This window comes from Oncorhynchus clarkii, chromosome 2, assembly GCF_045791955.1.
Source record: "Oncorhynchus clarkii lewisi isolate Uvic-CL-2024 chromosome 2, UVic_Ocla_1.0, whole genome shotgun sequence".
NCBI lineage: Eukaryota > Metazoa > Chordata > Actinopteri > Salmoniformes > Salmonidae > Oncorhynchus > Oncorhynchus clarkii.
The window spans coordinates 86,015,944-86,088,032 of record NC_092148.1 but is presented as its reverse complement, the minus strand read 5'-3'; the positions used below and the strand labels follow the sequence as shown (position 1 = coordinate 86,088,032).

Below are 72,089 nucleotides of genomic sequence, written 5' to 3'. Positions count from 1 at the left end.
CGGAACCCCACTAATCTACAGACGGAAACGCAGGAGGTGGCTAAAAGCAGACCTCCATCCTATGCTAGCTTGCTACCGATGGCCCGGCTAGCTGTCTGAATTGCCGTGACCCCAACCAACCTCACTACTCACTGGACCCTTATGATCACTCGACTAAGCATGCCTCTCCTTAATGTCAATATGCCTTGTCCATTGCTATTCTGGTTAGTGTTTATTGGCTTATTTCACTGTAGAGCCTCTAGCCCTGCTCACTATACCTTATCCAACCTTTCAGTTCCACCACCCACACAAGTGATGACATCACCTGGTTTCAATGATGTTTCTAGAGACAATATCTCTCTCATCATCACTCAATGCCTAGGTTTACCTCCACTGTATTCACATCCTACCATACCTTTGTCTGTACATTATACCTTGAAGCTATTTTATCGCCCCCAGAAACCTCCTTTTACTCTCTGTTCCAGACATTCTAGACAACCAATTCTCATAGCTTTTAGCTGTACCCTTATCGTACTCCTCCTCTGTTCCTCTGGTGATGTAGAGGTGAATCCAGGCCCTGCAGTGCCTAGCTCCACTCCTATTCCCCAGGCGCTCTCTTTTCATGACTTCTGTAACCGTAATAGCATTGGTTTCATGCATGTTAACATTAGAAGCCTCCTCCCTAAGCTTGTTTTATTCACTGTTTTAGCACACTCTGCCAACCCGGATGTTCTAGCCATGTCTGAATCCTGGCTTAGGAAGACCACCAAAAATTCGGAAATTTTCATCCCTAACTACAAAATTTTCAGACAAGATAGAACGGCCAAAGGTGGCGGTGTTGCAATCTACTGCAAAGATAACCTGCAGAGTTCTGTCCTACTATCCAGGTCTGTACCCAAACAATTTGAACTTCTACTTTTAAAAATCTCTATCTCTAAAAACAAGTCTCTCACCGTTGCCGCCAGCTATAGACCACCCTCTGCCCCCAGCTGTGCTCTGGACACCATATGTGAACTGATTGCCCCCCATCTATCTTTAGAGCTCGTGCTGCTAGGCGACCTAAACGGAAACATGCTTAACACCCCAGCCATCCTACAATCTAAGCTTGATGCCCTCAATCTCACACAAATTATCAATGAACCTACCAGGTACCAATCCAAAGCCGTAAACACGGGCACCCTCATAGATATCATCCTAACCAACTTGCCCTCTAAATACACCTCGGCTGTTTTCAACCAAGATCTCAGCGATCACTGCCTCATTGCCTGCATCCGTAATGGGTCAGCGGTCAAACGACCTCCACTCATCACTGTCAAACGCTACCTGAAACACTTCAGCGAGCAGGCCTTTCTAATCAACCTGGCAGGGGTATCCTGGAAGGATATTGATCTCATCCCATCAGTAGAGGATGCCTGGTTATTTAAAAAAAAGCCTTCCTCACCATCTTAAATAAGCATGCCCCATTCAAGAAATTTAGAACCAGGAACAGATGTAGCCCTTGGTTCTCCCCAGACCTGACTGCCCTTAACCAACACAAAAACATCCTATGGCGTTCTGCATTAGCATCGAACAGCCCCCGTGTTATGCAACTTTTCAGGGAAGCTAGAAACCATTATACACAGGCAGTTAGAAAAGCCAAGACTAGCTTTTTCAAGCAGAAATTTGCTTCCTGCAACACAAACTCAAAAAAGTTCTGGGAGACTGTAAAGTCCATGGAGAATAAGAACACCTCCTCCCAGCTGCCCACTGCACTGAAGATAGGAAACACTGTCACCACCGATAAATCCACTATAATTGAGAATTTCAATAAGCATTTTTCTACGGCTGGCCATGCTTTCCACCTGGTTACCCCTACCCCAGTCAACAGCACTGCAACCCCCACAGCAACTCGCCCAAGCCTTCCCAATTTCTCCTTCTCCCAAATCCAGTCAGCTGATGTTCTGAAAGAGCTGCAAAACCTGGACTCCTACAAATCAGCCGGGCTAGACAATCTGGACCCTCTCTTTCTAAAATTATCTGCCGAAATTGTTTCCAGCCCTATTACTAGCCTGTTCAACCTCTCTTTCGTGTCGTCTGAGATTCCCAAAGATTGGAAAGCAGCTGCGGTCATTCCCCTCTTCAAAGGGGGGACCCACTTGACTCAAACTGTAACAGACCTATATCTATCCTACCCTGCCTTTCTAAGGTCTTCGAAAGCCAAGTCAACAAACAGATTGCCGAACATTTCTAAATCCCACCATACCTTCTCCGCTATGAAATCTGGTTTCAGAGCTGGGTGCACCTCAGCCACGCTCAAGGTCCTAAACGATATCTTAACCGCCATCGATAAGAAACAATATTGTGCAGCCGTATTCATTGACCTGGCCAAGGCTTTCGACTCTGTCAATCATCACATCCTCATCGGCAGACAACAGCCTTGGTTTCTCAAACGATTGCCTCGCCTGGTTCACCAACTACTTCTCTGATAGAGTTCAGTGTGTCAAATCGGAGGGTCTGTTGTCCGGGCCTCTGGCAGTCTCTATGGGGGTGCCACAGGGTTCAATTCTTGGGCCGACTCTCTCCTCTGTATACATCAATGATGATGACGAGCTTCAATGCCATAACAACTCACCTTCCATGGCCTCCAATTGGTCTTAAATACAAGTAAAACTAAATGCATGCTCTTCAACCGATCGCTGCCTGCACCTGCCCGCCTGTCCAACATCTCTACTCTGGATGGCTATGACTTAGAATATGTGGACAACTACAAATACCTAGGTGTCTGGTTAGACTGTAAACTCTCCTTCCAGACTCACATCAAACATCTCCAATCCAAAGTTAAATCTAGAATTGGCTTCCTATTTCGCAACAAAGCATCCTCCACTCATGCTGCCAAACATACCCTTGTAAAACTGACCATCCTACCAATCCTCGACTTCGGCGATGTCATTTACAAAATAGCCTCTAATACCCTACTCAATAAATTAGATGCAGTCTATCACAGTGCCATCCGTTTTGTCACCAAAGCCCCATATACTACCCACCACTGCGACCTGTACGCTCTCGTTGGCTGGCCCTCGCTTCATACTCGTCGCCATACACACTGGCTCCAGGTCATCTACAAGACCCTGCTAGGGTAAAGTCCCCCCTTATCTCAGCTCGCTGGTCACCATAGCAGCACCCACCTGCAGCACGTGCTCCAGCAGGTATATCTCTCTGGTCACCCCCAAAACCAATTATTCCTTTGGCCGCCTCTCCTTCCAGTTCTCTGCTGCCAATGACTGGAACGAACTACCAAAATCTCTGAAACGGGAAACACTTATCTCACTTATCTCACTAGTTTTAAGCACCAGCTGTCAGAGCAGACCACAGATTACTGCACCTGTACATAGCCCATCTATAATTTAGCCCAAACAACTACCTCTTTCCCTACTGAATTTATTTATTTTGCTCCTTTGCACCCTATTATTTCTATCTCTACTTTGCACATTCTTCCACGGCAAATCAACCATTCCAGTGTTTTGCATGCTATATTGTATTTACTTCGCCACCATGGCCTTTTTTTGCCTTTACCTCCCTTATCTCACCTCACTTGCTCACATTGTATAGACTTATTTTTCTACTGTATTATTGACTGTATGTTTGTTTTACTCCACGTGTAACTCTGTGTTGTTGCATGTGTCGAACTGCTTTGCTTTATCTTGGCAAGGTCGCAATTGTAAATGAGAACTTGTTCTCAACTTGACTACCTGGTTAAATAAAGGTGACATTTTTGTTTTGTTTTTTAAAGTCCAGTCTGTTTGCCATATCAAGTCCAGTCTGCTTACCGTGTCAAGTCCAGCCTGCTTGCCATATCAAGTCCACTCTGCTTGCCATATCAAGTCTAGTCTGCTTGCCAAATCAAGTCCAGTCTGCTTGCCGTATCAAGTCAAGTCTGCTTGCCATATCAAGTCTAGTCTGCTTGCCATATCAAGTCTAGTCTGCTTGCCAAACTGAAGTCGTCTGCTTGCCATGTCAAGTCCAGTCTGCTTACCGTGTCAAGTCCAGCCTGCTTGCCATATCAAGTCCACTCTGCTTGTCATATCAAGTCTAGTCTGCTTGCCAACTGAAGTCGTCTGCTTTCCATATCAAGTCTAGTCTGCTTTCCATATCAAGTCTAGTCTGCTTGCCAAATCAAGTCTAGTCTGCTTGCCATGTCAAGTCCAGTCTGTTTGACATATCAAGTCCAGTCTGCTTGCCATATCAAGTCCAGTCTGCTTGCCGTATCAAGTCCAGTCTGCTTGCCGTATCAAGTCTAGTCTGCTTGCCGTGTCAAGTCTAGTCTGCTTGCCATATCAAGTCCACTCTGCTTGTCATATCAAGTCCAGTCTGCTTGCCGTATCAAGTCCAGTCTGCTTGCCATATCAAGTCCACTCTGCTTGTCATATCAAGTCCAGTCTGCTTGCCATATCATGTCCACTCTGCTTGCAATATCAAGTCCAGTCTGCTTGCCATATCAAGTCCACTCTGCTTGCAATATCAAGTCCAGTCTGCTTGCCATATCAAGTCCACTCTGCTTGCCATGTCAAGTCTAGTCTGCTTGCCATATCAAGTCTAGTCTGCTTTTCATATCAAGTCCAGTCTGCTTGCCATGTCTAGTCTGCTTTCCATATCAAGTTTAGTCTGCTTTCCATATCAAGTCCAGTCTGCTTGCCATGTCAAGTCCACTCTGCTTGACATATCAAGTCTAGTCTGCTTTTCATATCAAGTCCAGTCTGCCTGCCATGTCTAGTCTGCTTTCCATATCAAGTTTAGTCTGCTTTCCATATCAAGTTTAGTCTGCTTTCCATATCAAGTTTAGTCTGCTTTCCATATCAAGTCCAGTCTGCTTGCCATGTCAAGTCCACTCTGCTTGCCATATCAAGTCCCCTCTGCTTTCCATATCAAGTCCAGTCTGCTTTTCATATCAAGTCCAGTCTGCTTGCCATGTCTAGTCTGCTTTCCATATCAAGTCTAGTCTGCTTTTCATATCAAGTCCAGTCTGCTTGCCATGTCTAGTCTGCTTTCCATATCAAGTCCACTCTGCTTGCCATATCAACCCTTTATGGACAACAGAAAATAATGAGCGCTTCTCTCAATCTTCTTTAGTCTGGAGCTCTCACTAACTATTCATGTCTTTATGGGGTTAAGACAATAACAATAACTCAGTATTGTCTCTAGACCCAAATGCTGTTGATAAGGGACAGAGAGTATAAAGGAAAAGGCTATATCACATGGGCTATCTACTGTCTAAACACGATCATGCATTACCATCCCGCAGCATCTGTGTGGGGGAGAATAAGGTTCCCCCTATTCCAATAAAGGGGTCCTCCCCTCCCTCCATATTGTCATCACACCCCATGTGAAGGATGCCCCACGTTACCACAACCCACAGCACCACAAACAGACCCAACCAAACCCATACCCCACATTACCACAACTCAAACCACCACAAACAGACCCAACCAAACCCATACCCCACGTTACCACAACCCACAGCACCACAAACAGACCCAACCAAACCCATACCCCACATTACCACAACTCACACCACCACAAACAGACCCAACCAAACCCATACCCCACATTACCACAGCCCACAGCACCACAAACAGACCCAACCAAACCCATACCCCACGTTACCACTATTCACACCACCACAAACAGACCCAACCAAACCCATACCCCACGTTACCACAACCCACAGCACCACAAACAGACCCAACCAAACCCATACCCCACGTTACAACTATTCACACCACCACAAACAGACCCAACCAAACCCATACCCCACATCAGCCACTCTCCTCAGAATAAACAGTCACCCCTTCTTCATTCGAGACGTCACCCCGTTCTCATTGTGCTCATTACCCACCCAGCGCCGTAGCTGGGGCCCCTTGGCCCATAAGCATCCACCTGCCAGACCGTTTCACTGGGCAGCCGCCCGACCTGTTTGGTCAGCATGGGACTGGGACCCTCCACACACACACATATACACATTTACACACACACACACATGCATGCATGAATGTGCACACACACACACACACACACACACACACACACACACACACACACACACACACACCCACACACACACACACACATTGCCCTCATCTTGGGACCTTTAACTGTCAACTGCCTCTCTTCCCACACTGCTGTAGACCATGGCCCCCTGTTTGTCTGCTGTTCTGAGAATTAGGTCAAGGGCCTCCACATCATCTGTTCGTCCATCAGAGGTTTTCCAAAAACATATTGCCTGGCAAATTTTATTTAATTGATAGAAAATGTCAAGCGTATTGTTACTAATGTTAATCTGAGAAATGATTTGCTCGGCTTGGAGGTTCGATTAAATGAAGCACGGAGGCCTTATGATTTGGAGTATTACGTAACCTACAGTAAGGCTTGTTACCTTACCGTAGCCATGCTACCTTACCGTAGCCATGCTACCTTACCGTAGCCATGCTAGGTCGCCAGGTTAGCCAGGACAGCATTGGCCTTATTCTGGCCAATGTGCTGTCATCTATCAGTTTTTCAAAGTTAACTGTAACCCTCTTTTGAGCCCTGAGATAATATCCGACCTTTCAAAATAGTCTAGACCTCTACTATATTCATGAAATGTAGTTTGTAAATTACTGTAAGCCTACTGTACGTTTTCTACAGTTCTACTGTATCTGTTTAATCCTTTTCAGACACGGTCGAGTGTCAGCCAACATTTTCACAGAGACAATAAAGTGAGTATTGTATCAGAGAGAACCAGGCTCAAGTTGAACCTCTCTATATTTCTTCTGACTCTGTGACTTCAAGGGACTGAAGGGGTTCAGAGCCTAGAATCCCTCACTCAGAATGAGGGATTTACTATTTGTATTTATTTTCCAGACCTCTGTTTGCTTTTGGATATGAATGGGGCCCTTCTATCCTGTGTTCCATACCCGTACGCCCCAGTTCTCAGCCCATGTCGGCGTGGGAAGTCCGAGGAGGACGTCATTTGAACAGTGTAATGTGCTTTCCAGCCACCCCATAAATGCCAAAGAACTCCTTTGTTGTTGGAATTTCTGTCCTGATGGCCGCGGGAAGATGTTTTGGGGTGGGGGGGTGCTGCTGACGGGGGGGGGGGTAGTTATATGTCACCTTAGCTGACATGTTAGTTATATGTCACTTACAAAACTCAGATGTTTAATGCATGCTAATATTGCCTCACAGACCATGAAAGACTCAAATTATTATTATAGATCTGGGTTAAATAATTGGGTTTGTTTCCATAGGGCAAAACAACACACACTCAAAACAACATCCTGCTTGATGTTAGGTGTGTAGTAATTAATAAGAACAAGATCTGTTAGGGTGTGGATCACCTTATTGATCTTTCTGGAATTGAGATGATTATGCATGGTATTAGCTATTAGCTAGTTATGTCCATGTCTCAGACATGACCATGACCTACAAGATTATTTATCAAAACCAATTGTTGGGGGATCTGAACATTTCGATTTGAGTTTTAGTTCCAGTGTTTTTACTACTGTTGAAGTATGAGAAACTTGCCATGAGAAAATTATTATGGTGAATGATCCAATGTTTATGGTGAATGATCCGATTGGGTTCTCGTGAGAAAATGGTTATGGTGAATGATCCGATTGGGTTCTCATGAGAAAATGGTTATGGTAAATGATCCGATTGGGTTCTCACGAGAAAATGGTTATTGCGATGGGTTTCTCACTTGCACAATAACATTGATGATGAAGAGCTTTTCATGCAAAAGGCTTCTCATACATCCTGGCAAACTAGTTTGAAGTAGGAACTTTTAAATATGATCATGCATCTTGCAGATCTGGGATGAAATAAATGTGTCTTTGAGTATCTGGTATTTTAAATAAATGTTTTCTGTGTATTTGATTATTTTCAAACACACACCCCAAAACAAGTACTTTTATTTGAGGATTTAATTTGCAAAAACGAAATAGCTACCAAATTGATTTTAGAAATACTTATTTCCATTACTATTTTAACATACTTGGGTTAAATGCATGGGAGTGTATTTCAAAATCGAAATATAAATATTCAACTACTTGTCTTTTCAAATAAAATGTATCTGAATATTTACTTTGAATGTATGTGAAAGTAATTTAGATATTTGAAATAGTATTTGAACCCAGGTCTGGAAACCTGCAAGGCAAGCTATACGATTGTGGTTGTTCTCTTATTACAGGGATATTCAACCTGGGGTCCGCGGCTCTCTAGGGGTTCACTGAGGTACTGCAGAAAATATTGGAAATATTTAAAACATTTACTTAAGTGATTTTATGAATATACATGGAAAGAACAGAATAAACACATTTTGAATGACATACCTACAGTAGAAAAGAGAGAGAATGTCTTCTTTCTAATGACAACTTTATTTATCAACTCCTAATATTGAGATAATTACACTTACTGGAGTATTTGACATATATAGGATCTTAATTTGAGCCAGTTTGCTACAGCAGGCAAATAATCCTGCAGCAACAGGACATTTGAATTATTATGTGCACTATAATTCATGGATATGTTTTTTAAGGGTTGATACATTTTACATTAGGGCAAATCCAGTCTGAAATGTTGAAGTGGTAATTACAAACGTTAGAAGACATTTTAAACCCTGAATACACTAAAAGTTTGCTACCATGTTGTTGTCAAGTTGTGTTGCCTCCATGCTGTGTTGTTGTCTTAGGTCTCTCTTTATGTAGTGTTGTGTTGTCTCTCTTGTCGTGATGTGTGTTTTGTCCTATATATATATATATATATATATATATATATTATTATTATTTATTTTTTTAAATCCAAGCCCCCGTTCCCGCAAGAGGCCTTTTGCCTTTTGGTAGGCCGTCATTGTAAATAAGAATTTGTTCTTAACTGACTTGCCTAGTGAAACAAAGGTTACATAAAAATAAAAATACAATTCTCATCAAATAGTGTTCAAATTAAGATACTACATCTGTAGGCTTTGAAAAAGCAGTTGTGGTTTGTGCCACTGGCTGCTGGTAATCTTTCTGGACATACATTTTTGCCCATACATAGCTAACCTTTGTTTAAACAGCTTATGAGCTACTCTTAGTGAAAATGTGTTTGGAGTTACTTTTCTAGCTAATAGGCTGTTAGAGTTTACACTTCCTCTTCCAATTATAATGTGGGGAGGTACAAATATTGGAAAACTATCTACCAAATCTATTCATTTTAGAATGTTGATTCCATTTGCTTGCCATTATCATTCACCTGATGAGTCATGTGAAACGTGTCTTGCTAAACATGTGATGTGGGTCCATGGATCACCGATATGCCTGAGCGGTGGTCCCTTGGCAAAAAAAGGCCGTAAGACCCTGTTTTAGTCGATTATTTTCCGACTATCATTATTAAACCACAGACAAAGTGCCCACCACATTGAAGAAACCCTGCACTGACCATTGGTTTTAAGGGTAGGTGTTGGGGTGATGGGGCTGGAGCTGTTTTGTCTTTTTAAAGACACCGTCTTTGTAAGGGGTCTTATAGAAGAGAAAACACTGGAGTTAAGAGTGGGGGAAATGGATTGTCCACACATTTTCTCTTTCTCCTTTACTAGCAAACCTCACCATAAAGACAACAGAAGTTCAGAGGATCCCTGGCTATAAGCACTATCCAGATGGACAAAGAGCTGCATGTCACAGGTCACACTGACCTAAAGCTTTGAGAAATGCTAAACGATGTGTCAGCTAGGGACAAACCTGGCTAGCCTGGCTGACTGCAAAGAAACGTCTTATCCAGGGGAAGGGAGGAAGGAGTTGACAAATGGCAGTGCCCACTTTACATTTTTCCTCCTCTATTTCCTTCTTTCTTTCCTTCGCTCTTTCCTTCTCTCTCCACTGAAGGATTTACAGCTGGACAGGGAGGGCATGAGCAAGGCCTGAGAGCCTTGGGCTACGACACAGACTCCTGGCAACTATTTACAGGTCCACAATAGGAGAGACTGGGTGGTTCTGATTTGCGATTATCCATGGTGGACTAGCCATATAAGGTCATAGAGTGCCCTGTAGAGGTGACTATTGAACAACATGCGCCAAAATATAAGTTTTCCTAACTAACAGGTTCAACTTCAAGTTCATCCATATAACAGTAAACTTAGTGTTGTCGCCTACGTATGTGCTGCTTCCAAATCTGTTCGCTAAGTATTGGCTGTTTTGGCATGATAAGCCTGTAGTCCCTCCAGGAGCCTGCTGTAGCCAGACGGGAGCAGATGGGACAGCGTGTCTAACAGTGGTAATCCTAAAGAGGTGTTCTTGTCATAACCTTTTTGTTTACAACATGGAAAGAGATGTGCAGCAAGCTTTATTATGTCTGTCAGTGTACTAGAAAATTAACCATGAAGATGATGAGCTCTACATTTAGAAAAAAATCTTTATCTAACTAGGCAAGTCAGTTAAGAACAAATTCTTATTTTCAATGATGGCCTAGGAGGAGAACAACAGATTTGTACCTTGGGGAGTTGAACTTGCAAGCTTTTGGTTACTAGTCCAACACTCTAATCACTAGGGTATGCTGCCGCCCTAAGAAGACAATAGAAACATATTGTATGGTCTGTTACTTGCATGTAAAGACCTGTGCTCAGGAATTGTATTTTTTTTTATTAGGCAAGTCAGTTACAGTTTTTTTCGATTGCTAAACGACAGTGGGCACAACTGGAGTCACATGTGCAAAACTCTAACTACAGTCTGCACTACCAACAGTCACCTGAGCTAAACAGTTCACATCACCTGCAAAACTCATTCGAAACAACACAACTCTTAACACATGGCTCAAAACACGCTCAGTGCAGCCAAACACTATGCACAACCCTCACTGAGATAACACACACTGTCACTCAGAACACACTGAGAGTAAAAACACTAGCATCAAACACCAATACAGAAAATACAAACAATTCATCTTTACAGTTTGAACAATTTCAGTGACTTCATACAAAGTAATATTTTCTTCAAAGAAAAGAGTGACATTCTTTCACATGATTTATTACAATTTTTAGAACATAACAATTCTTTAAGGTAAATGAAAATTAGCAGTTTGCTTCAATAGTCTGTAGTAATTTACATAATTACAGTAATGAGAAAAAAAGGTAGAAACTAAAAGTACATACTGTAATTCGAACAAATAATTGAGGGGCTAATCCTGCCTCTCTCTAGCATCAGGCCACAGGTTTTCTTCAACACCACATCTAATGTTTTCTCTTGCCATGCACCTGGGGAAGAACCTTCTGGAGTGCCTTATCCATCCCTGGCAGTCCTCTGGACTCGTGTCCTCACATCCGGCACGCATGGCTTCCAAAAGAGACATTTGGTCATGTGGGTGGTGACCAAACACTTTCCACCCCCAGGCAGAGAAAAACTCCTCTATTGGGTTGAGGAAGGGTGAATATGCAGGCAGGTACAAAACCATAAATCTGTGATGTGCTGCAAACCAATCTGTGACAGCTGCAGAGTGGTGAAAAGCAACGTTATCGCAAATTATGACAAAAACTTGGCCGTTTCTTACTGGCTCCCCCTGTTCTGCTGGCACTAGCTGAGCATAGAGCTGTTCTAGGAAAGCTATAAGCATTTCTGTGTTGTATTGGCCAATGAGTGGTGTGTTGAGAAGCAAACCATCATTGGCCATTGCAGCACACATGGTGATATTTCCCCCCCTTTGGCCTGGAACCTCCACAGTGGCCCTTTGACCTAAAACATTCCTTCCTCTGCGCCGTGTTTTGGCAAGGTTAAATCCAGCTTCATCGATAAATACAAATGAATGTGGTCTTTCCAGTGCTTCCACCTCCATTACTCTCTGAAAAACAGTAAGTGCACAGTTTTACTGTAGAAATGCTAGTGTTTTTTTTTACTGTAAATATTTTGTATAGCTGTGTACGTAACCTCAGACGTCTTACCTGGACATATTGGCATCTTTGCTCTTTTACCCGTTCACTGTTTCTCTCGAACGGTACAGTGTATAACTGTTTCATTGTAACTTGGTGTTTCTTTAGGACTCGAGCAATAGTTGTTGTGCTGACAGAATTACAATTTTCAAATATATCATTATCAGCCAGCACTCTATCTTGAATCTCCCGCAGTTTTATTGCATTGTTGACAACAACCATGTCAACAATAGCATTTTCCTGCGCATCTGAAAATATTTTTCCTCTTCCCCCTGTTGGGGGCAGCCTTTGGGTCCTGTTGTAAAAATATATTTTACAGTCAAACTTACTGTAATATATATCTGTGTAAATATTCTATAATTGCAATACAAAATAGATTCCTGTAATGTTTTCATTTACTGTAAGGATGTAACTCTCACCTGTTTGCATGATGGAAAATTTGCATTACAGATGCCACTGTGGATCTTTGCAGATTGGGTTGCACCCTCAACCCTGCCTCTCTCAATGAGAGACCATGGTTCACGACATGGTCTATAAGTGTAGCCCTTATTTCATCTGAAATAACAGCTCTTTGTCTTCTTTGTCTTCCTCCACGCATCCGCCCTCTCCCTGCCACCCTTCTCCCTCCACGAACCCATCTTCCTTGTTCCATTTCCAAAATGAATCTTTCTGAGCTCTACCTATATATACTGTAATATGTGTGTGTGTTCACTAACAAGTCTAAAACAAGACACCTGCTTAGCCTTTCAGCTGAAATTGCAATCAGCAGTGTTTGAAAGGCACAAGGCTGAAATCTATTCCGTTTTGAATGTGTGGTTCACAGTTTTGACAGCAGTGTGTTAGCATTTGAACAAAGTGCTGTAAATCCACAGTGTTGTGCAGGTTGTGGTTAAAGTCATGGGATAAGTGTGTAGAGTTTTGAAAACTGTGTTCAAGCAATGAAAAACGAACTAGAGTTTGGTCCACATGAACTGCTGCTGTGCAGACTGTAGTTAGAGTTTTGCACATGTGACTCCAGTTGTGTCCACTGTCGTTTAGCAATCGAAAAAAACTGTAAGAACAAATTCTTATTTACAGTGACAGCCTATCCCAGCCAAACCCAGACCAAATTGTGCGCTGCCCTATGGGACATCCAATAACAGCCAGATTTGATTCAGCCTGGAAATGAACCAGGGACTATAGTGATAGCTCTTGCACTGAGATGCAGTGGCTTAGACCGCTGCACCACGCGGGAGCCCAATGTGTGTGTGTGTGTGTGTGTGTGTGTGTGTGTGTGTGTGTGTGTGTGTGTGTGTGTGTGTGTGTGTGTGTGTGTGTGTGTGTGTGTGTGTGTGTGTGTGTGTGTGTGTGTGTGTGTGTGTGTGTGTGTGTGTGTGTGTGTGCCAGGTGTACGGTGTTTCCTCCGACACGTTGGTGTGGCTGGCTTCTGGGTTAAGCGGACATTGTGTCAAGAAGCAGTGCGGCTCAGCTGGGTTGTGTTTCGGAGGACGCATGGCTCTCAACCTTCGCCTCTCCGAGTCCGCAGCGATGGGACAAGACTGTAACTACCAATTGGATACCACGAAATTGGGTAGAAAAAGGGGTAAAAAAAACATGTTAAAAAATAAAGGAATGTGTGCGCATTTGAGAGACATTATTTGTTTTCACATTTTCAAAACTAGATATAAACCTGTAAAACATGTATCCTACAGAAGCAGGCTGGATTAATGTGTTACTGTGGAATATAACTTGAGGAGGGAAATGTCCATGGTTGGCGGCCTTTTGGATACACACAACGCAACCGCACTATAAGAGCCAGCTTCATAGTTTCTATATGTAATACCCATCCTTCAGCCTGTGTGCCTGTCTTTCTAGTGATGTCATTTAGGAAGGTTTAGTTGTTTGCCCTATATTCTATGTTACTTGGCCAAAATGACCCGAAGAGAACTCCTACAGAATATGATTTGTTTAGACCCCACAGCTGAGCTCAGACACCAGACCAGAATCTGGTGGTAGGAATTTAACATATCATGGTTAGGTTGCCGGTCAATATCTGTTTGGTTAAGAGACTCAGGTCCACAGCTGCCTGAACTAATGTTGCACCATCTTCACTCACCTTCACAAAGGGAAAGTACAGTAACTTACAGTAAAGTACACTCAAGTAAAGTACAGTAAAGAAAAGTACAGTAAAGTCAAGTACAGTACAGTAAAGTCAAGTCAAGTACAGTAAAGTACAGACAAGTACAGTAAAGTACAGACAAGTACAGTAAAGTAACACAAGGTAAAGTCAAGTGAAGTAATAGTAGTAAAAGTATCATTATCAGTAGCATGATCAGTAGCATTATCAATATTATTATTAGTATCATTATCAGTATCAGTATCAGTATCATTATTAGCATCATTATCGGTAGCATTATCCGTGTCGTTATCAGTAACATTATCTGTATCGGTAGCGTTATCGGTATCGATATTTGTATGATTATCTGTAGCATTGTCGTTATCGGTAGCATTATCGGTAGCGTTATCAGTATCTGTATCGGGAATATTATCATTATCTATATCGCTATAGGTATCATTATCTGTGTCATTATCAGTAGTGTTATCAGTAGCATTATCAGTATCAGTAATAGTATTAGTAAAAGTGTCTACCATTCATCTAATATATGAATGCAAGAGAAATCAACAGGCACTTCTGTGCCTTTTCTTTTGTTGTTTTTCCACTTAAATGCTAATTAGGGTGAGTTAATGAGTGAATCGAGGAGCTGAGTGTGGAGCTGTTTGCATTGGGCCAATGTGTCTAATTGAGCTTTGGCAGGTTGCTTGACGTGATGCCAGGCTGAGGTTGCATGGATGAGAGCTAACAGTGGCTTGTGTTTCACAGGAGTCCAGTCTAGATGAGACGTGGGAGATGTAATTACAATGTAATTATTTTCAGGAACCAATGTGTTACTGGGTTAGTAGTGTCTGTTTATTATTAAAGAAAAATCCTGTCTCTCCTGGCCCATAGACTAATGTCAGGGTAAGGAAAGTAAAGATTAATAGAAAATGACTCAAGTAAAAGTGAAAGTCACCCAGTAAAATACTGCTTGAGTAAAAGTAAAAAAGTATTTGGTTTTAAATATACTTAAGTATCAAAAGTAAATGGAATTGCTAAAATGTACTTAGTATCAAAATTAAAAGTATAAATAATTTAAAATTCCTTATATTAAACAAACCAGAGGGCACATTTGTATTTTTATTTTGATTGACAGATAACCAGGGGAACACTCCGACATAATTTACAAACAAAGCATTTATGTTTAATGAATCTGCCAGATCAGAGGCAGTGGGGATGACCAGGGATGGTCTCTTGATAAGTGTTTGAATTGGACCATTTTCCTGTCAAAATGTGATGAGTACTCGTGGGTGTCAGGGTAAATGTTTGGAGAAAAACATACATTATTTTCTTTAGGAATATAGTGAAGTAAAAGTAAAAGTTGTCAAAAATATAAATAGTAAAGTAAAGTACAGATATACCCTCAAAAATCGACTTAAGTAGTACTTTAAAGTAGTTTTACTTAAGTACTTTACACCACTGATAAGGAACCATATAACGGTGAGTTCCAAAATGAACTTATCCTTCAATGCTGTCCTCAGCAGAATGGTAGGCCTACAGAAACTGCAGTGTAGGAGGGCCTTGCCTCCCATCCCACTTGTCCTCTCCAGCCCCATGGGTGCCTCTGTGACAGGGAGAGGCTAAACGCTGTGTGTGGCATCCAGACTTTACTGGCCTCGGTCCCCTGTCTCAGCTATCACTCTTGGCCACAGCCTCATGAATGGGGCTGGGGCATCCCATCCGTCTGATCACCAAGCCAGGATCACTTTCCAATCGACACTTTAAAGTCCATTAGTCAAGGACACATTTCTATTGCAGGAAAGCATGGATCGTTTCAAGCCATTACAAAACAATATTTGTTTATATTTGAGGGTCAAATGAAACCAATGCAGAAATGAAAGCATCCCAGTCAATCATAGTCACTGAATGAATGTCTGCTTTCAAAAAATGCCAAGTTGTCAGATCAATAGACCATATGACTGTTTCCATTATGTTCAAATTGTCCCTTTCATAATAAAAGCTGAGTTGGTTTATTTGGAATATCTTGCATCAGCAAAACATCCATTTGGCAAAATCGATACAAATGCTGTCCATCCCAAGTATAATCAATGCTAAAAGAAAGGTTAGCTGTGTTCAGTGTGTATGAATCTAAGTAGTGGTTCACAACCACATTCTTCTGCCAGTTCTTCCAACAACACAGACTGACCTCTCTCTCCCACGGCTCCCATGGAAGTGTTATCGAGGGAGAGAGAGAGACAGAGAAAGTGATACTAGTGTCCTGTCAGTACATTACATGGCTACTGGTATCTGTTCTACCACACTACCCGAACTGTTAGTGTTGTTATTGAACACTCTCACTTATGCTAGTATATACAACGGGTAGGTCTAATCCTGGACGCCGATTGGTTAAAAACCGCATTCCAGCTAGTAGAATAATAGAATGTGACTTTTAGCAGACACTTTTATCCAAAGTGACTTACAGTCATGGGTGTAATAGATTTTCTGCATGGGTAGTCCCGGGAGTGGAACCCACCATCCTTGCATGCTCTACCAACTGAGCTACAGAGGACTTGTGGAATGTTTGTGCAACACCTTCACCCCAGTAATGTGTCTGGTTTAGTGACGGTACCATGTGCTGCTGTAAACTGTTAAACAAGAGATCACTTGCAACCAGTAACCAACTGTTGACATCTACATTCCTCTGCAGGGCCTGCTAATAATGTAATCATTAATCCCTGACCTCTGTTTAAAGTGGACCACCTCACGTCCATGATGACTTTAGCTGTTGTGCGTAAAATAGTGGAGCACAGTTGTAACTATCACCTAGGAAGAGTTGGACTGACGGCCCATAAAACAGGGTGTTCCTCCCAAATGGCATCCGATTCCTGATATATTGCACTACTTTTGTCCAGAGCCCTTGTGCACTGTATGGGCAATAGGATGGCATTTGGGACACAGGCAGTGTAAGGCGATCCGGGCTGTTATTTTAACTCACAATGACTGAAATAAGAGGTTGTGCTAGTTGGGCGATCCCAGGTGATTCCATGGACACCATCTGTTCTCAGGATCTTTGGTCCCTAACATCAGTGCAGAGCAGTCAAAGAGCAGGTCAGAGATCAGTGTGAGAGAGAGAGAGAGAGAGAGAGAGAGAGAGAGAGAGAGAGAGAGAGAGAGAGAGAGAGAGGGAGAGAGAGAGAGAGGTCACTGCCCACCCTCCTGCTTAGTTTTTTTTTCACTTCTCCTGCCTTTGGCTCCTGTCCTGCACATGATGTCGTGTCTGCACACAGATCAAGAGCTGAGGGGTTTGGTGAGGAGAAAATTCCCAGAGGATGAATAATGTGTAGCTAGAATATGTTAGGTAGCACTATGGGGTCAGGCATGCAGGGACAAAGGCCCATAAGGCCCCACTTAGGGCCAATTACTTTGTTATTAATGGGTGGGCTGTTTCTTGTTATTTTACAGAACTTATCACAGTGAAGATAAATCCTTGAAAATAGACATTATCTTATTTCTGGTGGATAACTCTTACTGGATAGTTTGACACTTGTAGATTTTATGAATGTCTAGTCACATTATGCCACATATAAACTTCAGACAAGTTGTTTGGTAAACAAGGGCAGAATGGTAGCCCTAAGTCTTGATGAATATGGATAATGCTTGAACAGGGCTATAGGGGATTGGGACCCTTTTGTTGAATAAGTACAAACCTTCTTCAAGCCACACACAATGAATCTGAGTTCAAAGTGATTGGGCTGGAAACTCCAAAAGGGTTTCCCCCAAAATAACATCTTATAGATATATAGAATCTAGATAGAAAACGAGGACCTTAAATCCCCTGGGTCACTTCTTAACCTAGAAATCAAAACAATAGGAATGGAAAATAAATTGCATTGTAAAACATATAAATTCTCAATAGTCATATTTGCATCACAGATAATTTGGTCCGAACATGCTCATCATTCATCATGTTTATCTCTCATGAGTCAGGTACTGTATATGTTCAAGCTCTTTATTAAGCATGATTCATGAGTCAAGTACGTAATTTATTTTCGAGCCCTTTAGCAAGCATGATTCATGACTCAACATTGATTAAAAATAAGTATATAGAGCAACAGAGTGCTTTGGCAAGGTTAATTTCCTCATTTAGTTGGAAACTGTAATGGTTGAGAAATCAGCTAAAAGAACATTTTGGTTAAAAATGTATGAGTGTGGTGTCGTAAAGTCAGAACCAGGATGAAAACACTCTCTGATTCACTTGATTAGTCTGAATGTGCATTTGTTGGCCAACAAATACACTTTGAAGACGGACATAGGCTACTCTTGGGTCAGGTTAATTAGGTTAACATTTTGTATTTTGGTCATCATAATAAACCATACTATTTGAATTTCTGACCATGACTTATAAAGTGCTGTAAAAATCAGCAACATAAATGTTTTCTCATGTCTCTTTTTGTTCCCTGTCTTTTGACGTGACAAAAATCTGAAACACTGCTATGGTGTAGTCAGATAAATAGGACTTGAAGAAGCAGTCACTTTCTAAACAAAACAGTCTTTTGATTAGTCATTCTAAACAGGACCTCCATGTTAGTTCTGTTGTGGCCATGTTCCGTTGTGGGGTTCCTACGTGCCTAGAAAATAAGATTGATGACTGCATAATTCCATTCTAATTGGCTTGAAATGTTCTAATTTCCCATCTGCTCCTTTGGCTGACAACATAAACAACATTCCAGAAAAAGAGAGAGAGAGAACTGAGAGAACAGTGGCAGGGCCTTATTGGAGGAAAGGAATGAAGCAGAGGAATGGCCTTAGCTGCGGATCGATCAGGCCAGGAGAACACAGACCCTATTCATCACTACAGTATGTTTAAACACAAACCCCTTTGGGTGCAACTCCTTTTCATGTCAAATCAAATCATCTTTATTTGAGTGAATAATGTCTAACTAAGCTCTCACTTAGGAGACCTGTGGAGTCCAGGCCCTAAGAATATTTCTAAACCCAAATGGTCGAGGCGACACGGTAGCCCACCCTGACTGCTTCTGCTCTCTCTGGTCACTGGGGGAAACTTTGCGTTCCTTACGCTCCACTTGGCCTTCTGGTGTCTAAAGCATTTCATTTTGCTGCTCTGTGGCTTGCGTGGCCACAGCTCTGCTCTGGTAGAGGCCCCTATTGTCTCCGGGTTTTCCTCTCGTTAGCACCCTTGGCCTCTCATTGTCTAGCCCCCTCTGTGTCAGGTCAGGTCGGGTCCGGTGCACAGAGGACCCCCTTCTCTCCCTTTTGCGGATCACTAAACAGGACCATTTCTCTATCCATCGTTTCATTATTGTGGAGACACCCTGGGTTGAGAACGCTTTTCTTTCACTGGGAAACCTTTTTCTCCTCTTTCTCCTCCTCCTGAAGGTTAAGAAAGAAAACGAAGCAAACCCCCAGACTATGTGTCTCTTTTGGGAAGCCCTTATCCGTTTTCTTTTTTAATGCCCAGACTTGATATCCATGACATGAAGAGTATTCAGCGGGACATCAAAGCAGCTGATAGACCGAGAGCCAGAGAGAGCGGCGTTCCCTCGGACAGACAGAAGAGTGGGATGGAAGAGGTGGATTGTGGGAAATTCTAACTCATTAACAGACAAATATTACAACATTCATTAATGAAGGTCATAAAAGGTCATAGAAGGTCATAGAAGGTCTTGTGAAAAAGCTCAGGCTCAAGATGGGTTTATTTTTTAGAAATATGTTGTTTTTCTTTTAAAGCAAAAAAATACAATTATTCCGCTGCCTTCTTGCCTGTAATAGACTATGTGATACATTGTACATGTTTGCCCCTGTGGCGTTGTTACGTATGCTGGACACTGTGTACCATTAGGCGCAGAGGTTGTGTTGTGATCTCCAAAGTTGTCACCCATCACTGTAACCTCTATACCAGAATGGGCTGGCTTTCCTTAGCTCTATGGAGACTATGTCATTGGTACATTTTTATTTACAAGGCAGCTCCCATTTTACTTGTGTACGCACACTGTCCAACAGACGAATGACAATCATCGCCAATGCGCACAAGACTGTATGTCCGTGAAGAAGCCTAAGTTCCTTACAGAGAAAAAAAAACATTCCAGTACTCTGCCTCTTCTACTTGGAACGAACTACAAAGGGACTTGAAACTACAGGAGCTTGTCTCCTTAAATGTTTTTTACTGCTAGGGAAAACTCTATGGTGGAAAATGATTTAGGAGGCTGTCAATGTTTTGACCCCAGGTTGAACCCCTTCTCCCAAAACCAATGTTCCAGTTCAATGTGTAAACTGATGTTTTAAACTGTAGTGCTTGTGTTTTATGTTGTAAATGTTTGAAAGTTTGTGTGCTGCCATTTTGGCCAGGTCTATGTTGCAAAATATATTTTTATTCTCATTGAGACCAACCTGGTAAAATAAATGTAAAATAAAGATATAAATAAAATATGAAAATTGTTATGTTCTGCCTAAGATAGTGTATGTACACTATCTTAGTGTATGTACAGTTTATTAATGTGTTATGAAGTCCTAAGTAGGTACTCTTCAAATAAAGTTTTACAAAACAAAAATGTTTGATATAGCATGTCATGTTTCAGCTGTTCATAGTCTGTAGCATTTCATTTATATAGTGTAAATATGCCAAAGTCCTGTTTCAAAAGCTTTACTTAGTCATATAATAATGAACATAGATGATAGATCACAGAATCACAATATGTTGGTTGTGCATCATGAATGTTCTCTTTCTCCACGATTGTCTTCCTTCCACACATCATGTTGTCATAAATAGTCTCTGCTCTGTAACAAACCATCCACTGACTGGGATGCAGCAGGAACGTGTTGTATCAGACATCACTTGGTTAGTTAGAGGCTTTAGAGAAAACGATACAACACCGGTCTGCATACTTACCTAGTGCTCTGAATTCTTAAACTGAACAAAAATATAAACACAACATGTAAAGTCGTGGTCCCATGTTTCATGAGCTGAAATAAAAGATCCCAGAAATGTTTCATACGCACAGACATTTTATTTCTCTCAAATTCTGGGCACAGATTTGTTTTCATTCTTGTTAGTGAGACAGGTGTGGCATATCAAGATGCTGATTAAACAGAATTGTCATTACACAGGTGCACCTTGTGCTGGGGACAATAAATGGGCACTCTAAAATGTGTAGTTTTGTCACACAACATAATGCCACAGATTCTCAAGTTTTGAGGGAGTGTGTAATTGGCATCGTGACTCCAGGAATGTCCACCAGAGCTTTTGCCAGATAATTTAATGTTAATTTCTCTACCATAAGCCGCCTCCAACATCATTTGAGAAAATTTGCCAGTATGTCCAACTGGCCTCACAACCGCCGTGTGGGCGAGCGATATGGTGATGTCAACGTTGCGAACTGAGTGCCCCATGGTGGTGGAGGGGTTATGGTATGATCAGGCATAAACTACGGACAACGAACACAATTGCATTTTGTCGATTACAATTTGAATGCACAAAAATACCGTGATGAGATCTTGAGGCCCATTGTGAGGCCAATTTTTTTTATGATATCTGTGACCAACAGATGCAAATCTGTATTCCCAGACATGTGAAATCTCTAGATTAGGGCCTAATGAATTTATTTCAAATCAACTGTAACTCAGTAAAATCTATGAAATTGCTGCATGTTCTGTTTATATTTTTGTTCAGTATATTTTGTGGTGATTCTCTCTCTCTCTCTCTCTCTCTCTCCCTCTCTCTCTCTCTGGTGAATGTAAGTAAGTGGGATGGCAAGTAGCCTAGTGGTTAGGTTGCTGGATCGAATCCCAGTGCTGACAAGGTAAAACTCTGTTGTTTTGCCCCTGAACACGGCAGTTAACCCACTGTTCCTAGGCCATCATTGTAAATAAGAATTTGTTCTTAACTAACTGACTGCGTGCTTTCAGCTCTAGCTCTGCCATCTTTCACTGCAGATGCGGAAGGGCAATATCGTCAGATGTGGTGGATTGAGACGCAGCCCATGCAAAAAAAACGAGATATCTCTAGTTTAAACAGACAGATTTTGATGGGGATTTTTTATTATGTTAATTCGATTTCTGCAGGTCCACGGAAATTGTAGGAGAAGGGTTAATGCAGAATCAGATAAGAGATAACCAGATATCCTAATGTTATTGAGAAGATATCTACCATCATTAGCAGTCAAGTACTCAATGTGCACACTCAAACAGTGATTCACCCATTAACCCAAACACAGAACACAGAACATTCTTCACACAAGAGCCCAAACTTCCGGCCTGTCTGTCAGCAACCTGTTGTGACAGAGACCCACAGTAGTAAAGTGTTTTTCTTCTCAGAGCACCTTCTATCCTCCAGGTAGTTCACACCCACTGTATTATAAGCCTGTCTGAATAAAATATCCTGCCTTAATCCTGTCTTAATTGAGTAGGAGTTGTTTGGTTCTTTTTTTACGACCAGGCTTGAATGCAATTTCACTCGTCGAAACAAGGCACTAATCATAACGTTAGTTTACAGTTTGCAGTTAGTTTGCAGTTAGTTCAAGAGACGATGGAATGCCCAGAGGGCAGGATTAAACGGGTGACTATGTGTCTGTCATGAAACCTGCGGCGAGGCGTGAAAGATCCTGCAAAACAACACCCTCATCCCGGCCCCCTACTGCTCCATACCCCCACTCCATGCCCCGTTACAGCCCCCTCAGTCAGAGGTCCTAAAGCACTAATACAGTCAGACCTGGGTTCAAAAAATCTAAAAACATCTATATATTTTTAGTGTTTGCTAAAGCCTGCCTGGGCTATCAGATGGCGTCAGGTGCCAGATTTGCACTTTTGCGACCAATTCTATTGGTTCCCATGCCTCAGGCAAGCTCTATCAAGCTCAGCTAAAGTTTTTTGAAATTATTTCAAACACTTTTTGAACCCAGGTTTGACTGCAGCACATCCATCAATTATAGATGACCCTGTGTAAACAGCCTCTAATCTAGGCTCCCCTGCTTAAAACGATTTGGTTTTCCCAGTGATGTGCTTCAGGGGAGGAATCCCACTGTACCTATGCTCCCTGGCTGTTTCAACGGGGGATTTCCTCAATGAGGTTTTTTCTGCAGGCTGTGTGCTGTATTTGCGTTATTGGGTGCTTGACTGTCAGATTCTAATGCCTGTAAAATCATTTTGAAATTGGTCAATTAGTGAAAACAAGGAATGTGTATGATGAAAACATTCACTCAGAGTGGGAAACAGTCTTGGCTTGGCTTGGCTGAGTACTTTGAAAGCAGGGTTAGGGTTTTTCCATTAGTACTGATTGGCAAATGCTTATTTACTCGTATCTCAACTTGGTTGAATGGAATGTAAACTGAAAATTCTCAATCTCTGTCATAAAGGAAAAGTTGTATACACAATCACATATTTGTTGTAACTGTATCACATTCATTTTGAATGACAAGATTAAACATGTTACGGATCCAGTCCAGACAGATTGTTAACATTGATGTTCAAATCGAGTAGCTGTCCACAAGCACACAAGCAGATTTGATTCTTGGTTTGCGATTAGGGATCCAGTGGGTGTGGAATAAAGAGACAAAAGCCCTCCCCCTCACAGGAGGACAGACTTTGATGCAAATAATCCCCCAAAACTAAAGCTTTCAGGTCACTCACTTCATCTACATTTATCTTCACAGAAAGACAGAAATGCCAGATCTTTTCTCAAAGGACAGCAGGCATCTATTTTCTTCTGCCTGGCACTTCATCTATCTTCATCATCATTACCGCATAAAACACTGGTCAGGGAGAAGGAGAGTGACTTCAACAAGAGTCAGGCTAGCTGGGGATTGAATCACATGGATGCATCCCGAAAAGTACTCCATTTCTTATATATTGTGCACTACTTTTGACAAAAGCCCTATGGGCCCCTTTAGTGTAGTATGAAGGGAATAGGGTGCCATTTGGGATGCATACTTCATACACAGAGAGACAGAGTGCGAGAGAGAAAATGTAGCCATAGAGATCAATTGAATATTATAGCAGCCATAATGGTATGTTCAAAACCTCTCTCCCATAGGCCATGGCATAACCTCACTGGGTAATCAAGTCACTGAGGCTTGACTTAATCAAACCAAATAACGTCAACAAGCGATTAACCTGTACCCCCGCACATTGACTTGGTACCGGTACCCCATGTATACAGTATAGCCTCGTTATTGTTATATACATTTCTTGTGTTACCTATTGATTGCTTAGATTTTTTAAACTTTAGAATATTTTGTAAATATTTTATTAACTGTATTTCTTGAACTGCATTGTAGGTTAAGGGCTTGTAAGTAAGCGTTTCACGGTAAGGTCTGTTGTATTCGGCGCGTGTGACAAATAACATTTGATTTGAAGCAGCACTGCGCTGGGGTCTGTGTGGAGAGAGGCCCTCATGTAAAAGCACTGATAGGGAATCCTCTCTGTCCTAATTATTGCTAATGGTTGCTATTACTCCAGGGTATTGATATGGCTAACGGTAACAACTCCAGGGTATTGATATGGCTAATGGTAACAACTCCAGGGTATTGGTATGGCTAACGGTAACAACTCCAGGGTATTGATATGGCTAACGGTAACAACTCCAGGGTATTGATATGGCTAACGGTAACAACTCCAGGGTATTGATATGGCTAACGGTAACAACTCCAGGGTATTGATATGGCTAACGGTAACAACTCCAGGGTATTGATATGGTTAACGGTAACAACTCCAGGGTATTGATATGGCTAACGGTAACAACTCCAGGGTATTGGTATGGCTGACGGTAACAAGACAAGCAATAAATAACAAGGTAAACACTGATAACATTAAGACCAGGCTAAGACAAAGATTCAGTTGAAGACCTATTGGTCCATTAAGCAAGAACCACACTCAGGACAGGACCAAAATAACCTTGACCCCAACTAGATGATCCAGGCCATACAAAAAAAAATCCTAATATCAAAACATCATTGCCTTTGTTGCTTGTGGCGGCCAATGAAACTCCCTTTCTGACAAGTTCTTTCATTTGGAACCTTTAACGCAGGTTATGAGAACCAATCAAACTCCCTCCTTTGAGTTCTAGATTCATTGGGTTTTGAATCGCTTCAAGTATAGTTGATTTACAGCTATGGGGTCACAGTGTTGTGGTCAGAAGACATTCATCTTGTATTACGGTTACATGGTACTCTTACCACTCCCTATGTAATTCGTTTTCCATTATGTTGCCTGATTTATGGGGTTGTCAAAGTTCAGAATTCTCCAAGGAGCTGGAATTTATATTCACAAGGAGATCTGAGGTGTGGCTCAAGATTTAGACCAAAGGGGATTTGTTGAAACAGAAGTTCTTCTCTCAGGGGAAATCATATCAGCTGATGTTCTGTCATCTATTGTATACAGTATGTTGTGACTAAGATAACTTTATTGGTCAATTTTACACAATGTCCAACTGAAATTTGACTTCAACTTTTAACCCCTCCAAAAGACACACATACAGGTTGTTGGAAAGGGGCTTGCTCAAGAGCACAATGTCAGTCAATGGCATCTAGAATTTGCCAGCTCACTTCTGGCAGATTGCTTTTGTCCGACCCAGGATTCAAACTGGCAACCCCCTGGTTGTCGGCTCACCTCTCTAACCGGCAGGCTAGCTGACGCCGGTATGTATGCTCGTTGTTACTTGACCTTAATTCTTCTTTTGATTAACTTTAGTAAAATATTTTGCCATTTGTATCTACAATGTCAAATTGACATGTCAAATAGATTGCTGACACAACTGTAAAGCTACAGTAGGTGTGGCTCACAGTCAGTGTGGGTAAAAAGGGAGAGGGATTGTTGCTTATCATGAATGGCAACCTTTACCTCTCTCCTTCATTCATTCATCCATGAATTAGTTTGTTTTGATAATCCATGGCAACTAAAAAGAGCCAGCCCCACTGGCAGCTAATGAGTAGCTATTCCTCAAGCACACCTACAGGTGTATGTCACAGAGGAAGAGAGCAGAGGGCCGTGGGAAAACTAAACTGCCCTCGCCTTCCCATCACCTCCACCTCTCCCACTCTGTTCTCCTGGAACTGAAGTGGAGCCGTCCTACACAGGGCTGGGCCAGGCTTTGGCACACACTCACATACCTCCTCTCTTGCTCATACGTGGCAATGGACCAGAAAGTTACTGTGAAATAAGTGAAGTATACAGTATTACTCTTTCTATTGTATTATTCGCCTGATCAGACCAACGGGAGGAATGAATCCCTCTGTCTACCCCTGATGCAAGCTTAGCAGAGGACAATTATATAAGAGGTGTGTGTGTGTGTGTGTGTGTGTGTGTGTGTGTGTGTGTGTGTGTGCGTGCGTGCGTGCGTGCGTGCGTGCGTGCGTGCGTTTTCCCTTTCGTCTTATACCACACAGACATGTTACACTGTAAGGACATATTTATTTTTTACAATATATTAGTATGAATACTCTATGGTTTGTTCTGTATTCACAATACATGATGTGAGAACACAAAGTGCTGTGTGGGAAGTGAACTCTGGATTGTTTTACAATAATTCTAAGACTAAAATGGATTGTTTAACAGTAATTCTCAGACTGAAAAGGATTGTTTTACAGTAATTCGCAGACTGAAATGGATTGTTTTACAGTAATTCTCAGACTGAAAGAGATTGTTTTACAGTAATTTGCAGACTGAAAGGGATTGTTTAACAGTAATTCTCAGACTGAAAGGGGTCGTTTTACAGTAATTCGCAGACTGAAAGGGATTGTTTTACAGTAATCGCAGACTAAAAATGATTTTTTTTACTGTAATTATCATACTAAAAGGGAAAACACATTTTATTTTATTTAGTTTGTTAAGTCCTGATTATTGCCATTTAGCCCACAGATGTTGGAACTTAATTTGATCGCCCTGTTGCAGGAGAACATTGAAATATTTTAGTGTATTTGAGGTTTAAACAGGCTTCTGAAGTTTGTAATTTACACTTTGAAATTTCAGGCTCGATTTTCCCTTACGAAAAATGTATCAACCCCTACAAAAATGTCCATCAATTATAATCCACATAATAATTCACATTTCCTGTTGCTGCAGGATTATAGCAAATTGGGGCAATTTGTCTATTTATTAGATATTATTTATGCGGTTCTCATATGAGTTTTACGGCTTGTGCAGAGCTGAGAGAGGAATGATTGGAATGTTCCGTGCTGCTACTATACTCAAGCAACGACCCTTCATAGCAACTAAAATCCATGAGTGCTGCAAGTTTGAATTGGTGGAACTGTAATGTCTATATCATTGGACGTAAAGCCTAGAAAGCTAAACCCAGCTACCCTTTTCAGATTCACTCAAATCCTAGTTACAAGTAGTGTAGCCCATAGGCCTATTGTGAACAAGTTGCTAGAGTAGTCAGAGCAGTATTTACTAAAACATGCTTATAAAGCTAGAATCCTTAGTTGTTAAATCCATTTTGGGATTTAAAGATTCATTATATAGTAAATACCCATTGATTCTTGAAGAATATGATTTATAAATGCCTCATAAGCTTAGTTCAACTGTCGTACCCCATCCGAACCCAAAAGACAGTTGCTTCAGCAAGTATTCATACCCCTCGACTTATTCCACATTTTGTTGTGTTACAGTCTGATATCAAAATTGATTAAATAGTTAAATAGATTTCTCACCAATCTACACACAATACCCCATAATGTCAAAGTGACTGAACCAAGTCCTCCTGCCACCGAACATCTCTACTTCCCCTTTTGGTACCCCTCAGTAGCTGCAATCATACCCTTGCTGAACCTACTGCCTCCAGATCGGACCTGAGACCTCCCACTTCCAATAGCCCACGCAATGTTCTGGCTGCGATGGGAAAGCACTGAGCTCACGCGTTCTAAAACTAGCTCTCTTCTCTAAGGCGGCTTCTTTTTTGGGGGTCTCTCTCCTGCCGTCTGTCTCAATTGTCAATTCAAAGGGCTTTATTGGCATGATAAACATATGTTAACATTGCCAAAGCAAGTGAAATAGATTATAAACATTACACTCACAAATGTTCCAAAAGAATAAAGACATTTCAAATGTCATAGTATGTCTATATAAAGATGTGCAAATAGTTCAAGTACAAAAGGGAAAATAAATATAGGTTGTATTTCCAATGGTGTTTGTTCTTCCTTGGTTGCTCTTTTCTTGCTGCTGTGATGGCACACTGTGGTATTTCACCCAATAGATGTGGGAGTTTATCAAAATTGGATTTGTTTTCGAATTCTTTGTGGGTCTGTGTAATCTGAGGGAAATGTGTGTCTCTAATATGGTCATACATTTGGCAGGAGGTTAGGAATTGCTGCTCAGTTTCCACCTCATTTTGTGGGCAGTGTGCACATAGCCTGTCTTCTCTTGAGAGCCAGGTCTGCCTTTCTCAATAGCACGTCTATGCTCACTCAGTCTGTACATAGTCAAATATTTCCTTAATTGAGGTGTCGGTCACAATGGTCAGGTATTCTGCCACTGTGTACTCTCTGTTTAGGGCCACACAGCATTCTAGTTTGCTCTGTTTTTCTGGCAATTATTTATAATGTGTCAAGTAATTATCTTTTTGTTTTCTCTGGATTTGGTTGGTGTCCTCTGTGGGTTCTGTGGGTTCTGTTTGTGTTTGTGAACAGTGCCCCAGGACCAGCTTGCTTAGGGGGCTCTTCTCCAGGATAATCTCTCTGTACAGTAGGCTATAGCTTTGTTATGGGGGGTTTTGGAATCGCTTCCTTTCAGATGGTTGTAGAATTTAATGGCTCTTTTCTGGATTTTTATAATTAGCGGGTATCGGCCTAATTCTGTTTTGCATGCATTATTTGGTGTTTTACATTATACACGGAGGATATTTTTGCAGAATTCTGCAGTCTCAATTTGGTGTTTGTCCCATTTTGTGAATTATTGGTTAGTGAGCAGACCCCAAACCTCACAACCATAAAGGGCAATGAGTTCTTTAACTGATTCAAATATTTTTTAGCCAGATCCTAATTGGTATGTCGAATTCTCTCTCGCTCTCTCTCTGACTGTCTCTCACGGTGGACGCCGCCTTCCTATAATCTGCTCTCTAATAACAACAGGCACGTCACTGACAAAGTGCGCGGAGGGGAGGGGAGTTTATTGAGGAGAGCAGAGCTGGGTCGCCTCCTGAGAGCTTCGACACAGCAGTCGCAGCAGACAGAGCAGAGCAACATCCAAGGTACTTTTAGGGGAAGCAATCAATCAGTTTCTCTATCAGTCTCTCTCTGTCTCTCTCATTGCTCGAGCGACTGCCGAAGCCGAAGGAATGGAACGTCAGTTGCTGTGCTGTGAAGTGGAGACCATCAGGAGAGCTTACCAAGACTCGAACCTGCTCAACGATAGAGTTTTGCAGACCATGCTAAAAGCCGAAGACAGTTATCTTCCAGCAACGAACTACTTCAAATGTGTACAGAAAGAGATTGTACCTTGCATGAGGAGAATTGTTTCTACATGGATGCTGGAGGTTTGTTCAAGAAACACTTTCTAACAGATACACAACATTCCATTCACTGAAACATATAGATCTAGCCTATATGCCCTTTGGAATAATAATAGGCAACATACGCTACTAACATGCGTCTATGAAGATTACTTGTCCTGTGTTGGTCAACATTTTCTATAGGCCTACCTTTAAAATGTGTTTATTACATTAGACCTAGTTATTCACCCAGTTTATAATTTGGACTACATTGAGAGGTTGTCTGTGAGACTCATTGAGCCTCATTTTACCAGATACATGCTGCAAATGACGTCAAATATTCCCTTATATTATGTATTCAAGGGAACGAACAATTTAGTTTCATAATTCTCTAAATTAAAGTCAATGTACACGTATGCAGTCACAAGTGCCAAAATGCGCCATCTTTGTTTTCTTGTGGTTTATAGCACTTTTGTGTGTTTAAAAATGTTATAATTTTGTCACTGATGTTTTTGATATAGTAGGCTAATTGAACTCATATGCATTTGGAGCTATGTTTATATTGTTAAGTTACAAATTGATAAAGCAAATTTCCAACTGAACCATCAACGTGGATGTGGGAGTTGTAAAGGTCGAATCTAGTCTAAATATGGTTAATAGCTTCGATCCCTTTTGAGACAATGCAATGAAAGTGTCATATAATGAAAGAAGAGACATTGCTTCAAATTTACATGATAAAAATGTTCTCGTGATGTGGACGAATATACTTTTTTATTAATTTCTAAAGTTGCATGCTGTAATGAGATGTGGGCGCATGGTCCTTGTCCAATTTAGTGGCTTACAAAAAAGTTATTTTTGAACCAGTATTATTTTACCTATTCGGAATAAGACACTTCTGTCCGATGAAGTATACGTCTTGGACTGTTTACATTCAATTGTTACATGCTAAAACAATTTAAAAATATAAAAAAATATTTTTTGAAAATATGACGAACTGCAATTGCTTTCTACGCCATGTGCTTGCCTTGAGGCCACCGTTGTGTCCACGAGTGAAATAAAATGTATGTCAGAATGTTGTAGATTAAAATCCAAAAGGTCTAACATCTGCATTTACGGTCACATAATATGCACTTATATGCATGTATGACTCGTGTCATTGTTTGTTGATGACTTTGTAGTAGTGATGGTCATCGATATGTAAAATCTCTGCATTTTTCGATTTGATATTGATATCATATCGGTTTGTAGAAAGAACAGTTCATACAACTGCTTTCGGATTGCCCATTGGCTCTGGGGGTAAACGTTCTGGTGGCCTAAAGCTACCCAACCATTTTGAAAACAAGGGGATCCCTGATGCCAACAGTTGTATGCTTAAATCCGAAGCTTTTTTTTGCATGCAGGAACAGTCATGTATGCTTTTCTTTTTTTTACACAACAGTGTAGGTTAACAGGGAGAATAAACCAATATCATGATATGCCTTGCTCATATCGATATCAAATTATATTGATATAATTTTGAATTATCAATATTGGTGCCCACCACTACTTTGTAGTATATACAGGTATAGGCAGGATATGTAACACATCTTTCCTTTGGTTTTTGATCACAGGTGTGTGAGGAACAGAAATGCGAAGAGGAGGTTTTTCCCCTCGCTATGAATTTTTTGGACCGATATTTGTCTGTTGAACCGACAAAGAAGACCCGACTACAATTATTGGGAGCTACCTGCATGTTTCTGGCGTCTAAAATGAAGGAGACCATTCCTCTAACCGCAGAGAAGTTGTGCATATACACTGACAATTCCATCCGACCAATCGATTTGCTGGTAATTTGACTTCCTCATTATGTTCTCATTAGTTGTAACCAATGTAGATTCTGTTAACGAGCTTTTGTATAATATAGCATAGTGTATGCCTATAATCATAACTATAATTGATGTGTTCATTATAGTCCATATAGCCGTGGTTAAGTTTGGGAGATCAATCATTTAAAATGAGAAAACAACTCAAATTCTGAATTAAATTCTCAAACCTAATTCCCATAACATACTGTATCAATGATTGTAATGATAAGTCATTGGCACAGTGGCAGAGTGTAGGCCTGTGTGGTGCATACCCCCTCTAGTGGTGTGTTGGTGTCTTGAACCCTTGCACATTGTCCTACTACAGGTTTTTTTTTCTCTCTCTCTCTCTCTCTCTCTCTCTCTCTCTCCCTCTCTCTCTCTCTCTCTCTCTCTCCTACAGCAAATGGAACTACTAGTATTGAACAAACTGAAATGGGATCTAGCCTCAGTGACTCCGCACGATTTCATAGACCATTTCCTCTCCAAACTACCCATCCATCAGGACACCGAGCAAATCCTGCGCAAGCATGCCCAGACCTTTGTGGCCCTCTGTGCTACAGGTATGCATAACGGGAGCTCCACCACCACCTGCATGTCTTGTTACAGATGTAGGACCTTAATTTGATCACCCTGTTGCAGGAGAACCTTCCTGCAATGCAGGACATTTAAAACCTGTAGTGTATTTGAGGTTTTAAAGGCTTCTGAAGTTTGTAATTTCCATTTATACATTTCAGCATTGATTTTTCCTTACAAAAACATCCATTAATTATAATCCACATAATAATTCAGATTTCCTGTGACTGTAGAAAACTTTCCTGCTGTAGAAAACTTTGTCAAATTAAGATCCTACATCTGTATACTGCTGACTGCTCTTGCTGTTGTTATTTAGTGCTACTGATTTAGAGGGCTGTTGTAGGCCTACATATCCAGCTGGGTTATAGATATACTGTCTGTGTGGTACTAAATATGGGTTTTTAAGGTAAGAAGTTATATTGATATTTGTCAATGGCGTGATCAATCCCATAGTGAAAGCTGTGAGTTACATATATATTGTCTTCTCCTTATGTCTGATCAGTAGGGCAAATACTTCAGGGAGATACTTAGACATAGCTGCTGTTGCACCGTCCATTTTCCACCGTGTAGAAATCCTTTAAGCTCTGTCTTAGGCCTGCACAATGGAAGACTGCTCTCCAATTGCAGGCAGATTTTTAACCAAGATGATACTGAGGAGAATACCTGCTCTGTAGGTTTCAAACCTGTACCTCCTCCTTCCCTCAACAAAAGTGGATTTGTGCTAGAGGAAACTATTTTGCCCTGTGGTAAGTCAGGGGAAAACTCAAGGTGCTGTTTGAAGTTACTGCTTAATTTATGAGATTGAATGAATGGTCCTGAAGGTGGTTTGGGCTGGAGGGGGATTAAGGGGGTTTGGGCTGGAGGTGGAGGGGTAGAGGGGGTTTGGGCTAGAGGTGGTGGGGGTAGAGGGGGTTTGAGCTGGAGGTGGAGGGGTAGAGGGGGTTTGGGCTGGAGGTGGTGGGGGTAGGGAGTGGAAGACAAGAGAGTGTGAAAGCATGTTGAATATCCTGTACGTGCTATTTATGATGAGTAATACTTCTAAGGACGGGATTGAACTATTCTGAACAAAATATAAGTGCAACATGCAACAATTTGAAATATTTTACTAAGTTACATTTCATATAAGGAAATACATTAATTGGGCCCTAATCTATGGATTTCACAAGACTGGGAATACAGATGTGCATCTATTGGTCAAAGATACATATGAAAAAGTAAGGCATGGACCAGAAAACCAGTCAGTATCTGGTGTGACCACCATTTGCCTCATGCAGCACGACACATCTTCACATAGAGTTGATCAGGCTGTTAATTGTGGCCTGTGGAATGTTGTCCCACTCCTCTTCAATGGCTGTGCGAAGTTGCTCCATATTGGCCGGAACTGGAACACGCTGTCGCACACGTCCATCCAGAGCATCCCAAACATGCTCAATGGAAGACATGACTGGTCAGTATGCAGGCCACAGGAACATTTTCAGCTTCCAGGAATTGTGTACAGGTCCTTGCGACATGGGTCTGTGCATTATCATGCTGAAACATGAGGTGATGGCGGCAGATGAATGACACTGCAATGGGCCTCAGGATCTCTTCACAGTATCTCTGTACATTCAAATTGCCATTGATCAAATGCAATTGTATTCGTTGTCCGTAATTTATGCCTGCCCATACCATAACCCCATTGCCATGATGGGGCACTCTGTTCATAACGTTGACATCAGCAAACCGCTTGCCCACACAACGCCATACACGTAGTATGCAGTTGTGAGGTCAGTTGGACGTACTGCCAAATTCTCTTTAACAACGTGGAGGCGGCTTATGGTAGAGAAATGAACATTCAAATCTCTGGCAACAGCTCTGGTGGACAGTCCTGCCAATTGCATGCTCCTGCAAAAAGACATCTGTGGCATTGTGTTGTGTGACAAAAGTGCACATTTTAGAGTGGCCCCCAGCCCAAGGTGCACCTGTGTAATGTTAATGCTGTTTAATCAGCTTCTTGATATGCCACACCTGTCAGGTGGATGGATTATCTTGGCAAAGGAGAAATGCTCACTAACAGGGATGTAAACAAATTTGTGCACAACATTTGAGAGAAATAAGGTTTTTGTGAGTATGGAACATTTCTGGGAACTTTTATTTCAGCTCATGAAACATGGGACCAACACTTTACCTGTTGTGTTTATATTCTTGTTCATTGTCGTTTTGAACTGCTGCCAAATTGTTGTTGTCAAAGGTGTTTCGATAGGCTTTGACACACCCCTGTGAAATACCTCTGTGAAATACCTCTGTGAAATACACCCCTGTGAAATGTATTTACTGTACTTCCTTCATCTTGCCACCATAGAAGAGATGATCCCCTTTTTATGTCTCCTTTTTTCTGAGACTGTGGAGTCTCTTGTTTATATAGTTCCTTAAGGGCTTACTGGCTGGCATTCCTACATTTAATCTAAAGTCTTTCATGAATTTAGTTCCTTTCTCTTTAAGGGGAGCCTATGATTGGTGAGGATATGATTGGGTAGATTTAGTGAGGATATATGATTGGGTAGATTTAGTGAGGATATGATTGGTTAGATCTAGTGAAGATATGATTGGGTAGATCTAGTGAGGATATTGGCCCAGATAATGTCTCTCTGGCTTGCCTTTATGCCTGTGTCAAGTTCAATTCATCTGACAGCTCTCTACCTCAACCCTTGTCTCTAAACTCTTTGTGGTGCAGGCTCTTGTAATGGGAGCTCAGTCACAGTGATGCCCCATACTCTTTGCATGGGTTGGTGGGTTTAAAGGGGGCTTGTCTCCTAGACTGTGAGGCCTCCTAATTAATATGGTCAAATTAATGGTCTGCGCCTGGTGATTAGACCTGTTGTTTCACACAATGTGCCCCGCCCGAGGAGCCCCTCTGTGTGTGTGTGTGTGTGTGTGTGTGTGAGCACCGCTGCCTGGAGTAGATGCATTGTCTCTCTAACCACTTAAATAGGAAGTGAGACGTGATCTTTCCAGAGCGGGGTACCAGCAGAGCTAGTTGAAGGGTGATTTATTGCATTGTGAGGCTGTGGAGAAGAGGAGAGAAAGGGGGTTTGGCTGGAGGGGGTTTGAGCTGGAGGGGGTAGAGAGGGTTTGAGCTGGAGGTGGAGGGGTAGAGGTAGTTTGGGCTGGAGGTTAGGGGGGTAGAGAGGGTTTGGGCGGGAGGTGGAGGGGGTAGAGGCAGTTTGGGGTGGAGGGGTTTTGGACCAGAGGTAGAGGGGGTTTAGGCTGGAGGTGGAGGGGGTAGAGGGTGTCTGGGCTGGAGGTTGGGTTAGAGGGGTTTTGGACCAGAGGTAGAGGGGGTTTAGGCTGGAGGTGGAGGGGGTAGAGGGTGTCTGGGCTGGAGGTCGGGGTTAGAGGGGTTTTGGACCAGAGGTAGAGGGGGTTTAGGCTGGAGGTGGAGGGGGTAGAGGGTGTCTGGGCTGGAGGTTGGGGTTAGAGGGGGTTTGGGCTAGAGGTAGAGGGGGTTTGGGCCGGAGGTGAAAGGGGGTAGAGGGTGTCTGGGCTGGAGGTCGGGGTTAGAGGGAGTTTGGGCTAGAGGTAGAGGGGGTTTGGGCTGGAGGTGGAGGAGGAGGGGTAGATGGGGATTGGGCTGGGGCTAAAGGGGGTTTGGGCTGGAGGTGGAGTGGGTAGAGGGGGGTTGGGCTTGGGGTAGAGGGGGTTTGGGCTGGAGGTGGAGAGGGTAAAGGGAGTTTGGACTGGGGGTAGAGGGGTTTTGGGCTGGATGGGGTAAAAGGGGGTTGGATGGAGGTGGAGGAGGGGTAGATGGGGTTTGGGCTGGAGGGGGTAGAGGTGTTTTGGGCTAGATGTGGAGGGGTAGAGGGCATTTGGGTTGGAGGGGTAGAGTGTGTTTTGGCTAGAAGGGGTAGATTGGGTTTGGGCTGGCGGTGGAGGGAGTAGAGGAGGTTTTGGCTGGAGGGATAGAGGGGGTTTGGGCTAGAGTTGGAGGGTTAGAGGCGTTGGGGCTGGAGGTGGAGTGGGTAGAGGGGGTTTGGGCTCGAGGTAGAGGGAATAGAGGGGGTTTTGGCTGGAGGTGCAGGAGGAGGAGTAGAGGGGGTTTGGACTAGAGGTGGAGGGGGTTTAGAGGTGAATGTCTCTTTCTTTCTCTGCGTGTGATTATTAAGCAGCTCTTGGGCTGAATAAATCATTAATCACCAACATCATTATTCCAACAAGTGCAATAGGTTTCCCACTTTTTTAAATTACATGTTTTATCTGCTCTTTAATCTTACCTAATGTGCTGTATGCATGCCAATTTACTCTCTAAGTGGACAGAGAGAGGATGATAGATAGAGTGGGCTGGAGAAAGGAGGACAAAGAGAGGGGGCTGGAAGGGGAGGATAGAGAGAGGGGTCTGGAGAGAGGAATACAGAGATAGGGGCATAGAGAGAGGGCGCTGGAAGGGGAGGATAGAGAGAGGGGTCTGGAGAGAGGAGGAGGGATGATGGCTGCAGGGGTGTAATAAGGTCTGGGACCTACAGCAAAGTTCATCAGTACCAGGCAGGGCATCCTGCCACATATCAGCATGATGTCACTAGAACTTTAGAATGCCTCTGTTCTGATTCTGCTGGACGCACGGTCTCTCTCCTCTCTGCCTTGCCATTATCTGGTTGTGTCACATTAAACTGCCCCATCTCCCTCCTCCCCCATCCCCGTCACCTCTTCTTCCTCCCCCACACCTCCTCTTCACCCTTCACTGCCAGGGTGGTGGATGGAGAAGATGTGGATAGTTAGAATGGACCATTGACATTTGTAATCTGTGTCTTGTTGTCTCACCCTGTGTTGCCTGCTCCCTATAGATAGTCAATGACCTGAGCTGCCTCGTTGCAGCCAGTGAACAAGGTCATTATTGAATTGTTTGTGGATCAAATGCCTTGCTTCAGGAATTTGACCTTTTGCCTCTCTTCCTTCCTCTCTCTCTCTCTCTCTCTCTCTCTCTCTCTCTCTCTCTCTCTCTCTCTCTCTCTCTCTCTCTCTCCACCAGATGTCAAATTCATTGCCAACCCTCCGTCAATGATCGCAGCGGGCAGTGTGGCGGCTGCTGTGCAGGGGCTGCATCTGAAGATGGACGATGCAATGTCATCCCAGCAACTGACTTACTTCCTGTCGAAAGTCATCAGAAGTGACCCGGTACACGAGGACAACCCAGTCTCATGCAAAAACATTGAACTTGAACATATAGCTCCGAAGAGCTCCTAATATAACAAATATATCATAATTATGCACAGCTTTTCATACTTTATCTATCCCCGACTCTTTAGTCAGTTTGAGATGTATCTTCCACAGGTTCCATTTATTGATCTCATTGCTTCCACTATGTGGTAACTTGTGGGGGAGAGGGGATGACAGTAGAACCAGAGAGGAGAGAGAGAGAGATCTGAGAGACGGATGTGGAGCAGCAGGTAGCCATGCCATAAACCCTGTCTCTGAAAGGGGCTAGGAAATGAGAGGCGAGTGAAGTCAGCTACACAACAACAGTGTGAAAACGTTCTCGCTCATTGTTCCCATGGTCATTGGTACAGGGGCCTAACTCTTGTGGCGTTCCAAAAGGAAAGGAGGAAAACATCTAAGTCAAATTAAAGTAGAGGAGGCACCATGATTAAATGCACTTTTGAGCATGTACTTTTTTTCTAGAAGTCTGTTGTGCATGTTCACATAACGAACACAGGACACAGTCCTCATTTCATAATTCAATACAGAATCTCTCATTATTTCAGAGGAATGTCACAAATTACTTTTTTTTAAATAAAAACACTTTTAAGCCATCCTCTCTTTTAGGTTAATAACTTAGTATTGTTAGCAATAGAATAACTTCTGAATCCTTCCTCCACTGGTCTGGCTCTAGTTTCCACAGGCCTCTTTGATCCAGGTAATAAGAACCGTAATCATTAGAATGAGATCCCTGGGGCTCTCCTTCCCCCACCTGACTGAGGGTCTGGCCCTCTTATCCTTGGCCCAGTGAATTGCTTTAGCTCCTATTGTTTTGGGGCCATAAATGGGTGCTAGCAGATTGGGTTTCCAGTCGTTCTGGATGTATTGTCTTCCTCCTAATCCTCACATAGTCACAGCCCTTCCCAGTAGAGTACCACTCTGCCCTTGTGGTTCTATGTGTGCTGCCACGACTCCTTAGCCGTGGTCATTGGTACCATTGTCATACCATTCTAATAATGTATACAGATGTAGGATCTTAATTTGAGACAGTTTGCTACAGCATGAAAATACGTCAGCAACAGGAAATGTGAATTATTTTGTGGATTATAATTCATGGATATTTTTTATAGGGGTTGATACATTTGACATTATAGGCAAATCAAGTCTGAAATTTGAAAGTGGATATTACAAACTTTAGAAGCCTTTTTAAACCTTGAATACACTACAAGTTTGCATTACCTGCAGTGCGGGGAAATTCTCATCAACAGAAGAGTGCTCAAATTAAGATCCTGCATCTGTATTGTTCAGATTGATTGAACATTGTTGTTAGAAGGCAGACCAAAAGGCCACCTGTTAGTCAAATGCCCCTGACTGTAAGTGGCGCTCATTACTGAGAGACCATCTAACGCTAGTTCATATCTCATCACTAACGATGTGTCTCCCTCTGCAGGACTGTCTACGGGCGTGTCAGGAACAGATCGAGTCCTTATTGGAGACCAGTCTCCGTCAGGCACAGCAACACACTGTTTCCACGGACACCAAGAGCATCGATGAGGAGGTGGACCTCTCGTGCACGCCTACGGACGTGAGAGATGTGAACATCTGAGTGGGACAGTGTTGTCTGGTGCACTCCAAGGAGAGGCCATAGATGGAGGAGAGGGCTTCGGGGAGAGAAGAGGATGCGCTGATTGACACTGTCTCAGCAGCACCGCTCCCCGCTGACTGTGCTCTCACCTACTTACATACCTGCTCATAGCACAGGGACTGGTCTGGCCTGGCCTGAACGTCTTGTCTGGCTCCCAACATGTGTTGTAAGGGATCAGCCAGGTCTTCCTACATTGCTCTCTGTCCCTTCACTGGTTTAAGGCAGCATCAATTGGGCGTGGTTCCAAAACAAGCTTGAATAAGAGAAGAAAATGAGATGTAGTGCTGTATGTGCAACATAGACAAACTATAGAATAATGAACTAGGTCTTCTTTTTGTTCAACAGATTGAGAACCAAACACCTGCAATTCCTCACATAAAAAGCTAGTTTGAAGTTGTTTGATGACATAGGCGTTTTAAAGTGTGTTAATTAAACCCACTTCTAAAGGAACAGAGGTTCTGCTGTGCCTGGTTTGTTTGGTATGTCCATGCTTGCCTCAACGTTGAAACCAACTTTGAGATATTGTTTAGAAAATCGAGTCTTCTAACCTCCTGTTATTTTTAAATGGAGAATGTAACCATATACAATGTAATTTTGTTTAGCATACTTTTTTTCAATTATCAGAGGACTGTGGATTACCTCTGTCATATCTGCTGACACACTGCCTTCGGAAGACAGCAAGCTAGCCAGTACGGTACAGTTACTTCAGAATGTCGTCAGGAAGAAGCCTACATTCTATTGTACTGAATACTTGCAGCATTACATTCTGCCACAGAATGATTAGCTAGCTGTCCTGTATGCTCTCTCTCTGTAAGCTAACATAGTCCACAGTCTTTATAGAAGTGTTACTCTGTCTTACTTTCTAAAAACATTCCATCAGAAACGCACTTTGGGTCAATAACTCTTTACTGACTATTTTTTGAGAAGAATGGAATGGTTTGGGAACAACGACAGACCTGCCTCAGGGATGTCTAAATGTGGTGTTATGTGGGAAAGGCAGGACATAGTAGGATGTTTTGGGGAAGTCTAATCTATTTATCCAGCTGTAGTACCTGGACCCAAGCTTTCTTAATAGTAAAGACACAGTGAAAGATGGCGGTGCCATCCTCAAAAGAAGGCACCTTTCTATCAGTTCTCCTCATGATAGTTGATGACAGATTTGAACTTTTCTAACTGCTTGAATTGAATCTGAAGCTTGTAATTTATAGTTACATGAACAACAACTATTTATTGCACAATATTCTATTTTCAAGGCCAGTGTGGATCATGATGACAGAAGGCTATTTCATGTCAATATGTCAAACCATTCAATACTTTGAAAGGCATGCGAGGTGGAAGTAAACTCAAAATATGACTATGAAATCATTGCATTGGCTTAGTGTACTGAATGTTGAGGAAAAGCTCAAATTAAAAAACAAAATGTTTAAAATTTTCCCCTGTCATCAAATAAACATTTAAAAGGCTTTTATATCATTTTGCACAAATTCAAATATGTATTTTTTGTATTGTTAGAGATCTGTGGAGGATGAATCTGGAAGACATAACTGAAGTTGCTAAGGGGTTGCTAGGGGAGTTATAGGGGGCCATGAAGTACAGTATGTGGGTAAACTGCAGAATCAATGCGTTTGATTGTATAATGACAGAAAAATAACAAGTGAACACTCCTTAAAATCAGGCTGCTATGGAGGAATATTCCCAGCTAAGTTTCACGACTAAATGAAATTAAAAATAAAATAAAAACAATGCTTTCTTTTCTTATCAATTGTTTGCTGCTACTTTGTAGATATTTTTATTAAAATGTCAATATACTGCCATGTAATAAAATACATTTTCTTATAGAAAATTATATGATATTATTGATATTGTCCTTCTTTCATAGTTGTATTGGTATGTGATCAGATTTTTAAAAAAAACTATTGTTATATGATTTCTGCTCTATTCAAATAGTTTTTTAAATAGAGCTCCTGTTTCCTTCACAATACCTCATGCCACAGACACAATTATACATTCATTTCATCTTAGTTTTACTTTTTTATTTGCCTATGATGATAGTTCTGGTAAAGCATTATAATAAAAAACTTAGGATTTAATACCATTATCCAAATGGGTCCTGCAGGGAGCTAGTAGAAAGCAGTGATTGAACCTGGTGCCATAATAACCAACATGACGTAATATTGTTGTTATAACTCCTTTATTACATCTTTATAAGCCCTTTTTAAGTTGTTTCAGTTAAGAAGCCTGTATCCCCCATTAGGTCGACGATGGCCCTATATATATATATATATATACCTATTAAGCCATAGGTTGTTTTCTGATAGCGATTTAACACCATTTTGATAAAAATAATAAACATTGTGCCATCCTGTGTCATCAGCTCGAAACGACCAGAGACATGACATTATCAATCATGTGTTTTTACTGCACAATAAATGGAAAATAAAAATGACCCAGGAGACCACTGCATCTTTTGTCTTTATAGTATGTTAGTGTCCCATACTGAGCCAATATTGTATTTTTTTTGTCATAACATAAGAAAATACTGTACGCCTCTGGTCTCTGTGAGCAAAGTCAAGTAAATGCATTGCATGGATATGATGCTGCTGGGCATGTCTTTCTCACTTTGATCCCTACCTAGTGGGGAACATTTGTTAAAACGACTTCAGGCTCGTTTGCATGCCCATGTGTTGGTGTGTGGGGGCGGGGGGTGGAGATGGAGGGGGGCAATAGAGAGGAAGGAGAGGGACATAGTACATACTATTTTGTTATGCATGGAATGCTTTTGAAGGAGGGTTCTGTATAGAGGAATGGATTGGCTGAAACCCTAATCCTTTCTCACAGGCCAGTGAACATGAGCTGGACAAACAGTGAAGAATGGGCCAGGGCAGTGGAAGGAGAAGAGCAATGCTGTAGCCCTACCTCCTACCGCCAGACCGTATTAAAAAATGCCACCCTATTCCTTACACAATGCTGTACCCCTACCTCCTACCACCAGGCCGTATCCCAAATGCCACCATATTCCCTACTTAATGATGTAGGATCTTCATTTGAGCAACCTGTTGCAGGAGAACTTTCCTGTAGTATATTTGAGGTATTAAAAGGCTTCTGAAATGTGTCATTTCCACTTTGAAACTTCAGACTTGATTTACCCTTACAGAAAATGTAATTAATTAAAATCCATGTAATAATTGACAATTCCTGTTGATGCAGGATTATTGTCCTGCTGTAGCAAACTGGCTCAAATTAAGATCCTACATCTGTAGTGCACTACTTTGCCAGTCAGCCAACCTCCATGTGCCTCAGGTCAAACTGCACGACCATTGTTACGTCACACAACAGAACAGCTGCTGTGGTAACCAGCCTCTTACTGCATAATGTCATTTATTAAACAGTAGAGAGAGAAGTAGCTTTATCCTCTTCATTAGCTTGTAAGATTGTAAATCTGCTTTTAGTTTCTGTCCTCCAGAGAGGTAACACTGCAACCATAAAGAGTAGCCTGTAAAGTGATGTACGCTGTGATGTGTAAATTAGTTACAGTATAACGACTGCAGGGTTTTCCTCTTATGTGACCACTTTCGATACCAGCTGTCGCTTGTCTAGAATACTGCTTTCTAGAGAATGCTGCTTTCTCTCTCTCCTTTTCTAAATGATCTCTCTTACCAACACAAAATGCTCTTACAGACAGTGCTTCTCAGAGTTGTCCGCTTTGTGCTCTTGCATTTTCCACTGACACAGCATTATGAAGAAGAGGGTCATGGTCGTTGGCACACAGGTTTACAAGCGAGAAAGCTGGCAGCATTTGACGTGAAGTGCTGTTTGTTTGCAGAGCGGAGCCTTGAAGTAGAGAGAGAGAGATACCAGAGAGAGAGAGAGAGAGAGAGAGAGAGAGAGAGAGAGAGAGAAAGAGAGAGAGAGAGAGAGAGAGAGCAAAGCAAAGTTATCAGTGGGCCTCAGTTCATGCCGCCAGTCCGATCCTCACCTGCTGCAGAGTGCTATAGGCCAGCTGTCCTTTCGGCAGCTGGCCCCTGCCTGCTTTGTCCTGCTGAGTTCTGATCCAGGCCTCTTCTAGGAAAAGGAAAATCAGAAAGGCAGCTGTCCAGCAGCATCAGGACAAAACCAGCCTGGCAGGCAGCAGGAGCCTCTGTGGCTCTCATTCACTCTCAACCAACTGTAGTGGCATGTGGTGTCACAGGGTCCCAGAGGAAGGGTCATATCACCCTCTACTGGAGGGTCCAGAACAGATTGAGCACACGTCTGATAATAAGGCAATCAATACTGTTGTTGTCATACTTCCTCCTCTCTATAGAATTTGGGGTCACACTTTCAATAAACAAAAATGTTTACGAAGTCATCATAAACCTTCTATAAGACCTGTATGCTTCAGAAATCATTCCTAATGGCTGCAGAGCGTGAGAAAATACTATGCCACATTGCTACCTTGTGATTCTCTATTTTACCCAGATGATGGCAGCACTTTGCTGGATTATGTTTGCTAGGTAACTGTTATGGCACCCAGACAATCCCAATGGGGTCTTCGTTCTAACTTTGGAGTCTCACAAAAAGTAATTTAATGTGTGACTGATTTTACTATACTAACCGGTTGAACTGCTTTCAACACCTACATGTCTGATATCTTTTAAAACCCATTGAACCTTGGAGCAGTAGATTAGATTATTAGAACTGTAGTTGTCTTCTTATCTGCTCACCTTCTGTGTTATTGATCCTTAATTCATTCTCACAGGACCCAGGATCATGTTTGTTGTTGAATCATTCATGATTTTCTCATTTTCTAAAGTCTTAATTCAGTCCAATCCAATCTACTCAAATGAAGCAGAATGAGCATTGCTGGGACAAAGTTGGCAAAATAAACTGAGGTACACGCTGTTCAAAGCTCCCCAGGTAAATCCTTAAACAGAAGAGGACAAAACACCTTCCTTTAAATGGGCATTCCTGCAGCCAGCATTGAGGTAATCTGTGCCCCCTGCTCTCTGGTGTCTCTGAAGTGTAGTGCTCCTCCAGGAATATGTTGTTATGTCGCGGTGTCTTATCTGGAGCGGCTCTGCCTTTCAAGTGCTCCCTATCAGAGGACAAGCAGGTAAATAAGGTGTCTTAAAAGAGCCTTTTAAGATGACTGTTTTTGTCAAGGCTGATGGGAAATTGACACGCTATTCTCAGTGTGTGGGATACTGGTGTAATACATATATAAGGCATTTGTCCTATACAGTACGTTTCATGTGACGCTGTAAATTATTGTCACACAAAAATCACCCTTATTGGTTACAGGGTCTCCTGGGTAAGGGTGATAAGCTTGTCAATGGGAATACATATTACACCTTTGGTCTGTGATTTACACTATTGGCCAATGCAGAAAAAAATATAACTCCATGCATGTCAGGGCATAAGCATGAATGCATGTGTACCTACCTGTAAATCTAGTCGAATTCTGCAGGTGAGCCTGAGCGGCACTACAAACACAGCCTTTGAAATTCCGTCTCTATTCAATCTGTTCTCACGCAACATCGCCCTCGTGTGGGAGCTGCCGCTCCTGCACCAACAAGGTACTCACACTTTGAAGATCACATATTGAGGAGGCCCAGTTGAGGAGGCCCAGTTCCATTTTATCCTAGCTCCTTTGATGACGCCTACTCCTTCAGTAATTAAAGATGTGCATTTTCTGACTAGTGCTGGTAGAAGCACCACTTTTAACCTTTATTTAATGGCTTGGGGCTGTCACTATACTGCTTTCACCTACCGAGTCCTTGACTCTTTTTTGGATTTATGAACACAAGAGCCACAGGAGCTAAAACAGGAGGTAGAAATGGAACCAGGGCTGACAGGTGTTGTGGTCATCAGAAGAAGCCCTCAGTCAGGCTGGCTCCTTGTGTCTCTCAATCCGCTGACTCAACCCACTTCACTTGTTTTGTTTTCTAGTGTGTAGGATGTATCTTATTGCACAGTCTGCTCATCTGCCCAAGGGGTAAGAGAACACTTCCTGATGATGAGTGAGCCTGGTCTGTATAGATGTATTGTCACTCCAAGGTGGGTGGGAGATACACACACACACACACACACACACACGCACACGCACACGCACACGCACACATGCACACACGCACACGCACACATGCACACGCACACAGACTGGTGTGGATGTAGCGTCTGATCTCCAGCGCCCACCCCTCCACAGAGAGACAGTCAGACAGTACTGGACAGACACCTAGAGAACTCACTGCTCACCTGCTGAGAAACTCACTGATGACTCGTGTGTTTGATGATTAGAACCCCCCCCCAGAGAGCAACTCTCAACAAGCTGATGTATATTTCCCCTTATAATACTTTTAAAGTGTTTATTTTGCAGCTCACTCCCCCTCAGACTGTCTTTGAGAGTTTGTTTCACTGTCACATAACAAGGAAGGGAATGAGCTGCTATATGAAAGTTGGATAGTTGTAGGACATACTGACAATGTGTTATTAGTGATTTATTACTAAAGATCTGTACTGCTATTCCATCAAACACAAAGGGATTGAATGATATCAAACTTTATTTATTACTGTTAACACTGCACTGTGAAATATCTGTACTACTATTTAATCAAACACTAAGGGATTGAATGATATCAAACGTTATTTATTACTGTTAACACTGCACTGTGAAAGATCTGTACTACTATTTAATCAAACACTAAGGGATTGAATGATGTCGAAGGTTATTTATTACTGTTAACACTGCACTGTGAAAGATCTGTACTACTATTTAATCAAACACTAAGTGATTGAATGATATCAAACGTTATTTATTACTGTTAACACTGCACTGTGAAAGATCTGTACTACTATTTAATCAAACACTAAGGGATTGAATGATGTCGAACGTTATTTATTACTGTTAACACTGCACTGTGAAAGATCTGTACTACTATTTAATCAAACACTAAGGGATTGAATGATATCAAACATTATTTATTACTGTTAACACTGCACTGTGAAAGATCTGTACTACTATTTAATCAAACACTAAGGGATTGAATGATATCGAACGTTATTCCATAACAAATGAATGTTAATGTTATAATCTCTGAAACCATGTCACATTTTTGTCCCCTTCTGAAGTTTCACTGAGTGCTCTATTCTGTTGACTTAAATCATGAGTAAAGTTTGATTAAGATACAAAATGTGTGCTTACCTCGCTTCCTGCTTAATGACTTCCCATAATAGGTTGTTTGATCTCAGGTTCCCATGGGGCAATAAGGCTGCGGCAGCATTTTGGAACAATAGTCCCTGCCTGATTTGACATCAACCCCCACAGGCTACTGAGGAGGCACTCAGGTGAAAATGAGGGAGACAGCGGGAATAGGAGTTAATGTAGATTACAAGACCAATGATTAAACATTGCATTTATTAGTCATATGTGAAATGAATGCCATTCATATACTGTAACTAATACCCTATGTGAAGAAGCATAAGCACAGTGAAGTGTCTGAAGTAGTCACAGTTCACAGAGTACCTAAAAACCCCTTTTGCCACCAACGTCAATCCTGAGCAACAATCAAGTGTCCCACATCATTTATGAAACGATAATACCCCTGTATACAGCGAGCCCTCATGTACTGATACGGTACCTTGTTCCCTGTCGCAGCCAAATGTTTGCTGGATCTGATACCTGAGAGTGAAGCGTTTGATCAAGAGGCTGCTAAATGAAAGAAGACGGCTTCTTATGCTTAACAGATCAGATACGATACATCTTTGAGTTAGGGCAGGGCCTGAACTCAGAAACGTTGATGAATGAGATGAGATGTCCCCCCCCCCCCCCCCCCCCCCTGAAGCCATCACTTGTTCTCTCTCTATGATAGGAGTCTAGCGACAGGACAGGAGTATTTATTATCCCAGGGCACGACTCTCTGAGGCCCGGGCATGACAACACTCAGCTGTGGATGTCAACGAGAGCGCTGACGAGAAGGAGGAGCCAGTCAAATGAAGGCGTGTGCTCTTAAAGGGACATTTCTCAATTTTTCAACTTCATATTCATAATTTCCAAACACCACCTCAACATACAGTATGTGAAAATTGTAGTAAAAAATATAGAAGATAAGTGTTTACATCATCAACGAATTAGTAGACAATTAGTAGGCAATGCCTACTCAGTACTTGGTTAAAATCACACGATGCGTATCGATTATGTAATTGTAAACACTTATCTTTCTCTATCTTTTTTACTACAAAACTCAGAAACGAGCAATTTTCACATATGTGGATGTTGGGGTGGTGCTGGAGATGATGAAGATGATTTTTTTATTTTATTTATCTTTAACGACCTCACTGGCCATGCTGCGAAACAAACCTGGGTCAAGAGGAGCGTGCTTAGGCATCACTTTATGTTGGACCTTATCAGGGAAATTTAAAGACAACATTTGTTGAAAAAGAAACCATTGTTTAATGTTCTATTGGAAACTATCTATGTAACTATTTGAAAAGGAGAACAACCATTCAATTTCTTACAGAAGTGTACAAGCTGTTTATTTGTTTTACAAATTCACGGCCTGCCTGAGAAATGTGTCTGAGCTGTAACATTTCATGCCCATATTGCCCTGGCAGCACCAACTCAACTGTGAGGGAGTGCCAGAGGAGAATAATGGGGACGTTTGACAAAGCAACTGGAAATGTGAAAACATGTAGCAGGAATGCAGTAGAAATCTGACTGACCTTTGAGAACAGACGTTGTTCTATTCCCCCATAGAGAAAATTCTAATCACACAAACACTGGAGGTGTGCACATCAAGTCCCTCCTATGTCCTGCCTATACCGCTTGTCACCTGGGACTCTAGTCAACTAGTGGGGGCTTCAATGGAGCTTCCAGGAGGGTTGAGCAGTTACACTATACCAGGCGCTATGCCACCGCTAGGATACTATGATCAATTAGAAATGACATGCTGTAAGCTAAAGTGTAAAGGCCCTAAGCCAGATCCCTAGGAACCCGCATTGTACAGTTGTTGGTCTATGCGACGTTCAGATTGAATCTAACACATTATATTCTGTCAGATATGTACTTGGCTAGTTTAGAGAGAATTAATAGGAAATAACAGAGTACATACAACAGTGTTATTACTTCCAATACTTCCAATGTCCTCACCAACCAGTAATTTCCTCTGTGGCCCCTGCAATCAAGTGTTTGTGATGCAGATCTGAAGAGCTGCAAACAGATGGGCTTAACAGGTCTAAATCTTTGGTTAAATTACCCACACGTCAGAGCACAGACTGAATCCTTCATGTAAGTCAAAGCACAGACTGAATCCTTCATGTAAGTCAAAGCACAGACTGAATCCTTCATGTAAGTCAGAGCACAGACTGAATCCTTCATGTAAGTCAGAGCACAGACTGAATCCTTCATGTAAGTCAGAGCACAGACTGAATCCTTCATGTAAGTCAGAGCACAGACTGAATCCTTCATGTAAGTCAGAGCACAGACTGAATCCTTCATGTAAGTCAGAGCACAGACTGAATCCTTCATGTAAGTCAGAGCACAGACTGAATCCTTCATGTAAGTCAGAGCACAGACTGAATCCTTCATGTAAGTCAGAGCACAGACTGAATCCTTCATGTAAGTCAGAGCACAAAATGGATCCTTCATGTAATTGTTAGAACAGAACAAAATGGATCCTTCATGTAATTGTTAGAACAGAACAAAATGGATCCTTCATGTAATTGTTAGAACAGAACAAAATGGATCCTTCATGTAATTGTTAGAACAGAACAAAATGGATCCTTCATGTAATTGTTAGAACAGAACAAAATGGATCCTTCATGTAATTGTTAGAACAGAACAAAATGGATCCTTCATGTAATTGTTAGAACAGAACAAAATGGATCCTTCATGTAATTGTTAGAACAGAACAAAATGGATCCTTCATGTAATTGTTAGAACAGAACAAAATGGATCCTTCATGTAATTGTTAGAACAGAACAAAATGGATCCTTAAATAGATAATGCAAACATGTTAGCTGATCCAGTTCCCAGTATATATTGATAAAACACCCAACATAAGCTTTACTAACTCACACACACTAATCCATTTATAATTGTTTTATGTTTCATGTTCTGGTGTTTTCAAATGCTTTCCTAGAGGTTGTTCCTGGACAGAAACAGGACGGCCAGGAGGGGAGGCAAGTAGAAGTCAAGTTCAAGGTGCCCAAAGTTTACAGACATAAAGCCTTGCCTGGCCAGTCCGCTCTATCATGTGAGAGACAACAGCATAGAAAGTGATGTGCATCTAAACTTGTTTCTCCAGTCTAGAACTAGCCCTTTACTCTTCACACCTGTCGGTGGCCTCTGATTACAAGGCCCAAGTCTGCATCGTTTCCCATCTCTGACCTCCTCCAATGTGGAGCTGTGTCCCAGAAGACAGGGATGGAAGGAGGGAGGAGGGAGGGTAGAGAGGGGGGAGCCGGGGATGTCTCAGCCCTTTTGAAGTGCTGCTCTTTATGGTCAAACATCTGCAGGACCGCACTGCACCACTGTCCCAAACACACACCTCACAGCTGGCTCTACAAAGGAGAACAGGGGCACAAACACGCTGGCTAAACACATCCCTTGCTCTGCTAGGCCAGGCCTCGTTCTCCCAGCTGCAGGTCTGGGCCTGCCACACCATGGACCCAGGCCAAGCCTGGGCCGCCATTGCTGCACGGGGCAGGAGCAGACATGCGCACACTTCTACAGAGCACGCCCAGATAGGAAATGAGTACTTTCACATGAGTGGCCATTTAGTTTGGAGGGAGAAGAAGGAGAAGCAGGTGAACAGCTAAGCTACGACTTCCCAGATTGTGAATTCCTAGCAAAGAAAAGGCTGGCTATTACGTGCTTAGAAATGATTACAGACAAACAGACCGGAGCATGTGGCATCTCACAGCAGCCCTGACTGTATATCATGCGATTTCACTCTTAAATGAGCACTCTTTCATGTCTGGCCATGAGTAATTCCCCTTTGATGTTTAATGTTCTGTTTGCATTGAGAATTGCTTCTTTCGAACGGGACAGTAAACTCGCTTAGTACTTGCCTGGATTCAATACTACAACATTTTACTTTGACATTCACTCACAAAGAACACAGTCACACAAATATTTATATGTTCCCAAAGCAATTGTATCATATTTCAAACCCCATGACAAAAAAAAAAAATTAGCAGTTGTTAGTGAGTATGGCTATCGGCTGGGAGACCTGGGTTTGAAACCCGCTAGGGGCACTGCACTGTCATTATTCACTTCAATGTTGTACTATAGCTAAGTAAAATATGCAAGGTGGACTGACTTTAGGGAAAGAAAGACTTCCATCTGCTCTGTGTTTTCTTTTAGCCCAAGGTGAAGTGACTAGATAAAAGCCCAGGGCCAGACTAAACAGCAGCACAGCCAAACACTAGCTATGCCTGGAGTATCACACCAAAGCTCTGAGTGGATTTTGTGTTGAAGAAGAAATTACATACAGTAGGTGTATCTTACTGTCCCCAAAACACATGTTGAAAGGAAAGTTATGGGGGACTGTGTCCAGGAAAACCAGCCCCTGAAGTCTTACTGGATTCACCAAAGCACTGCATTGTTTTACACTCCCATGTCTACAGACATTTCATACATGGTCCAGAAAGAGTCTTTAGTAGCAAATCTGACCTCCTACTAAACTACCATACCCACAAACCCCCTCTCCGTGGTGTACTCACGATCCTCCCACAGCTCTTCTCCTATTTGCTCAGGCCTGAAGGACATAACAGAGAATAAGACATGAGCCCTGTCCTGGAGAGTGCTTCCCAGCAAGGAGCCTATCGCTGTCTCCCAAAAGCAGAGTTGGTGTGTTTGTTAAAGGAGGATAAAGAGGGGAATAAAAACCCCTGTCTATTTAATGGATTCAACAATCATGGATGCTGAGACATTAATGGGACCATGAATAGTCAAAGGCTCCCCTGACAGTCAGTCACAGCAGTAGAGGTAGATGAAGAATAAGTCAGTCACAGCAGTAGAGGAAGAGGAAGAATAAGTCAGTCACAGCAGTAGAGGTAGAGGAAGAATAAGTCAGTCACAGCAGTAGAGGTAGAGGAAGAATAAGTCAGTCACAGCAGTAGAGGTAGAGGAAGAATAAGTCAGTCACAGCAGTAGAGGTAGAGGAAGAATAAGTCAGTCACAGCAGTAGAGGTAGAGGAAGAATAAGTCAGTCACAGCAGTAGAGGTAGAGGAAGAATAAGTCAGTCACAGCAGTAGAGGTAGAGGAAGAATAAGTCAGTCACAGCAGTAGAGGTAGAGGAAGAATAAGTCAGTCACAGCAGTAGAGGTAGAGGAAGAACAAGTCAGTCACAGCAGTAGAGGTAGATGAAGAATAAGTCAGTCACAGCAGTAGAGGTAGAGGAAGAATAAGTCAGTCACAGCAGTAGAGGTAGAGGAAGAATAAGTCAGTCACAGCAGTAGAGGAAGATGAAGAATAAGTCAGTCACAGCAGTAGAGGTAGAGGAAGAACAAGTCAGTCACAGCAGTAGAGGAAGAGGAAGAATAAGTCAGTCACAGCAGTAGAGGTAGAGGAAGAATAAGTCAGTCACAGCAGTAGAGGTAGAGGAAGAATAAGTCAGTCACAGCAGTAGAGGAAGATGAAGAATAAGTCAGTCACAGCAGTAGAGGTAGAGGAAGAATAAGTCAGTCACAGCAGTAGAGGTAGAGGAAGAATAAGTCAGTCACAGCAGTAGAGGAAGAACAAGTCAGTCACAGCAGTAGAGGTAGAGGAAGAATAAGTCAGTCACAGCAGTAGAGGTAGAGGAAGAATAAGTCAGTCACAGCAGTAGAGGTAGAGGAAGAATAAGTCAGTCACAGCAGTAGAGGTAGAGGAAGAATAAGTCAGTCACAGCAGTAGAGGTAGAGGAAGAATAAGTCAGTCACAGCAGTAGAGGTAGAGGAAGAATAAGTCAGTCACAGCAGTAGAGGTAGAGGAAGAATAAGTCAGTCACAGCAGTAGAGGTAGAGGAAGAACAAGTCAGTCACAGCAGTAGAGGTAGATGAAGAATAAGTCAGTCACAGCAGTAGAGGTAGAGGAAGAATAAGTCAGTCACAGCAGTAGAGGTAGAGGAAGAATAAGTCAGTCACAGCAGTAGAGGAAGATGAAGAATAAGTCAGTCACAGCAGTAGAGGTAGAGGAAGAACAAGTCAGTCACAGCAGTAGAGGAAGAGGAAGAATAAGTCAGTCACAGCAGTAGAGGTAGAGGAAGAATAAGTCAGTCACAGCAGTAGAGGTAGAGGAAGAATAAGTCAGTCACAGCAGTAGAGGAAGATGAAGAATAAGTCAGTCACAGCAGTAGAGGTAGAGGAAGAATAAGTCAGTCACAGCAGTAGAGGTAGAGGAAGAATAAGTCAGTCACAGCAGTAGAGGAAGAACAAGTCAGTCACAGCAGTAGAGGTAGAGGAAGAATAAGTCAGTCACAGCAGTAGAGGTAGAGGAAGAATAAGTCAGTCACAGCAGTAGAGGTAGAGGAAGAATAAGTCAGTCACAGCAGTAGAGGTAGAGGAAGAATAAGTCAGTCACAGCAGTAGAGGTAGAGGAAGAATAAGTCAGTCACAGCAGCAGTAGAGGAAGAGGAAGAATAAGTCAGTCACAGCAGTAGAGGTAGAGGAAGAATAAGTCAGTCACAGCAGTAGAGGTAGAGGAAGAATAAGTCAGTCACAGCAGTAGAGGTAGAGGAAGAATAAGTCAGTCACAGCAGTAGAGGTAGAGGAAGAATAAGTCAGTCACAGCAGTAGAGGTAGAGGAAGTCAGTCACAGCAGTAGAGGAAGAACAAGTCAGTCACAGCAGTAGAGGTAGATGAAGAATAAGTCAGTCACAGCAGTAGAGGTAGATGAAGAATAAGTCAGTCACAGCAGTAGAGGTAGAGGAAGAATAAGTCAGTCACAGCAGTAGAGGTAGATGAAGAATAAGTCAGTCACAGCAGTAGAGGTAGAGGAAGAATAAGTCAGTCACAGCAGTAGAGGTAGAGGAAGAATAAGTCAGTCACAGCAGTAGAGGTAGAGGAAGAATAAGTCAGTCACAGCAGTAGAGGAAGATTAAGTGGGTCCTACATTTTAAGACAAATGCTTAGTTTAACCTTTGCCCTACAATTTCCGTGCCCCGCCGTAAATCTAATGAACATAATAAAAATCTCCATCCAAAATCTGTCTGTTTAAGCTAGAGAGATATGTCTTTTTTTGATGTTGCATGGGCTGCATCTCAATCCACTGCGTCCGCCGATATCGGCTAGAGCAGTGTTTGTCAGACCATGAAACATCCCGAAAATAGGTCTTCTCACAAAAACGTCTGTAGCGTCCGCAAAACGGCTTGGCCTAAACACTAATATAATAACCCCTCTGTGGAACACTGAGACTCTCACGAACACAATAGTCTTCCCTAGGGCGACCACAAGCCTATAAAGACTCATCTGAAGGTCCCTAGTACCAGTTTAAAAAATGAATGAGAGAAAATATGGAGATAGTTTAGAGCCTAAAATAAGGAAAAAAAAGGAAATGAAGATTATATTTTTCATATCTCTCATATACAGCGATTAGGATAGACACAAGCTACTTTTCATAGCAGGTTAGGAGAACTTAAGTAGCAGGTTAGGAGAACTTACCCAGCAGGTTAGGAGAACCTACATAGCAGGATAGGAGAACTTACGTAGCAGGTTAGGAGAACTTACGTAGCAGGTTAAGAGAGCTTATGTAACAGGTTAGGAGAACTTACGTAGTAGGTTAGGAGAACTAACATAGCAGGATAGGAGAACTTACCCAGCAGGTTAGGAGAACCTACATAGCAGGATAGGAGAACTTACGTAGCAGGTTAGGAGAACATACATAGCAGGTTAGGAGAACTTACGCAGCAGGTTAGGAGAACTTACGTAGCAGGTTAGGAGAACTTACATAGCAGGATAGGAGAACTTACCCAGCAGGTTAGGAGAACCTCTGCAGCAGGTTAGGAGAACTTACATAGCAGGTTAGGAGAACTTACATAGCAGGATAGGAGAACATACATAGCAGGATAGGAGAACTTACATAGCAGGATAGGAGAACTTACATAGCAGGTTAGGAGAACTTACATAGCAGGATAGGAGAACTTACATAGCAGGTTAGGAGAACCTCTGCAGCAGGTTAGGAGAACTTACATAGCAGGTTAGGAGAACTTACCCAGCAGGTTAGGAGAACTTACATAGCAGGTTAGGAGAACTTACATAGCAGGTTAGGAGAACTTACATAGCAGGATAGGAGAACTTACATAGCAGGTTAGGAGAACTTACCCAGCAGGTTAGGAGAACCTCTGCAGCAGGTTAGGAGAACCTCTGCAGCAGGTTAGGAGAACTTACGTAGTAGGTGAAGAGAACTTACGTAATAGGTGAAGAGAACTTACTTTACAAGTTAGGAGAATTTATCTAGCCGGTTAGGAGAACTTACGCAGCAGGTTAGGAGAACTTAGGCAGCAGGTTAGGAGAACTTACGTTAATCGTTAGGAGAACTTACGTAGCAGGTTAGGAGAACTTACTCAGCAGGTTAGGAGAACCTCTGCAGCAGGTTAGGAGAACTTACGTTAATCGTTAGGAGAACTTACGTAGCAGGTTAGGAGAACTTACTCAGCAGGTTAGGAGAACCTCTGCAGCAGGTTAGGAGAACTTACATAGCAAATTAGAAGAACTGATGTAATAGGTTAGGAGTACTTACGCAGCAGGTTAGGAGAACTTACATAGCAGGTTAGGAGAACTTACGTAGCAGGTTAGGAGAACTGATGTAATAGGTTAGGAGATCCTCTGCAGCAGGTTAGGAGAACTTATGTTACAGGTTAGGAGAACTTACATAGCAGGTTAGGAGAACTTACCATCAGGTTAGGATAACTTACGTAACAGGATAGGAGGACTTACATAACAAGTTAGGAGAACTTACGGTGCAGGTTAGGAGAACATACGCAGAAGGATAAGAGATCTTATGTAGCAGGTTAGGAGAACATACATAGCAGGTTAGGAGAACTTACGCAGCAGGTTAGGAGAACTTACATAGCAGGTTAGGAGAACTTACATAGCAGGATAGGAGAACATACATAGCAGGATAGGAGAACTTACATAGCAGGATAGGAGAACTTACATAGCAGGTTAGGAGAACTTACATAGCAGGATAGGAGAACTTACATAGCAGGTTAGGAGAACCTCTGCAGCAGGTTAGGAGAACTTACATAGCAGGTTAGGAGAACTTACCCAGCAGGTTAGGAGAACTTACATAGCAGGTTAGGAGAACTTACATAGCAGGTTAGGAGAACTTACATAGCAGGATAGGAGAACTTACATAGCAGGTTTGGAGAACTTACCCAGCAGGTTAGGAGAACCTCTGCAGCAGGTTAGGAGAACCTCTGCAGCAGGTTAGGAGAACTTACGTAGTAGGTGAAGAGAACTTACGTAATAGGTGAAGAGAACTTACTTTACAAGTTAGGAGAATTTATCTAGCCGGTTAGGAGAACTTACGCAGCAGGTTAGGAGAACTTAGGCAGCAGGTTAGGAGAACTTACGTTAATCGTTAGGAGAACTTACGTAGCAGGTTAGGAGAACTTACTCAGCAGGTTAGGAGAACCTCTGCAGCAGGTTAGGAGAACTTACATAGCAAGTTAGAAGAACTGATGTAATAGGTTAGGAGTACTTACGCAGCAGGTTAGGAGAACTTACGTAGCAGGTTAGGAGAACTTACTCAGCAGGTTAGGAGAACCTCTGCAGCAGGTTAGGAGAACTTACATAGCAAGTTAGAAGAACTGATGTAATAGGTTAGGAGTACTTACGCAGCAGGTTAGGAGAACTTACATAGCAGGTTAGGATAACTTACGTAGCAGGTTAGGAGAACTGATGTAATAGGTTAGGAGATCCTCTGCAGCAGGTTAGGAGAACTTATGTTACAGGTTAGGAGAACTTACATAGCAGGTTAGGAGAACTTACCATCAGGTTAGGATAACTTACGTAACAGGATAGGAGGACTTACATAACAAGTTAGGAGAACTTACGGTGCAGGTTAGGAGAACATACGCAGAAGGATAGGAGATCTTATGTAGCAGGTTAGGAGAACATACATAGCAGGTTAGGAGAACTTACGCAACAGGTTAGGAGAACTTACGTAGCAGGTTAGGAGAACTTACATAGCAGGATAGGAGAACTTACCCAGCAGGTTAGGAGAACCACTGCAGCAGGTTAGGAGAACTTACATAGCAGGTTAGGAGAACCTCTGCAGCAGGTTAGGAGAACTTACATAGCAAGTTAGAAGAACTGATGTAATAGGTTAGGAGTACTTACGCAGCAGGTTAGGAGAACTTACATAGCAGGTTAGGAGAACTTACGTAGCAGGTTAGGAGAACTGATGTAATAGGTTAGGAGAACCTCTGCAGCAGGTTAGGAGAACTTACGTTAATCGTTAGGAGAACTTACGTAGCAGGTTAGGAGAACTTACTCAGCAGGTTAGGAGAACCTCTGCAGCAGGTTAGGAGAACTTACATAGCAAGTTAGAAGAACTGATGTAATAGGTTAGGAGTACTTACGCAGCAGGTTAGGAGAACTTACATAGCAGGTTAGGAGAACTTACGTAGCAGGTTAGGAGAACTGATGTAATAGGTTAGGAGATCCTCTGCAGCAGGTTAGGAGAACTTATGTTACAGGTTAGGAGAACTTACATAGCAGGTTAGGAGAACTTACCATCAGGTTAGGATAACTTACGTAACAGGATAGGAGGACTTACATAACAAGTTAGGAGAACTTACGGTGCAGGTTAGGAGAACATACGCAGAAGGATAAGAGATCTTATGTAGCAGGTTAGGAGAGCATACATAGCAGGTTAGGAGAACTTACGCAGCAGGTTAGGAGAACTTACATAGCAGGTTAGGAGAACTTACATAGCAGGATAGGAGAACATACATAGCAGGATAGGAGAACTTACATAGCAGGATAGGAGAACTTACATAGCAGGTTAGGAGAACTTACATAGCAGGATAGGAGAACTTACATAGCAGGTTAGGAGAACCTCTGCAGCAGGTTAGGAGAACTTACATAGCAGGTTAGGAGAACTTACCCAGCAGGTTAGGAGAACTTACATAGCAGGTTAGGAGAACTTACATAGCAGGTTAGGAGAACTTACATAGCAGGATAGGAGAACTTACATAGCAGGTTTGGAGAACTTACCCAGCAGGTTAGGAGAACCTCTGCAGCAGGTTAGGAGAACCTCTGCAGCAGGTTAGGAGAACTTACGTAGTAGGTGAAGAGAACTTACGTAATAGGTGAAGAGAACTTACTTTACAAGTTAGGAGAATTTATCTAGCCGGTTAGGAGAACTTACGCAGCAGGTTAGGAGAACTTAGGCAGCAGGTTAGGAGAACTTACGTTAATCGTTAGGAGAACTTACGTAGCAGGTTAGGAGAACTTACTCAGCAGGTTAGGAGAACCTCTGCAGCAGGTTAGGAGAACTTACATAGCAAGTTAGAAGAACTGATGTAATAGGTTAGGAGTACTTACGCAGCAGGTTAGGAGAACTTACATAGCAGGTTAGGAGAACTTACGTAGCAGGTTAGGAGAACTGATGTAATAGGTTAGGAGATCCTCTGCAGCAGGTTAGGAGAACTTATGTTACAGGTTAGGAGAACTTACATAGCAGGTTAGGAGAACTTACCATCAGGTTAGGATAACTTACGTAACAGGATAGGAGGACTTACATAACAAGTTAGGAGAACTTACGGTGCAGGTTAGGAGAACATACGCAGAAGGATAGGAGATCTTATGTAGCAGGTTAGGAGAACATACATAGCAGGTTAGGAGAACTTACGCAGCAGGTTAGGAGAACTTACGTAGCAGGTTAGGAGAACTTACATAGCAGGATAGGAGAACTTACCCAGCAGGTTAGGAGAACCACTGCAGCAGGTTAGGAGAACTTACATAGCAGGTTAGGAGAACTTACATAGCAGGATAGGAGAACATACATAGCAGGATATGAGAACTTACATAGCAGGATAGGAGAACTTACATAGCAGGTTAGGAGAACTTACATAGCAGGATAGGAGAACTTACATAGCAGGTTAGGAGAACCTCTGCAGCAGGTTAGGAGAACTTACATAGCAGGTTAGGAGAACTTACCCAGCAGGTTAGGAGAACTTACATAGCAGGTTAGGAGAACTTACATAGCAGGTTAGGAGAACTTACATAGCAGGATAGGAGAACTTACATAGCAGGTTAGGAGAACTTACCCAGCAGGTTAGGAGAACCTCTGCAGCAGGTTAGGAGAACCTCTGCAGCAGGTTAGGAGAACTTACGTAGTAGGTGAAGAGAACTTACGTAATAGGTGAAGAGAACTTACTTTACAAGTTAGGAGAATTTATCTAGCCGATTAGGAGAACTTACGCAGCAGGTTAGGAGAACTTAGGCAGCAGGTTAGGAGAACTTACGTTAATCGTTAGGAGAACTTACGTAGCAGGTTAGGAGAACTTACTCAGCAGGTTAGGAGAACCTCTGCAGCAGGTTAGGAGAACTTACGTTAATCGTTAGGAGAACTTACGTAGCAGGTTAGGAGAACTTACTCAGCAGGTTAGGAGAACCTCTGCAGCAGGTTAGGAGAACTTACATAGCAAGTTAGAAGAACTGATGTAATAGGTTAGGAGTATTTACGCAGCAGGTTAGGAGAACTTACATAGCAGGTTAGGAGAACTTACGTAGCAGGTTAGGAGAACTGATGTAATAGGTTAGGAGATCCTCTGCAGCAGGTTAGGAGAACTTATGTTACAGGTTAGGAGAACTTACATAGCAGGTTAGGAGAACTTACCATCAGGTTAGGATAACTTACGTAACAGGATAGGAGGACTTACATAACAAGTTAGGAGAACTTACGGTGCAGGTTAGGAGAACATACCCAGAAGGATAGGAGATCTTATGTAGCAGGATAGGAGAACATACGTAGAAGGTTAGGAGACCTTACGTAGCAGGATAGTAGGACTTACATAACAAGTTAGGAGAACTTACGGTGCAGGTTAGGAGAACATACGTAGCAGGATAGGAGATCTGACGTAGCAGGTTCGGAGAACTTATGCAGCAGGTTAGGAGAACGTACGCAGCGGGTTAGGAGTACTTACAGAGCAGGTTACGAGAACAGCAGGTTAGGAGAACATACGTAGCAGGTTAGGAGAACATACGTAGCAGGTTAGGAGAACGTACGCAGCAGGTTAGGAGTACTTACAGAGCAGGTTACGAGAACAGCAGGTTAGGAGACCTTACATAGCAGGATAGGAGAACTTACGTAGCAGGTTAGGAGTACTTACGAAGCAGGTTAGGAAAACTTACTCAGCAGGTTAACAGAACTTACGCAGCAGGTTAGGAGAACCTCTGTAGCAGGTTAGGAGAACTTACGTAGCAGGTTAGGAGAACTTATGCAGCAGGTTAGGAGATCTTACGTAGCAGGTTCGGAGAACTTATGCAGCAAGTTAGGAGTACGTACGCAGCAGCTTAGGAGTACTTACAGAGCAGGTTACGAGAACAGCAGGTTACGAGAACATACGTAGCAGGTTAGGAGAACTTACATAGCAGGTTAGGAGAACCTCTGCAGCAGATAGGTTAGGAGAACCTCTTCAGCCGGTTAGGAGAACTTACTTAGCAGGTTAGGAGAACTTGCGCAGCAGGTTAGGAGAATTTAAGTAGAAGGTTAGGAGAACTAACGTAGCAGGTTAGGAGAACTTAAGTAGCAGGTTAGGAGAACTTACGTAGCAGGATAGGAGAACTTACGTAGCAGGTTAGGAGAACTTAAGTAGCAGGTTAGGAGAACTTAAGTAGCAGGTTAGGAGAACTTACGTAACAGGTTAGGATAACTTACGGAGCAGGTTAGGAGAACTTACATAGCAGGATAGGAGAACTTGCGCAACAGGTTAGGAGAACTTACGTAGCAGGTTAGGAGAACTTACGTAGCAGGATAGGAGAACTTACGCAACAGGTTAGGAGAACTTACGTAGCAGGATAGGAGAACTTGCGCAACAGGTTAGGAGAACTTACGTAGCAGGTTAGGAGAACTTACGTAGCAGGATAGGAGAACTTACGCAACAGGTTAGGAGAACTTACGTAGCAGGATAGGAGAACTTGCGCAACAGGTTAGGAGAACTTATAGAGCAGGTTTGAAGAACTTACGTAGCAGGATAGGAGAACTTACGTAACAGGTTAGGAGAACTTACGTAGCAGGTTAGGAGAACTTACATAGCAGGATAGGAGAACTTGCGCAACAGGTTAGGAGAACTTACGTAGCAGGTTAGGAGAACTTACGTAGCAGGATAGGAGAACTTACGCAACAGGTTAGGAGAACTTACGTAGCAGGATAGGAGAACTTGTGCAACAGGTTAGGAGAACTTACGTAGCAGGTTAGGAGAACTTACGCAACAAGTTAGGAGAACTTACGTAGCAGGATAGGAGAACTTGCGCAACACGTTAGGAGAACTTATAGAGCAGGTTTGAAGAACTTACGTATTAGGATAGGAGAACTTACGCAGCAGGTTAGGAGAACTTAAGTAGCAGGTTAGGAGAACTTACGTAGCAGGATAGGAGAACTTACGTAACAGGTTAGGAGAACTTACGTAGCAGGTTAGGAGAACATACGTAGCAGGATAGGAGAACTTGTGCAACAGGTTAGGAGAACTTACGTAGCAGGTTAGGAGAACTTACGCAACAAGTTAGGAGAACTTACGTAGCAGGATAGGAGAACTTGCGCAACAGGTTAGGAGAACTTATAGAGCAGGTTTGAAGAACTTACGTATTAGGATAGGAGAACTTACGCAGCAGGTTAGGAGAACTTAAGTAGCAGGTTAGGAGAACTTACGTAGCAGGATAGGAGAACTTACGTAACAGGTTAGGAGAACTTACGTAGCAGGTTAGGAGAACATACGTAGCAGGATAGGAGAACTTGCGCAACAGGTTAGGAGAACTTACGTAGCAGGTTAGGAGAACTTACGTAGCAGGATAGGAGAACTTACGCAACAGGTTAGGAGAACTTACGTAGCAGGATAGGAGAACTTGCGCAACAGGTTAGGAGAACTTACGTAGCAGGTTAGGAGAACTTACATAGCAGGATAGGAGAACTTGCGCAACAGGTTAGGAGAACTTACGTAGCAGGTTAGGAGAACTTACGTAGCAGGATAGGAGAACTTACGCAACAGGTTAGGAGAACTTACGTAGCAGGATAGGAGAACTTGCGCAACAGGTTAGGAGAACTTATAGAGCAGGTTTGAAGAACTTACGTATTAGGATAGGAGAACTTACTCAGCAGGTTAGGAGAACTTAAGTAGCAGGTTAGGAGAACTTACGTAGCAGGATAGGAGAACTTACGTAACAGGTTAGGAGAACTTACGTAGCAGGTTAGGAGAACATACGTAGCAGGATAGGAGAACTTGCGCAACAGGTTAGGAGAACTTACGTAGCAGGTTAGGAGAACTTACGTAGCAGGATAGGAGAACTTACGCAACAGGTTAGGAGAACTTACGTAGCAGGATAGGAGAACTTGCGCAACAGGTTAGGAGAACTTATAGAGCAGGTTAGGAGAACTTACGGAGCAGGTTAGGAGAACTTTCGTAGCAGGTTAGGAGAACTTACGTAGCAGGTTAGGAGAACTTACGTAGCAGGTTAGGAAAACCTACATAGCAGGTTAGGAGTACTTCCGGAGCAGGTTAGGATAATTTAAGTAGCAGGTTAGGAGAACATACGCAGCAGGGTAGGAGAATCTACGCAACAGGTTAGGATGAATAATGTGGCAGGTAAGGAGGATTAGGTTAAGGTTGGGAAAAGGTTTAGGGTTAACTAAAATTACTAAATTGTCCCCAGCACACCTCAAACATTTCTAGCTACAAGCAGGCGTGCAATGAGAAAAGTCTTGGTTTCCACTAATGTGATTCTGTAAACATTTACGACATCCCCCCTTTTGCACCTGAGTTCTCAGACACAAGGTGATAGGACGGTTGGATTATACATGCACTCTTTCAACAGCCTGCTGTCAATGTGTCGTGCTGGCTGTGAGTTCCCTGCTGCAAGCCTCAATGCCACTCTGTGTGTGTGTGTGTGTGTGTGTGTGTGTGTGTGTGTGTGTGTGTGTGTGTGTGTGTGTGTGTGTGTGTGTGTGTGTGTGTGTGTGTGTGTGTGTGTGTGTGTGTGTGTGTGTGTGTGTGTTAGCACTGCAAAGTGCAAAGGAGAGAGGAACACATCACATGAGAATAGATGGCAAAAAGCTATCATCTAGCCTGCCATTGCCTGGTTGGGATGTTTAACCACCATTCAATTACTATCAATCAATACACTTTCGGTTATCACACACATCGTTGTCAGTTTCCTGGATTGTCTGGAGTTTGTTGGGACCTTTGTACATCTGAAGGACATGAAATGACCATTGGGCATAAAGCAGACCCTTGAGGTAAGCTGTTCAATGTAGGAGTAGCACCCGAGCGATGCGCAAATATTGGTTTTGATGATGATAGTGCAATTAGTGCGGAAATGACACCGATTTTATTGGTCCTCTCAGCTGCAAGACAGATCTAGGCTGGGAGGGTATCAGCGTACTGTCATCTTTATGGGGGAAGCATTTGGAAGAGGAGGCCTAACATGTTAGTGTGGGGAGTGAACACATACAACACCTGTTTTTACCTAATAAGCTACTACGTTCTGTGATCTTATGATTCTAGCTACTAAAGTAGAAAAACAAATTCCCGGTTGCTACTTTGCATCTTAGAGCCACCTTAGATTTAGCATGTTAGAAGACTAACTTACATGGGCTAAGCACTTTGTTAAAGTTCTGAATGTCTGTCTCTATAGTGAATGGTGGGTTAATCCAGGCAAGCAGAACATGTATAGAGGCTGAGTGGGGCCAAACAAGGAGGCAGGACTGATGCTCTCCTGACACACAGTACATTCATTCATTGAAATCACACTCTCGGATTGGCTACTGCTTTGTCTTCAATTCACACTGTCTCAGCCAGCTACAAGTAAAACAGTCTAGTCATGTTTATCCCTGTTAGCATAACCAATTTTACTGATGAGATTTCCGCAGCGTTACCACTTTAGAGAAGTGTGAATGCAACAGGCTTTTAACATGTTAATCTGCTCTCAACACAGTGATAAATCCAAGTATGCAAATTACCCATTCGTCTCAGTGATCTAGTTACCGCTCAGTAACCTAAGCAGCGTGGACTTGGATTTCTCCGTTGAAGTCTCATTTTTAATTAGCCTGGAAATCCAGATTGAATCATGCCACGTTTCACCATTCTTTCACTGAAACAGATACGAAATGAAGCTGAAATCAGTCTGGATTTAAAGTCTAACTTAAAGTGCAGCTGTTAAGTCTTTTGCAGGTCTGTAAGTGAGTATAAATTACAGGGGGGAGTAAGATAATACAATCCGTTATTCATCGCCATTATTAATCGTTTCGTTCACTTTCTGTCTTTTTTGAGAATGCATTCCAACACTGTCATTTTTGGGCAACCCCGTTATTTAGTGTGACACACCGAAGCGTCATAGTTTGAAGTCTGAGCTGTATCCTTATGAGTCATCATTCACAAGAGCACACTGCGTAACACGTTCTTGTTATGGGAGCGTCTGATAGGCCTATGTCCCCAGGCTATCTATTGCCCCAATCAGTAGGCCTACTTGAAAGAGCTTTCTGAATTCCACAAGTGCAGTGAGTCGTTGGTATGGACAAATTATCTGTGATATGTGTCTATTTGATATACAGTACCAGTCAAACGTTTGGACACAGCTATTCATTCATTCTTTATTTTTACAATTTTCTACATTGTAGAATAAGAGTGAAGACATCAAAACTATGAAATTGCACACATATTTTATATTTGAGATTCTTCAAAGTATCCACCCTTTGCCTTGTTGACAACTTTGCACACTCTCAACCACCTTCACCTGGAATGCTTTTCCAACCGTCTATAAGGAGTTCCCACATATGCTGAGCACTTGTTGGCTGCCTTTCCTTTACTCTGCAGTCCAACTCATCCCAAATCATCTCAATTGGGTTGAGGTCGGATGATTGGAACGACTCACAGCACTTGCCATACATACCTACGCTATGGTCACAAGACGCAGGCCTCCTAATTGTCCCTAGAATTTCTAAGCAAACAGCTGGAGGCAGGGCTTTCTCCTATAGAGCTCAATTTTTATGGAATGGTCTGCCTACCCATGTGAGAGACGCAGACTCATTCTCAACCTTTAAGTCTTTACTGAAGACTCATCTCTTCAGTAGGTCATATGATTGAGTGTAGTCTGGCCCAGGAGGGTGAAGGTGAACAGAAAGGCTCTGGAGCAACGAACCGCCCTTGCTGTCTCTGCCTGGCCGGTTCCCCTCTCTCCACTGGTATTCTCTGTCTCTAACAGGGGCTGAGTCACTGGCTTACTGGTGCTCTTCCATGCCTTCCCTAGGAGGGGTGCGTCACTTGAGTGGGTTGAGTCACTGACGTGATCTTCCTGTCTGGGTTGGCGCCCCCCCTTGGGTTGTGCGGTGGCGGAGATCTTTGTGGGCTATTTTTTATTTATTTAACTAGGCAAGTCAGTTAAGAACTAATTCTTATTTTCAATGACGGCCTAGGAACAGTGGGTTAACTGCCTGTTCAGGGGCAGAACGAAAGATTTGTACCTTGTCAGCTCGGGCATCTGAACTTGCAACCTTGCGGTTACTAGTCCAACGCTCTAACCACTAGGCTACCCTGGCTTGTCTCAGGATGGTAAGTTGGTGGTTGAAGATATCCCTCTAGTGGTGTGGGGGCTGTGCTTTGGCAAAGTGGGTAGGGTTGTATCCTGCCTGTTTGGCACTGTCCGGGGGTATCATCGGATGGGGCCACAGTGTCATCTGACCCCTCCTATCTCAGCCTCCAGTATTTATGCTGCAGTAGTTTATGTGTCGGGGGCTAGCGTCAGTCTGTTATATCTGGAGTACTTCTCCTGACTTATCCGGTGTCCTGTGTGAATTTAAGTATGCTCTCTCTAATTCTCTCTTTCTTTCTTTCTCTCTTTCTTCTTTGCCTCAGGACTACCTGGCGTGATGACTCCTTGCTGTCCTCAGTCCACCTGGCTGTGCTGCTGCTCCAGTTTCAACTGTTCTGCCTGCGGCTATGGAACCCTGACCTGTTCACCAGACAGCATGAGCGGTAGAGATACTCTTAATGATCGGCTATGAAAAGCCAACTGACATTTACTCCTGTGGTGCTGACTTGTTGCACCCTCGGCAACTACTGTGATTATTATTATTTGACCATAATGGTCATTTATGAACATTTGAACATCTTGGCCATGTTCTGTTATAATCTCCACCTCTCCACCCAGAAGAGGACTGGCCACCCCTCCTAGCCTGGTTCTTCTCTAGTTTTTTTTTCTCTAGGCTTTTCTAGGGAGTTTTTCCTAGCCACCGTGCTTCTACACCTGCATTGCTTGCTGTTTGGGGTTTTAGGCTGGGTTTCTGTACAGCACTTTGAGATATCAGCTGATGTAAGAAGGGCTATATAAACACATTTGATTTGATTTGATTGTGGAGGCCAGGTCATCTGATGCAGCACTCCATCACTCTCCTTCTTGGTCAAATAGGCCTTACACAGCCTGGAGGTGTGATCGGTCATTGTCCTGTTGAAAAACAAACGATAGGCCTCCCGGGTGGCGCAGTGGTTAACCTGTTGCGTCTACCAAACCCGGATCCGGGATTCTATTTACAGACCTAAGCTCATTACCATAACGCAACGTTAACTATTCATGAAAATCGCAAATGAAATGAAATAAATATGCCATCTCTCAAGCTTAGCCTTTTGTAAACAACACTGTCATCTCAGATTTTCAAAATATGCTTCTCAACCATAGGAAAACAATCATTTGTGTAAAAGTGGCTAGCTAGCGTAGCATTTAGCGTTAGCATTAGCGTTAGCATCCAGCACGCAAGATTTCAACAAAAACATAAAAGCCTTCAAATAAAATCATTTACCTTTGAAGAACTTCGGATGTTTTCAATGAGGAGACTCTCAGTTAGATAGCAGATGCTCAGTTTTTCCAAAAAAGATTCTTTGTGAATTCGAAATAGCTCCGTTTTCTACATCACATTTGGCTACCAAAAAAATAACGAAAATTCAGTCCTCAAAACGCGAATTTTTTTCCAAATTAACTCCATAATATCGACTGAAAACATGGCAAACGTTGTTTAGAATCAATCCTCAAGGTGTTTTTCACATATCTCTTCAATGATATATCGTTCGTGGAAGCATGGTTTCTCCCCTCAATCAAATGGAAAAGTACAAGCAGCTGGCGTTTGCGCACCGAATTCCACGCAGGACACCAGGCGGACACTTGGAAAATGTACTCTCTTATGGTCAATCTTCCAATGATATGCCTACAAATACGTCACAATGCTGCTAACACCTTGGGGAAACGACAGAAAGTGTAGGCTCATTCCTTGCGCAATCACAGCCATATAAGGAGACAATGGAAAACAGAGCTTCAGAGATTCTGCTCATTTCCTGCTTGACGCATCATCTTGGTTTCGCCTGTAGAATGAGTTCTGGGGCACTTACAGACAATATCTTTGCAGATTCTGAAACTTCAGAGTGTTTTCTTTCAAAAACTGTCAAGAATATGCATAGTCGAGCATCTTTTCGTGACAAAATATCGCGCTTAAAACGGGAACGTTTTTTATCCAAAAATGAAATAGCGCCCCTAGAGATCCAACAGGTTAAGGGCGCTGTACTGCAGCGCCAGCTGTGCCATCAGAGTCCCTGGGTTCGCGCCCAGGCTCTATCGTAACCGGCCGCGACCGGGAGGTCCGTGGGGCGACGCACAATTGGCCTAGTGTCGTCCGGGTTAGGAAGGGATTGGTCGGTAGGGATCTCCTTGTCTCATCGCGCACCAGCGACTCCTGTGGCGGGCCGGGCGCATTGCGCGCTAGCCACGGTTGCCAGGTGCACGGTGTAGCCTCCGACACATTGGTGCGGCTGGCTTCCGGGTTGGATGCGCGCTGTGTTAAGAAGCAGTACGGCTGGTTGGGTTGTGTATCGGAGGACGCATGACATTCAACCTTCGTCTCTCCCGAGCCCGTACGGGAGTTGTAGCAATGAGACAAGATAGTAGCTACTACAACAATTGAAATTGGGGAGAAAAAGGGGTAAAATTTAAAAAAAATAATAATACTAAAAAAAAGAAAGAAAAACAAACGATAGTCCCACTAAACACAAACCAGATGGAATGGCTTATCGCTGCAGAATGCTGTAATAGCCATGCTGGTTAAGTGTGCCTTGAATTCTAAATAAATCACTGACAGTGTTACCAGGAAAGCACCCACACAGCACAACACCTCCTCCTCCATGCTTCACGGTGCGTAAACACAAATGGATATCATCCGCACGGTGGTTGGAACCAAAAATCTAAAATTTGGACTCATCTGCCCAAGCACGTCTCTTCTTCTTATTGGTGTCCTTTAGTAGTGGTTTCTTTGCAGCAATTCCACCATGAAGGCTTGATTCATGCATTCTCCTCTGAACTGTTGATGTTGAGATGTGTTGGTTACTTGAACTCTGTGAATCATCTATTTGGGCTGCAATCTGAGGTGCATTTAACTCTAAAAAAATGTATCCTCTGCAGTAACTCTGAGTCTTCCTTTCCTGTGGCGGTCCTCATGAGAGCACGTTTCATTATAGCGCTTGATGGTTTTTTTGACTGCACTTTAAGAAACATTCAAAGTTCTTGATATTTTCTGGATTGACAGAACTTCATGTCTTAAAGCAATGATGGACTGTCGTGTCTCTTTGCTTATTTGAGCTGTTCTTGCCATTATATGGACTTGGTCTTTTACCAAATAGGGCTATCTTCTGTATACCACACCTACCTTGTCACAACACAACTGATTGGCTCAAACTCATTAAGAAGGAAAGAATTCCACAAATGAACTTTTAACAAGGCACACTTGTTAATTGAAATGCATTCCAGGTGACTACCTCATGAAGCTGGTTGAGAGAATGCCAAGAGTGTGCAAAGCTGTCATCAAGGCAAACGGTAGCTACTTTGAAGAATCTTAAATATAAAAAGTATTTGGGTGTGTTTAACATGTTTTTGGTTACTACATGATTCCATATGTGTTATTTCATAGTGTCGATGTCTTCACTATTATTCCACAATGTAGAAAATAGTAAAAAATAAAGAAAACCCCTTAAATGAGTAGGTGTGTCAAAACTTTTGACTGGTAGTGTGTTTGTAAACTATCTAGAGAGGTTGGCATTATTCACCGACACAGTGTTTTTTTTTAGGTTGACTTGAACTTAAGTATTAGCTTGATAGATAGGGTGCTGCAGAACACAATTTATTTACTTTCCTAAAGTCATTTGATAATATGCACAGCACATACACCATAATGTTGAACAGGACCTGTATAAAACTACAGACATAATGTTGATACATACTGTATAGGCTACATGAAATGCATAACATAAGGGGACATAACATAATTGTGAACTGAACGCAGAATATCACAAGGGATAATATTACTGACCACAGTAAGAAACACATCTACTGCTCTATTCAATCCGTACCACGGAAGTTCAGCGTTAAAGTGTGATTGAAATTTAAAAGCAATGTTCCCGCGTTAACGGAGACGGCACTCACATTAAACACTGCATAGAGATGTAGAATCTTAGCAATGTTCCCGCGTCAACGGAGACGGCACTCACATTAAACACTGCATAGAGATGTAGAAGCTTAGCAATGTTGCCGCGTCAACGGAGACGGCACTCACATTAAACACTGCATAGAGATGTAGAATCGTAATTTGACCAGCCTTTCCTGCAATGCGAGACATTTTAAACTTTTAGCATATTTTAGGTTTAAAAAGTCTTCTGAAGTTCCCTTACGAACAATGCATCAACACCTACAAAAATGTTCATTAATTATAATCAAAATAACAATTCACATTTCCTATTGCTGCAGGATTATTGTCCTGCTGTAACAAACTGGCTCAAATGAAGATCCTAATTTGTAATGCTTCAGCGATACAGACTGAATAGAGCCCTGTTTCAGTTTACATTATATGTACATTATCTGCATCTGCTGTGCCAAACAAGAAATTACATTCTTCTTCGTTTAATTTGCACATACCAGGCATTGAGTACAACAAGACATATATTTGAAATACAGGAAACCTTACAACGTGACAATGTCATAGATAACTTTATGTATGTATATAAAGTTATAATAATCACTAATGTGGCAGTAGAGGGTCCAGTCATTTGTGTGTGCATTTGTTATTTATGAAAAGAGTTTTAACCAGACATGCACACAACACAAATATAGTTAAAACTTAGACCAGGGTTAACAGATGTGCTAATCTGAACTCCGATTCCCTCTCTCTGATTGGGTTCCTCTCTATTCCATCTCATCAGTGATATCCAGTGTCGGGTGAATTGTAAAGTGTAGAAGCGTGGGTTGCGTCATACTGTACGTCATGCTCAGAAAGACAAAACAACAGCAACAACACAATCCCTCCTTGCAGCTCCATAATGAGGTAGTGAAACAGTAAATCAATTAGGAATGAAAAAATAATGGGACCAGTACTGAACTGAATGGTTTGAACCTGCCATCATCATCTTCCTTTTTGATGCCGAGACACAGATCTGACAAATGTGGCTCTCCAATTCCTTTCAAAGTAGTACAAGTAGGATGACAATGCTTACTGCACAACCTTTGCTGCACAACAGTTCTTTAAAAAAAAGTGCAAAATCAATTTTACTCTTAAAAAAAAAAGCACTCATCGTAAGACACATAGCAGCACAAACAAAACAAAACAATTGTCATTATTCATCCCCTCTTTCTACATTACTCCACTTTCCCAAAATAGAAACATTCTCAGGAATCATAAATAAATAACTTAAATATCTCACTCTAGAAAAACATTTGAAAGTGCATTGTTTTCCAGTCTCTCTCCTCTACCCTTGTTGAAGGTACAGTCTCATTGGAGTCATTCAGATCCTTGGTAAGAAGTGTGTCACTGTCATAGCTGGTGTAACTCGATTTCCTTTTTTGGTTTTGCCAGTCTTACTCAATCCAATATACATCCCTGGGTGAGCTGCTGACTCATAAGCATTGTAGTTATTTGCCAAGAGATTCTCCTTGAACTTGCACTCATCATTGTAATGACCCTGGAGAAGGGATGAGAAAAGAGAGGTTAATATTTACCTTAAAATAATCCAATGTACCGTAGACGAAGCTCTGTTGGCCAAATGACGCCCATCACGCATGTCAATCTCAACACTTGGGATTTTTTAGACAATTACATATTACCATGTAGGGTACTGTACATGTCATGGAGTCTAGGGAAAGGAAATGTCTTGTATTGAATGCATCTGTGGCGTAGTGTACTATGACGTTCATAAGCTACAAAACATGTACAGGCATGCCAAGACATTGACTATCATTTTGCTGTGGAGATCTCTCATGAAGCAAAGTAAGTTGTGACGTAGAAATACATCCAACAAAACATGTCATGTCTACTTACAGATCCATAGAGCTTCCCTTTGCTGTTCATGGCCAGAAACATACCACTTCGGACGCCAAAGAGCGTCACAACCCCTCTCTCCACAGGTGATATCTCAAGGAGACCTGAAATGAGACAAAGAATATCACTGCTATGTTTACACAGTACTTATCTACACCAAAACGAAGTTGTTTATAATCCATTGTGTTGTAAAACGAGACGGAGAAGATAAGGACAACTGTAGTAGACAGGTCTGTTTAGGTCTCTGTTCAAACTGGTACTGGAACATCCTGCAAGGAAATGATGCTTTCCTCCCTTGATACTAGATGATGAATTGGAGCATCGAGTAGGCCTAGGCTAAATATGATGTAGACTTCCTTTCAGTCAAGTACCCAGTAACAGGTTGGACTTTTGATTAAATTGCCTACATTGGGCTTGCACAATAAAACAAGATAAAAAAAACACAACAACTTTGTCTTGTCTCTCTGGCTCTATTTGAGGATTGTTTAAAAAAATTAAATAACGTATTCTCATAGACTCATTTGTGAGGAAAGAAGAGAAAAATAGTCAATATTTTCCAATGGGTTCTGACTTTATACACTACTGGAATGAATACCTTAATGTCTTATGATGACTAGTCTATTCTCCATAATACCCGGGCTCCCGAGTGGTCTAAGGCACTGCATCTCAGTGCAAGAGGTGTCACTGCAGTCCCTGGTTTGAATACAGGCTGCATCACATCCAGCTGTGAATGGGAGTCCCATTGGCCAAGCGCCGTCCAGGTTTGGCCAGGGTAGGCAGTCATTGTAAATAAGAATTTGTTCTTAACTGACTTGCCTAGTTAAATAAAATAAAAATATAATGGAAAACAACTGACCTAACATCACACCAATATATTGATAAACACTCCCTCCTGTAATTCTCACAGAAACCACTTCATGGGTGTTTTCAACACTTTCCCTGGATGCTACTAGTCTTGCTCAATTAAACATTTCATCTGTGTCATATCAACTTTTTAAGTCACTCCAAAGAAACGATTTTGAGGCATTTTGATCTAATATTTTGTGATTTAGAAAAAGTTAAATATATACTCGAATGAAGTTAGATCTATAAACTGTTTTATATATACCAGTAGGGGAGCCTAAAGATAAATAATCCACTTGGTTAGAGATATTTTTTTTTACGTTTTAATAAAATAGTACATTTTAAAGTGAGTGTGTTTGGGGAACCCCCCCCCCCTCCACTCTCAGATCTGGTATCATCCCTGATTCCTTTTGACATTTCAGAAACATGTCCCGAAGCCTTTTTATTTGAAAAAAAAGACCTGCGAAAATTGTTCAAGGAGGCGCATTAATCAAAGCCTTGCAAAGAAGCCGAAATGAAAAATCACTCTTGGCTAAAACACACCGTTGCATCCATCCACTGTAGTCACATGGGACAATAACACTAACATCCATGTGACGTCAATTTGCTAGTAGACTAATCAAACACATTATTATGCTCAAGTTGGCATGGTGCCCATTCACACAACTCCATCCCATAATATGAAGTTCCAAAGTGGTGGCGCATGACACAAACAGGTTGCAGACCAAGAGAGGGGCATCAAACAATTGGCGCAGGAGATTATGAGTTCAATAAAAGCATGAAAATGACCTTACTGTATCTATTTTCGTTATGTATTCCAGTTATCTTTCCGTCTGGTAAAACTTGAATATGAAACCCAATGCCGACATTGCAGTATAGACGCCGAAGTCTTTTGATGCCTGTAAGATAGTCACCGTCTCGGTTGATTTCTCTTTTTTCCCATGGGTTTCGAGCCAGTGAGCGAGAGTAGAGCGTTTCCCAATGGCGCTCTGTAGTGTCGGTCTGCCTACCCGCAAACGGGGCAGTGCGCACTGAGGTACACACTAGTCCCCACACCAGCAGCGGTACTGGTAGCCAGGACGCGTGGACAGACAT

General features: G+C 42.3%; 2 protein-coding genes across 2 annotated transcripts; one reads left to right on the top strand and one right to left on the bottom strand.

Moving 5' to 3' along the window:
* The first annotated feature begins 29,057 nt into the window (after positions 1-29,057).
* On the top strand, positions 29,058-40,540 carry LOC139375403 (G1/S-specific cyclin-D1-like). The gene is made up of 5 exons (XM_071117162.1): positions 29,058-29,442; positions 31,008-31,223; positions 31,642-31,801; positions 36,817-36,962; positions 38,434-40,540. The coding sequence occupies exons 1-5, from the start codon at positions 29,245-29,247 to the stop codon at positions 38,587-38,589; spliced, it is 876 nt and encodes a 291-aa protein (XP_070973263.1). The 5' UTR covers positions 29,058-29,244; the 3' UTR covers positions 38,590-40,540.
* A 28,195-nt stretch (positions 40,541-68,735) lies between these two features.
* LOC139375411 (fibroblast growth factor 4B-like) lies at positions 68,736-72,089 on the bottom strand. Its single transcript, XM_071117175.1, has 3 exons — positions 71,789-72,089; positions 70,152-70,255; positions 68,736-69,795 (listed from the first exon to the last, which is right to left on the bottom strand). Exons 1-3 carry the CDS (start codon positions 72,087-72,089, stop codon positions 69,619-69,621), a joined length of 582 nt encoding a protein of 193 aa, XP_070973276.1. The 3' UTR covers positions 68,736-69,618.

What these genes read in the sequence shown, in the direction of transcription:
- LOC139375411 (XM_071117175.1), bottom strand. Translation starts at nt 72,089, where the DNA reads ATGTCTGTCCACGCGTCCTGGCTACCAGTACCGCTGCTGGTGTGGGGA. An exon ending in ACATAACGAAAATAGATACA is followed by an intron (nt 70,256 to 71,788) that starts GTAAGGTCATTT and finishes GTCTCATTTCAG; the next exon opens with GTCTCCTTGAGATATCACCT. An exon ending in AAGGGAAGCTCTATGGATCT is followed by an intron (nt 69,796 to 70,151) that starts GTAAGTAGACAT and finishes TCCCTTCTCCAG; the next exon opens with GGTCATTACAATGATGAGTG.
- LOC139375403 (XM_071117162.1), top strand. Translation starts at nt 29,245, where the DNA reads ATGGAACGTCAGTTGCTGTGCTGTGAAGTGGAGACCATCAGGAGAGCT. An exon ending in TTTCTACATGGATGCTGGAG is followed by an intron (nt 29,443 to 31,007) that starts GTTTGTTCAAGA and finishes TTTTGATCACAG; the next exon opens with GTGTGTGAGGAACAGAAATG. An exon ending in TGTGGCCCTCTGTGCTACAG is followed by an intron (nt 31,802 to 36,816) that starts GTATGCATAACG and finishes TCTCTCCACCAG; the next exon opens with ATGTCAAATTCATTGCCAAC.